Source organism: Pinus tabuliformis, chromosome 6 (assembly GCF_031772625.1).
Source record: "Pinus tabuliformis cultivar Carrire ecotype Pingquan chromosome 6, CPIR1, whole genome shotgun sequence".
Taxonomy (NCBI): Eukaryota; Viridiplantae; Streptophyta; class Pinopsida; order Pinales; family Pinaceae; genus Pinus; species Pinus tabuliformis.
In genome coordinates, this window is record NC_142292.1 from 1,298,151,550 (window position 1) to 1,298,223,638 (window position 72,089).

A 72,089-nucleotide genomic window follows, 5' to 3' on the forward strand; every position below is an offset into this window, starting at 1 on the left:
CTGATAAATCTCAAGGCAGCGTGACTTCGCAGTACAACCCTGCTCATCCCCTAACCAGCTAAAGAGTGAAAAGTTTGGCATCTAACCAACCGAATTACCTCTTCCCACCAGGAAAAGAGCGAGGAAATCACCGCAAGAGTCTGACAATGAGACTCTTTCGTCAGCATCGTCCATCTCAACTACTTCACTGCGAAGTCAACCATCCACACCTCCACTCCAAATCATCGTCCATCCATCCACTGGAACCCCCACAACCCCTCTTCAATCATCTACAATCATAGTATCCTCATCCTCCCAGCCGCAGGGATCATCTTCTGCACTTTCCTCTGTTAGCAGTTCAACAATGGCCCAGTCTCCATGGAATAACCCTGGGGCAGTCTTAACGCCTACACCCTTGAGTCAAATACCAGCCCATCCTGAGAAATGGTTGCCTAAATTCAATCCCGAGGCAGGCATGCTAGCAGAGGAGCACATAAACAACTTCATGCTTTCCATTAATCTCAATGGAGTTACTAATGAAGATGTTGTTGTTCGGCTTTTTCCCTATACACTGCAAGGAACAGCCGGGTCATGGTACTTTTCATTACCCTCCGGATCCATCACAAGTTGGGACATCTTCCAGGACCAATTCCTAACCAAGTTTGGTGATGACAGGTCGACGACAACGTTAATCAATGACCTATCCAATCTTAAAGCCGAAGCTAGAGAGCCTATCAAGGATTTCAATTTACGGTTCAACAAAATTTTCAACAAAATTCCTACTGCTTCCCAGCCCAGCGAAGAAGTACGATGTGAATGGTATATCACCGCTCTACCATCGAACATAGCAATCTTCGTGGACAAGGCAAATAAAATAACCTTAGCTGATAACATGAAAGAAGCGATAGCAGTAGAGAAACGAATAATAGCCCTGGAAAAGAAATCCGCGATAGAGGAGCATAAATCCAAAAAAGTCACCTTCAAGGAAGACTCCAAGAAGAAACAAGCAAAAGATCCATTTGATTTGGAAGGATTGCAGAAAGTTCTAAAGACCATGTCCAATGAAATGGTCGACATAAAAAAGCAAGTAGTAGAAACTTCTTCAAAAAATCCCTACAGAGATTTTAAAAGAGGTCCTTCAATGGATGCAAAGCCACCAATGCCATTTCAAATGCTGAATCCGAGGAAGAGGAAGAGGAAATTGCCACTGAAGGGCAGACTGATGATGAAGAAGTTGTGGAATTACAAGGAATGTGGGATTTCATCCTCCCACAAGAAGAAGATCAAGAAGTATTTCCATTTAGCACACGAAGCAAAAATCAGCTTGATCCTCCCCAAACTACCCCTAAGCCAAAGGGCGCAAGCTCTGCAACAAAGGATAAAGTCGCAACAAAGAAAACGACATCTAAAGTGACTCAAACTAGCCCAGTCCAAACAGATGAAACAACTCCATCTAAACACTGATAGTGTCGGATGAAATGGAATACAATATTATTGATGACATGAAGAAGACTAGGGCTAATATCACCCTTTACGAACTGAGCAAGTTGAAACATCAACAGAAGATAACGATGAAATAATTACATGTCGTGCCAGTTGCACCTTTGCCTGCCGTTGTACTTTCTCAAGCTTTCCATAACATGGGAAGACCTCCAACTAACGCGATCAATAAGATTGATCCAAATGACATCACCTTAATTGGAGGAAGATCAAGATCTCACACTCCCCCGTTTCTCCTTACTTATGAAATCTTCAATAAAAATGTGCACAATTGTTTGGTAGATTCTGGTGCTTCATCGAATATTTTACCCAAATCTATATGTGCCAAGTTAAATGTTCAACCACAGAAATCCGCAGTGCGCATAGTTCAGCTAGATCGATCTCAAGTCGAAGTGATTGGCGAACTAAATCAAGTAACCATAAGATTGTCATCCAACCCAAAGGTATGTCAGGTTATTGACATTCTAGTTGCCGATATCCCAGAATTCTATGGCTTAATTCTTAGCAGGGATTGGTCAGAAAAACTCCATGGATACTTCGCAACCGACTGGTCGCACATGTGGCTGCCCTACAACGGTAAACCGAATCAAATAAAAGTTGAACGAGAGCTACACCAGAAGTACATAGTAACGGAGTTAGAGGGAGAAAATGAACCAGTAGCGTATAACAGCAGCATTATTGGCAATTACTCGGTAGATTCTTTCCTCGGCAATTTCAATGCTCATGCGTCACCCTATTTAGAACACTCTGTTTTGTCCCAAGTTGAAAATTTTTCTCGAACTGATAGTTCGAAATGTATCAATTTTTTAGATAAACCTGTAAATAAATCTTTGTTTTGGAAATTATTTTTTGATGGTTCTAGATCTAACGAAGGAGCAGGAGCAGGATTGTTTTGATTAGTCCAGAAGGAGATAAAATCATGCTCACATGCAGACTCGAATTCGATTGCACAAACAATACAGCAGAATACGAGGCTTTGGTTCAAGGCCTGTACAAAGCAATCGGGTTAGACGTCAAGTATCTTCAAGTTTTTGGAGACTCTGAGATTGTGGTTAAACAGGTACGTAACACTATACATTGCTTATCAGGTCATTTAAAACACTATCAATCTTTAGTACAAGATCTGACTAAGCATTTCATAGCGTTTAATATTTCTTCAATCCCCAGACTCCAAAATGCAAGTGCAGACCTTTTGGCTAACGTAGCTTCTAAGCTTATTCCGTCCGAAGATTTTAGTCCAGATAGATTCTCAATAGAACTAATCTTTAGACCGTCCATTCCTGACAACATCACAAATTGGAGAGTATTCAATGACGATCCTGATATCGTAAACTTCCTCACCTCTGAAGGATCCTACTCCAATCAAATAATTGACGAAGACCAGCACGATCAACAATTGCAACAAAATAGCACTAATAATGCTATACCTAAGTCGGTGGTCAAGTTAGAAGACTTATACGATTTGAAAGATCGGTTTAAGAGGTCTACCAATTCAAAACTCTATAGTTCAACCTTGAACTACGAATTAGTAAACCTAGGGACCGATGCTAAACCACAAAACATTAATCTAGGCCTCGACCTAGCCCTTGAAGAGAAACTAGCGTATATTCATCTTTTGAGACAATATAAAAATGTTTTTGCCTGGAATTATGATGAGCTGAAAACATACAACACTTCCATCATCCAGCATACTATTCCCATGATCGATAATGAAAAACCTGTCCAACAAAAGCTGAGAAAGATCCACCCCAATTTAGAAAATCAGATAAAAATTGAGCTCAATAAGTTATTGAAAGCCAGGATAATCTTTCCCGTCAGACATTCCAAATGGGTCTCTAATATGGTACCTGTTAGAAAGAAAAACGGAGATATTAGGATTTGCATTGACTTTCGGAACCTTAACAAAGCCTGTCAAAAAGATAATTTTCCTCTACCTCCTATGGAGCAGATATTGCAGGCAGTGGCAGGCTCAGAATTAATGTCTTTCTTGGATGGATTTTCAAGATACAATCAAGTGTTGGTACATCCTGATGATCAGTTGAAAACCACATTCAGAACTAAATGGGGCACATACGCATATCGGAAGATGCCATTTGGTTTGATTAATGCTGGTGCCACATTTCAGAGAGCCATGGATATCGCATTCAAAGGTTTAGTCAATAAATCTGTAGTAATTTATTTGGATGATATAACAGTGTACTTGAAGAAGCGAAACGACCATCTCAAAGACCTGAAACAAATCTTTCAACGATGTTTAAGGTATGGAATTTCACTTAACCCAAAGAAATCTTTTTTTGCACTAAGTGAAGGGAAACTTCTAGGATTCATAGTGTCAAAATCCGGTATTCACATTGATCCCGACAGAATCAAAGAAATTTCTGAAATATCCCTACCTCATAACAAAAAAGCCATGCAATCTTTCCTTGGTCAAATCAATTTTGTAAAGAGATTCGTTCCAGATTTTTCACGAATCGTGTCTCCTTTGCAAACCATGATTAAAAAGAATTCAAATTTTAAATGGGGTCAAGATGAACATGAAGCATTCAACCTGATCAAGCAAGCTATTATTAATGCTCCATCTTTAGCGACTCCGAATTTTTCAGAGCCTTTTATTTTATACACATTTGCCTCAGATAAGTCATATGCTGCGATTCTAACTCAAGCAAATCAAGAAAAAGCGGAAGCTCCAATTGCGTTTTTTAGCTCAAATTTACAGGGTGCTGAACTAAATTATTCAGACGTGGAGAAACAGGCTTATGCTGTTTTCAAAGCGGTCAAATACTTTAGACCTTTCTTACTTAAAACCCATACTAAGATCATAGTACCGTTTCCAGCGGTAAGGAATCTTCTAGTACAGAAAGATGTGGGTGAGAAAAGAGCCAATTGGGTTACTGCCTTACAGAATATGACATTGAGATGAAACCAGCAAACGAGGTCAAGGCTTCTGCAAAATGTTGGCTGGAGCATCGCAAATTTCTGAAATTGCATCTGAAGAGGTACAAATGTGTGAGGTAAGCCTAAACGATGCAGAATCATTATATATGATATCATTTATTATCTTAAGAACGGGTATGCTCCTTCACACCTTGATCACACTAAGAAAAGAGCTCTAAGGTTGAAAGCTAAACAATATTAGCTCATAAATGATATTCTTTCTAGAAAAAATTATGATTTTGTTCTTCTTAGGTGTCTTGAGAAAGCTGAAGCTGAAAAAGTTTTGCAGGAACTCCACGATGGGCCAACAGGCGGACACTATGTTGGAGATGCTACTGCACATAAAATCTTACGCGCAGGATATTACTGGCCCACACTGTTTAAAGACTCGCACAGTTACGTGAGAAGATGTCAAGTCTGCCAAACTACTGCTGGAAGACAAAAGAAGCCATCCCTGCCACTACAGCCAGTAAACATCGAGCAACCTTTCAGTCAGTGGGGCTTGGACATAATAGGTGAGATCGTTCCTCACTCTTCTAAGCAGCATAGATACATCCTCACAGCAACAGATTATTTTACTAAATGGGTGGAAGCAGTTCCGCTAAAGACGGCTAATTCTGAAAATATCATTGAGTTCATAGATCAATTTATAATCACCAGGTTTGGATTGCCATCCACTTTAATGTTTGATAATGCATCATACTTTTCTGGAAATGCAATGACTGAATTTGCACTTAAAAGAGGATTCAAACTTAAATATTCGGCCAATTACTACCCACAAGGTAATGGGTTAGCTGAGTCAACAAATAAAAACCTAATCAAGATTATTAAAAGAACAGTTGACCAAAATCAAAATAATTGGCACAAGGCTTTGATATATGCTTTATGGGCAGATCGGATAACTCAAAAAGCTTCTATCGACACTTCTCCCTTTAATTTAGTTTATGGGAAAGAAGTGGTTCTTCCGACTCACTTGGCCATTCCTTCTTTGTCTTTAGTACAATACATTGATGAAGTACCCGCTTCCTCCTTACAGCTAAGACAAATGGAAATAATTAAATTAGAAGAACAACGAGAACAAGCTAAGAAAATGCATGCTCATCATCAAGCACTAGTAAAATCCTCTTTTTATTCAAACATAATGACCAGAAAAGATTTTCAGATGGGAGATTTAGTTTTAAAGTGGGACAAGGCTCATGAAGAAAAGGGAAAACATACAAAATTTCAAAGGATGTGGCTTGGTCCTTTTCAGATTGTTGAAGTCATAGGTCCATCAACGTTTGTGTTACAGGATTTAGCAGGTAAGAGGGATCCTTTGCCTGTTAATGGACAAATCCTCAAGAAATATTTTCCATAGAAGATTATTCTTCTATTTTTGTAGAATAGTTTTTCTTTTTCATAATAAAACCCATTGTGAATGGTTACATTAGGCATTTACGAAAAAGACACCAATTCTCTTTCAGATTTTGAACTTTTCGCTTGTATAAATAGCAAATCTTTTGGAAAACTGATCTTTATTATTGATAGATACAGTTAAAAACTTTAGCCTAGATATGATACTAGTTTCAACTTCAAAAAATTTGATGAAAGCAACCTTTAGTGAAGAAATTGTTTTATCTCAGTACAATGAAAGGTATCAATAACAAAATAAAGATTCTCTGTAGAACAGTTGTTTCCAAAAACTCTATTATTGTCGTCTAGAGCTATCTTAAGGAAACAATGACTTCCTCCCTACTAAGGAAATCACAGCTTTCAGGGGAATAATCCAAGGATACACTTTATCTTGAAGAATGAGAGGTCCCATCACGAGCCGGCTTATCATTATCACAGATATTATAACTTGCTGACTTTGCCAATACTGTACACCACAACAGGGCAATAACTCAAGATTGTTGCAATCAAAAGACAAGGGGTCTCATCACAAGCCAGCTTGTTCAGCAAAGTTATAAATCAAGTGAATGACTGTGTCATAATTTGGCTACCAAACCAAGACATTTTTCTTTAAGAATAAAAAGAAAATCAAAGCAATAAGTGTGGATATGGGTTTTTTCTTTGAAAGTTGTAGGTCACCTTAAGTAGGATACAGGATCACTGCTGGGTAACAGGTAACCTTGTCGAGGCTATAAATGCCTACTGGCGGCAGAGGCTCTACCTACGACAAATGAGCATATTTAAAACTGGTTTACAGAGGAGACTTTGTTTTATCTTTACAAGACCAAGTAATGGCTGATGTAAATACAAGGACTAGCCTGAGGAAGCAAATAATTAGAGTAGAAAGATGGTTGAAACAAAATATCATTGACAGTTTAGAGCATAATGTACTCTATCTTTCCATAACAAAGTTTAATTTTCTGAAAAATTTTCTGTTTTGGAAGTTTGAAAAATTCAATAAAAAAACAGAGATAACTGGTTCTTCCAAGTGAATCGCCAATTGTTGTGGCCACCAACAACCCCCCTCCTTATTTAGTATTAGCAATAACACTAGGTAAGTGGGGACCCTTAGTAAAAATTCAAAAAATTCAATTAAAACTCATGTATTTTACTCCTTAAAAAAACATCGCATCGCGCGAAGAATGATAGGACATTTCCTTATGAGTAAAATGATAAACTGCGAGAGTGCGATGCGAATTCCATCGCATCGCATGCATTAAGAAACGCTCACATTGGAAAACTTTAAAAAATTGCCGATATCCGTTATGCGATATCGCACATCGCATATCGCAATGTCGCATGAAAAACACATAACCATTTAAAGATAGCACGATACTATGATTTGCAATCTTGCGATAGCGCAATACTGCGATCTACGATCTTGCGATCGCGCGATACTGCGATCTGCGATTCTGCGATAAGCGTGATCGGGCAACCCTGTGATAACACATCTTAATGAAATGTGCGATACTGCGATGTTGCGATGCTAATCACAGAAACGTTCCATCGCAGATTTTCCCCGACTCAACATTCAAGAAAAGCTTTTCATAAACCAAGAACTGGATACGCGCTTTAATGATAATTAATGAATGATACGCCAGTTGTTAATGAAAGACGGTTTTGTGTTTTTCGAAGAGTCAATTCACGTCAGGTGGCATGTTTTTGTACATCCGTAGAGCTTAGAGCTTTCTTGTCGATTTTTTATTATCATTACTCTCTCCTCATGTGTGAACTGCAGGAATGAAAAACAGAAACAACATGAAGCAATGTGCAGGAAGCAATAAAGGAAAAGGGAAAAGCTCCAATGCTCAGAAATAGAGAACAGATGCCCTCATGAGCGGATATCGCATGCAACAGAGCCGCAAATTCATAGAGCGCTGCTGAGCTATCCATTACAGATCTTTCATTCACGGCCATGGTTGAATGAGTAGTTGAACAATGCTGATATCAACAGGCGGTTTAACACTCAAGGTCAGAAGCTCATGAAAGCAGTATGTTTACAAAATTTTGAAGCTTATACCCAGTGAAGGAAAAGGTGCTAAAGGCGAAAAATGCATCAGAAAGGCTCGGATCAAAGAACGGAGGCAGTTTCCGACGCTGAGAAAATTGCTCAAAAAGCAAAGTCTCTAACTGCTCAGTCACTCGTAAGCCCGGAAAACGCAAGAAAGCAAAGGCAGAAGCAATTTGAGGATTAACCAAGTGGAACTTGGATTATTACTGGGCATACACAATAAATCCACATAGCCAGAGGATGACTCTCGAGTATATCATCATTTTTGCTGAAAAGATGGTGCCAGCTCTTACCATTTCTGTTTGCTTAGCTCAACCAAAAGCGGAAGACAGTCAGCCGACTCTACCCAGGCAAATATTGAATGCTTGCAACATTAAGGAGCAAATGCAGAAATAGTTAGATATTAGATTTAATTTTTAGAAATAGTTTTGCTTAGAAAAAGGGCGGTCATTTAAACCGTATCGTGAATCTATGTAATTAAGTTATTTAGTTAGTAGTATTTAAACCCTTCTCATGCATTTAGAGAAGGGTCCAGAAATTTATCAAAAACTTGTCCTCAGAACATGCACTTTTGCACCCTCATAGGAGGTTTTGGTGAATGAATGGATCAAGATTTGTTGATGTTTGCATTTGATATCTGCTACTGATGTTGCACTTCTGTACTCTTAGTAGATGTTAGAGCAAGGAGAGATAAATCATTGTTGCTTGAAGCTTATGAGTAGGACCAGTCATAAATGGTACTTTTATCTCTTGACCATTTCTGCTTATATGTTAAAGTGATATACAGTTTTTAGGTGTTTATGTATTATTGCATGAATGCTTGAGTTATCATTTGGCACTTTTGTACGGTGGTAGCTATTTATTTATGTTTAATGTATGAATAGCTCATTATGCAATATGTTGTTCACAACTGTTTCATCTAACTTTTTATGCAAAGTGGTTCATCTTAATTGATTTCCTTTCTTATAATCGCTAAATGATCTTTATTACCAGTTGTTATTTGAAATCTCTTTAGATCTCATAATAGCAGAATTACATCCCAGGTTAGTATATATTTAGATGTGATGTTTATTAGATTACAATAGCATAGAATTAGATTAAAGTTTGAATTAGAATAGCTTAGATAGGAACTGTTATATCAACAACATCCAATTCTACACACACACACTCATAGATTTGGAAACTGGTCCCATTATCCCCAGTCGGATCCACTATACCAAACAGATAAGGAGCTGCCAACCAAGGTCCGAACCGGGTGGGTATCCCCCTTGTTGTCGACCCGATTTTCGGGGCTTCAACGAGTCCACAAATACTGGATGAAAAACTCAAATTTCTAGATTCTCTTGTAGAACTCAGAGATAGACATGCAAGAATTCCTTGGATAATGGGGGGGGGGGGGGTGCCTTCAACATGATCAAATCACTTTCGGAAAAAAAAGGGGGAACAAGATCTTTAAATAAAGATTCTACAGCATTTCTAACTTTCATAGATAATATGAAGCTAGTTGACACTGATATGAATAATGGCCTCTTTACTTGGAACAACAAGAGAGGAGGGGAGTCACAAGTAGCCTCAAAATTAGATAGATTCATAATTTCAGAGGACCTTATGCTCACAGACAAGGAAATGACAGTGAGAATTCTCCCCTTTGGTGGATCGGACCACTGGCCTGTACAACTGGAGGTACAGGGCATAGGCACCCCCAAGAACAGGCCTTTCAAATTTGAGAATATTTGGCTTACCCACCCTGATTTTATCAGTAACATAGCAAGATGGTGGAAAGATGATTTGCATATTTAGGGAAAAAGTATCACAAAAGACTAAAACACATCAAGCTCAGACTCAAAGACTGGAACAAGAAGGAATTTGGAAATATTTTTGCAGCAAAAAAAGAGGTTGAAGATAAGATGCAAACACTCAATCAAACTCTTATTACTGAGGGCTTTGACAGAATCAGAGATGACCAAGTCACCAAACTTCATCAAGACTGGGAGAACTTATGCAAACAAGAAGAAATATATTGGAGACAAAAATCTAGAGTTCAGTGTCTAAAAGAAGGGGAATGGAACACCAAATTTTTCCACAGGTCCACCATGGCGAATAGATCCCATAATAGGATCTCTTCAATCAAGGATGAGAGAGGTCATATGTGCAAGTCCCATGAAGAAATAGAATCTGTGTTATTACAACACTTTCAAGGTATAGCAAAGGATACCACTTTATATAAAGAACACTTTATCAGGGACTTACCAAGGCATATACCCAGGCTAGTATCTAGAGAGGATAATTTCAATCTCAACAAGCCAGTGACTGAAGAAGAGGTCAGTGAAGCAGTCAAGGAAATGCATAATGGCAAAGCGCCAGGCCCTGATGGTTTCAATGTGAATTTCTTCAAATCCTGTTGGAGCATTATTAAACAAGATATTATGAATGTGGTGGAGGATTCCACGATGAATAGAACCATTCTGAAGGTGCTCAATACTTCCTTCATCTCCTTGATCCCCAAACAGGATAATGCCCAGAATCCAGACAGGTTTAGGCCCATATCTTTGTGCAATGTGGTGTATAAAATTATATCCAAATTTGTCGCCAATAGACTCAAACCCCTTCTGCCTACTCTATGTCAGTGGAGCAATCAGGTTATGTGGAGGGTAGACAAATTCTCAATAATATCATTCATGCGCATGAAGTGGTGCATTCATTGTTAAGCAATAAGAAGGCAGGAATGATTATGCAACTGGACCTTGCCAAAGCTTATGATGAGCTGAATTGGACCTATATTAGGAAGGTCCTTTTAGCCTTTGGCTTTAATCATAATTGGGTAAGATGGGTTATGGCACTAGTCACTTCTTCTAGCTTTTCAATATTGGTCAATGCTTCTCCTTCCAAGACCTTTACTCCCTCAAGAGGTCTCAGACAGGGAGACCCACTCTCTCCCTTTCTTTTTATCCTCATGATGGAAGGACTTGGGAGATCTATCAAGCACGCGAAAGAAACGGGTTATATCAAGGGTATCCAACATTTTGAAAATCGACAATCCTTGTCCCATCAACAATTTGTTGATGATACTATGTTGTAGGGAGTTCCCACGGTAAAAGAAGCTCTTGCTTATAAGCAAATCCTATGTGACTTTTCTATGGCCACAGGTATGGAGGTAAATTGGTCTAAATATAAGATTTGTTTCTTTAATAGTAATATTGCTATTCAAAAAAACATTTCCAAAATTCTAGGCTTTCAAAGGGAGGTCCTTCCTTCCAAGTACCTGGGAGTTCCTCTCACTGATAAACCTCCGCACAAAAACACGTGGGAACCGATAATCTATAAGATGCAGGATAAAATCAAAAACTGGACTATCAGATCTTTAAACTTGGCAGGACGATTGGTGCTTACAAAAGTCATTTTGCAATCCATCCCCATTTTTATGCTTTCAGCACTTCCAGCTCCAAAGGGCGTTTTACAACAATTGAGAACTATTCAAAGAGACTTCCTTTGGAGTAAGGGAGAGGAGAGAAAGAAATGGGCTTTTTTCGCCTAGGACAAGCTTTGCAAACCGAAATCCCATGGGGGCCTTGGGCAGGATGATCCAGATGTACTCAGCAAGGTTTTACGGGAAAAATTATGGTGGCATTGGGTAAAGGATCCAAAGGCTCAGTGGGCTCCTGTATGGAAAGAAAAATATGCTAGCACTTGCCAAGAGATAGATCACATAAGGATGATGAGAATCATAAAAGGATCCCACATTTGGAATAAGGCCTGGGAGAATAGAGAATTAGTGCAGAAAAATAGTTTCTAGGAAATCAGAGAAGGGACCTTGCTTTGTTCTGGGAAGATAGATGGAAACAAGAACCTACACTGTTAAGAGAGGACTTATTGGACCTAAAGAAAGAAACAAACACCAAAGGGCTTCTCAGGGTTAAATATTTTTGGGAACACCCCAGTCTAGCAGACAAATGGAGAACCTGGAAGAATATAGAACTTGTGGCTGACAACCCCTTTAAAAAAAACAGAGGCTTTAATGTATGGAACAAAGGAAGATTCTAGTTTCAAAGGGGCATGACCAACTCAAATGTGCCAACAATAAAGAAGGCGCCTTCAATATCAAGGAAGCCAAGAAGCTTTTCCTTAAGCTATATTCCCAAGTTCGAGACAGGGTTTGGTAGAACCTGTGGAAGCATCAAGATTGGATGAAAATAAAACTCTTCATGTGGTTGGTTCATCACAAGAAAATTCTGACTTGGGAAAATATTAGGAAGGGGGGTTTTCTAGGACCTTCTAGATGCCAGCTCTGTGAAGCCCAAGAGGAGATAATGGAGCACCTTCTCAATGACTGTACCTTTACCTCTAGGTTGTGGGACTCTTTTGCTACAATTTTCCAATAGACGGATAGGGACAAAGAAAGCATTACAACACCATAAATAACTAGAGACAAAACTTTTCTTAGTATGAGTTTCTTCGCTTGGCTTGGGTTTTAAGTCCAAGCTTTATAATTTGGAATGTTTGGAAAGAAAGGAACAATATAATCTTCAAAAATATTCATAGCACCACCCAACACATTTTTGAGAAGATTTTAAGATAGCTCAAAGAAATGATCGGCACCCTTGTGCGCAACTACCCCAAAAATCCACCTTCAGAAAAGGTGAAGCAGATACTTGGTCAGCTAAATATGCAGGGACTTATTCCTCAGGGAATGGATAGGAAGGTTATAAATCAGCCCAATAAGCCAGATTATTGGCATCCTCCCCCTCAGAGTTTTCTGAAATTCAACATAAATGGGGCCTCTAAAGGAAACCCAGGTCTTGTTGGTTTTGGAGGAGTGCTAAAAGATGAAAGTGGTTGCATTCTTTTCATTCTCCATTGCCATCTATGAAGAGCTACAAACAATATGGTGGAATTAATGGAACTTGAACAGTCTCTAGATTTCCTGAAGCAAGACAATCTCCAGAACATTATTATTGAAGCCAATTCTAAGTTGATCATTAACTCGGTTAAAAGAATTTGTTGTGGCACAGAGCTAGAAAAATTCTCAAGACATTGGAGGTTGATACAGGTCTTTCAAAGGATTCAATTTCACCTCCTAGACTTATGCACAGTGAGTTTCAATCATGTGCAAAGGATGGCCAATTAGCTGGCATATGTTCTGGCCATCAGGGTGTGGTTTGCACTAAAAACAGAGTCAAGCTGATATGGTGAGATATGCCACAGAACAGATTAAGGGAGCAATGTTTTAGTTATGTGGAAGATGACTACAAGGAGTATCGAAACAGGGCCATAGAAACGGGATCAAGTTGACCCTTATGCAGAGTAATGATACAAGAAAGGAATTTTTGGGTATGCAGGTCTATGTTTTGCATCAGCATACGAGAAGTTTCAGTGGATTGGCAGGAATCAGGGTTCCTCTTCTTCTTTGGGCCTAGGCGACAAAATACTTTCACAGCAACAGCTATTCCCCGCTTTCTTGGCCAGCGACAGCTTTACCGCCCTCGAAATGGTTTCCGATGTTTCACACCACCTTCTAGCTGGTAGCAGTTTTTCTTCTTCGGAAGCGATTCCGCTCGCCTTCCAACACAAGACTCAGGGTGGGGAGGCAATACTACCCTCATCGTGTGGTAATCTTCGGTAAGGTTTGGCCATGTGATATGTTTTGTGACCATTGGATCCTCTGCAGTCATTATACAACTAGGATTAATCGGGCTTGTTGGTGGGTCTAGAACTAAGGTTAACTTTCGCATTGCTAGTGCGATCTTTTTGGTGTAGCAAGCATCTGGTGGATTTCGGGAGGTGAACTAGCACGAAAGATATGTAAAAAGTGGACCCGATAGATTTATAAATTGTGGTTTTCTGTGCTCATTGGGTCCAATATGCTTGTTAAATAGTGTGCTTCTTGGCCACCCGAATTGTCTCCCTTCCGTTGGATCCTTGGCTCAGGATCCAATGGTTAGTTGTATGTTTAGTCTTTGTACAATATTTCTTTTTTTGATTGAATAGAAGGTTCCACTCTTGCCTCAGCAAAAAAGGATAACACGAGGATTATGAGAGGGCATCATTCCTCCTTGGAAATTCTCACACAAGTATGAGATCCCTATTGTTTGGTGGCTAACCTAGAAGAACAAAGAGAGAAGGACCCAACGTTTTCCTTAAAGTAAGTAGATGACGGCATGAAACCTATTTGGAATTTGTTGTATATTTTGCTCCTTCTTTGGCTTGAATGCTCAAATCCTAGTCAAGAAAGTATGAGATCTATGTAAGATAATCTATCTAGTTTATTCAACAAATCGACATGGTATTGAAATACATTAAAGAACTACATCACATATAAGGAAACCAATAAATTTTTCTATTTATATAAATGCAGTGAGTTAAAGCCATAAATAGGTGTCAATCTTGTAGAAGATCTCCTCCAAGTCGTTGACTTGTCCTTCCTTTGTCAAAAGGTGTACCTCAAATCACCTTAAATGCATGAAAGAATAACTCTCACAGCAACAACATAAGGGTAGAATCACTCTCCAAAATCCAATCCCTTGTATATGGAAGGTTGTAAATATATATAGGAGTGAGGTAAGTCAGAAGTTCTTATCCTTTTATTAGTATTAGGATTAATATCAACTCTTGATAGGAGGATGAGATCTAAGAATAAGGGATGGAAACTCCAAGGTAGGATAAGATAGGATTGAAAAGTTTTATATGAGGTAAATGGTTACAACATATCTTGGAAGCTTCAAAAAATGGAGGCTTTGGGATTCTCTCTCTTTTTCATGAATTTCTAGAACCAACACAGGTGAAAATAGGACCAAATTGTAGGTGATCAATGCAAGCCACAATGGAGAAACATGTAGGTGAACACAATCCAACAAGAGGTCAGGGTGCATTGGTCCTAAAACTAGATCAGATGATGCATTTTAGGGTAGAAACTCTAGGGAATGAGAGATTCATGCATAGGGACTTGTGCAATGATGATGCAAAGGGGGTAGAGGATGTGAATGATCCAGTTCGATGGTTGATTGATAATATGAGACAAAATAGCCTATAACAGAGTTCCCCCTAAAGCATAAAGTCATAGATGATGACTGATGATTGAAGTGATTTACCTTGTGAAAAGTCAGGATGAAGAAAAATCGGCGAGATCGTCTTAAGTTATAATACATTTACATCATGACATATTATTTTTGAGGGAGGCATACCCATACTTAAAACATAATATAAAATTACATGTAGAATGATCAAAAGACGTGTCTACTGATAACTAATGGTGGACCCATGATTGGATGACTGTCGGTATGATCATAGCCATCATACATTGTGATCTCTGTTCTAATCCTGAAATCGTAGCCTAGATGGCTGAAACTAGATTCGGGGTGGTACCAATGTATGAGTCTAACCACACGAATCAATGAGATGAATTCCAACATGGTAGACACCATATTATTATCGGCCGATGATGTAAGTTATTAGCATACACGAGAGAAACCATCGATGATGGTAATGGCTCTCAAGGTACTTAGGTACAATCTGTATGGCGTGAACAAATGAGTTGATGTCAAACACCACACATAATCTTTCGGTCGAAATCCAATGATGTAAAATTGTTACCGAGAGTGAGGAAACTTGCCATATATGTATGTAAGAACCAAGGTACCAATGGGTTTTTATAATTAAACTTTCTAGATAATGTGTTGATGGTGACAGGAAGCGACCAAGCGCAGGAGGGCCTTGATGTATCCCCCTTCAACGACACAAAACATCTATGTTGGTTGAGACATAATGATCAGAATGATGCTAATATGGAACTGGATCAGGAAAGGAAAACATGTAATCAAGGCTTAAGAGTATTACAACAAATATAAGTTAAATGAAGTCTCTTGAACACATCGGCGACACTGAAATGGAGTTGGCAGCATTGACCCAAAACCGAAATGGAGGTTCTGTGAAGGTATGATGAACCGAAAGAGAAGAAGACTACCCAACCCAGCAGACACGAAAATGAAGTGGAAGAGTGTCATGTCCAAGAGCCACTCGTTGCCATTAACAAATAGAGTACCCTAATTTCTCAATTTCCCCAACCCTACTGATCATTATCTCTTTATTTTTTAACAATCTTGAGTAGGATAACATATGCTTGATTTGCAAGTCTATCCTTCAGATGAATCCCTCTAAGAATATTTAACAAACCCAGAGAAGGAGTGGTTCAATCTTGTCATATAAGATAAATGAATTCTCTTGAACACATCGACGACACTGAAATGGATTTGGCAACATTGACCCAAAACTGAAATGGTAGTTTTGTGAAGGTATGATGAACCGAAATACAAGAATATTACCCAACCCAGCAACCACAAAGATGAAGTGGAAGAGTATCATGTTCAATAGTGAATCGCTACCATTAGCAAATGGAGTAGCCTATTTTCCCAATTTTCCAAACCATACTGGTTATTATCTCTTTATCTTTTAACAAGCTTGAGTAAGATAACATATGCTTGATTTGTAAGTCTAACCTTCAGATGAATCTCTCTAAGAATATTTAACAAACGCAGACAAAGAGTGGTTCAATCTCGCTATTGTCGAAGAGTGCATCATTTTTTGATGTTTTGACGAGTCTAGTGAGGGTGAAAACTTGACTCCTTTTTCATGTTTATAAAGTTTGAAAAAGAGGCGGAAAATAAAACTCCAGATGTCCCTTTTCGTAAATAGTCTCTCTTATCCATGTTCTACTATGGTATTCATTTTTTCATAGTTAGTCTATATTAGTCTGGAAAAGGGCTAAACATATTTTGAGTAGACGTATTTTCATCTAATTTTACGATTTTGAGAAGACAAGTACTCAACAATATTTTCATGTTTTGGGAGTCTAAAAAGAGAAAAAAGAGGACTCTAAGGGGTAACTTCCTGTTTTGTAGCTTTAAAGAGTGTGAAAAAGAGATAAAGGTGTACTCTTTGGTCAAAATAACATGTTTAAAGCATAACAAAATCTGTTAACAGCTTTCAACCTACTCAGAAGAACATAGAAAGGATTAAACATACATGTAGTAAAAAAAATCATGAATAGGTCAAAACACTAAATACGAAAAAAGTAATAAAAAATATGACCATATATACTCAAAAACGATTGTTCATCTTTAGAATTCCACATTTACCTTCAACAGAGAGAGTTGCGAGTACTTTTTCCCTTGATCTTCTGCAGCTCATTGCATCCATTCTAGTGTGCCATTTTAAGTACTGTGGCTTCCATGTAGGAGCTAAAACTCTTCTCTTTCTTTCTATGGTTCCATTCTATGATTTCATGCAAAATTTCAAAGCTTTTGAGGGCCATGGGGTTCGAAAATTTCACCCTAGGACCAACGCAGTCCTAGATAGTCAAAAAGTGCATTGCACCTAAGAATTTATACACTGCAGGTAGGGATGCAATGCTCTAGCTTGTTATTCTTGGGTGCATTGGGCATAAATCCAAAATGTGCTCAACAGTTTTTGTCAAAATTTGTCAAGTTTCTTGCATGAAAAAAATCCTAATGAATCTCTTGTTGATGTTTCAGGGGTTCATCAACATAAAAGGGATTTTGTATGGAGATAAAGAGAACATGAGGAACGATATTTGAATGTAGCAAATGATCCTGCTACCATGCAATGTAATGTTCCCTAATAATAATAAAAATAATAAATAATAAATAATATAATATAATATTAAAATATAGGAAAATAAATGATAAACAATAAATAAAGAAGAAAATATAATATTATTAATAAATAAATAAAATAATAAATTACAATAATAGAGTTCTAAATAAATATAAATAAAGATAACTATAAAAATAGTAAAAATAAGTAAAGTTATAAAAAATAGGAAAGAAATATATTAATAGAATTACTAAATTAAGTTAAACTTAAAATAAAGAAATAAAAGTTGCATGTTGATACATGGAGTGTGTGCATGCGGTTCTCCTTCCAATGTTTGTTGTATTTAATAGACAGTGAGGAAGATGAGAGGAATTCCATCATTCCATGATTCCATCATCCATTCTCTTGGGAGAAAAGTGTTGTGGGACAAAGGATTCCCTGGCAATAGTACATTGATTGAGGGCTTGGGGGTGGCCAATTGTAGCAAGATTTTGTGCAATTGAGCCTACGGTTGGGTGGAGAGTCGTCCCCAAAACTTTGTTGCAGTTAGCAGGATTCAAATAGCATTCAACTCCGAAATCACAAGTAAGGAATATCATCACCACAAGTAAGTTGTCTCTGCTCATATTTCTGAAATTTTATGTTAAATAGTTGATAAATTGTGTGTTGATTATAAATTGCATAATTAATCTAATTAGTTGCATGTTTTAATTTCGGGGTTGTTACATATGGTATCAGAGCAAGGTTACAACTCGTGAGACCTATAAGCCATTATCATGCTCTCCATAGAATTAAAGGTTTCTGAGTGTTATTGAATAAAAAATATAGAAATACATTATGTTAGAGAACCGAAATATTGAGATTATGTCTCATACATGTCTAATTAGCTAAAATATATAGTTATTAAATTATTATTATAAGTAAAAATATTAGAGAAACTTTATTTATTTAAATTATTATATACAAAGTTTTGGAGACTTCTTATTTGCATGCATAATTTTAAAATAAACATTACACATATAAAAATAAATAAATAAATATTTGAGTTGTTTTGCATGGTAGAATGCTTAAGACCATCTAGCCGTAGCATAACTTCAATAAGCTTTCGTACCGATTTTTTGAACAAATCCTGAAAATAGAAAAGACTAAGGTTTGAGAATTGCTGTCAAAGTTCAAGCATCGTTCAAACATGTTTGCCTTTAAAGATATGTACTATTTTAAGTTTATGGTTTAATATATATATGCAGTGGGCAGCACTTGACCCTAATATAAACTCCTTGCGAAGATGAGTCGTATATACGACCCCGCCTGAGTATATTTGAGCAATGGATTTGTTGGGAGGTGTAGATGGTTTTTTAGTAAGTGTTACATAATGGTTGATAATAATAAGAACAATCCCAACTTCGAATTATTAATAATGGTTTTGAAAGTTGAAAAACCAAGTCCAATTACATTCTGTTTAAGTTCGAAAACCTCAGGTTGATAAGTCATTAATATTTTATATTTGTATTATGTATTAAGTCTAAACTCATATATTAAGTCGAAAAACATCTCATGCTTTAAAGCCGAAATTATTAATAAATATCTATTAAAGTTAGGGTAAAAGTAGATAAGTGCGAGTTGTAATAATATAGTTGTTCCTACTTATCCCTAGGGCAATCCTTCAACATATTATCGAACATCGTGCTTAGGGATAAAAAAGGGTCATGTGGTTTCTAAATGTTAATTGGGACATATGGTTAAGATGAAAGTAAGAAAGTGCTTATATTATCGAACATCGTGCTTAGGGATAAAAAAGGGTCATGTGGTTTCTAAATGTTAATTGGGACATATGGTTAAGATGAAAGTAAGAAAGTGCTTATTTAATTTCATTCGAAACTGAGAATTTTTTTTTTTTTTTCCTTTAAAGTTAATTGTTTTTATATTATAATAAATAGATACTATATTCATTGAAAAAACAGTAGGGTGGATTATTTTAATATTGTAATAATTATATAGTATATTAATGGAATAAGTGATTGGTATTTTGCGTTTAAATAAAATAGAGTATATATATGTGGGGGGTTATGTTGGTTTTTTTTATTATTATTTATAATAATATTTTTATTATTAATTTGGGATAATTAATTAAGGTTAAAGTATAATTTGGATTTTGGTTTAAAGTTTAGATTATTGTTTTCTTTATTCAAATAAGAAATTTTAAGAAGAAATAGGATATATGATGCAACATAATTTTCAATAAAAGTGCATTTTAGAAAAATTTAATTTTAAATTTAGAGTTAGTTGTTTTTATTAGAAGTAATTGATATCAATCAAGTTAATATTTTGTAATTCAAATTAAGCTTGACATTTTCAATTGATTATGACTTGAAATGGTTAACAAATTATTATTACTATTTATGATGATGTATTTTAAGAAGTGAAAAAAGGATAAATTAGCATCAATCACGATTTTGTGTTACAAATTTAACAAATTATATAAGATGATAACAATAGATTTTTGGATGAGAATAGATATATTAAAAACATTATCTACTTAAACTTGTTTTAATGATGTATCCTCATTAGATGGGAAGGAAGTGTAGTAATACAATAACTCAAATTCAACAATGTCATTTTTCTTTCATCTCTACTTATGGTATTTTTATTATAACTAGTGTAAGTAATATGCCCTAATATTATGTCAAAAATCAGGTGTGAATAAGTTTTATTTTTTTTAAATATAATTAGTCCAATTGAAGTGATAACATCCTTGATATACTTTTAATAGCATGTTAGTGATCATAATCAAGTAATAAGGAAATGTGTTATGTTATACTATGATTTAAAGAATGATTTTGCAACCAATAAAATCTTAATGATGAATTTCACTAAATTTCCTTGAGGGAAGGAAGAATGCATTACTATAGATTAGGCTCAAAATAATGAGATTTATTTGAAATTTAACGATGTACCTACATACCTAGTATGTAAACTGTCAACTTCTTAGTTGAAAGAAATGGAAATTATTTTAGAAAATTAATTGGTATCTTGATGAAAATTGACACTAATAATATTGGAAAATACCCTAGACCCTAGAGGGATGTTGAGTAATCTTATTTCATTGTTTATACAAGCAAATGAAATTGATCATGAATACTATAGTGTATTATTGCTCTATACTTGATAAGTATTGAGATGATTCTCATATTGATGATGTTTCATGATATGATGGTATGAGGATAATGATGCACATGTGGTTCTTATTTATTTAGTATACTCATGATTGATATGATATGCATAGGGATTATGATGTTATGATATGAGGTTATATTGACAAGTGGTTAGTTTATTATGTGATGTCAAAATATGCCTTGATGTTGATTTGTTGATGTTATAACTCATGAGGGTATTTTATGTTGTAATTTCATGTGGATTTGATGACGTGCATGAGCATGCAGTTCGTTATTATTTAAAATTTTGTGATTAATAATGATGTTATGTTATCATCATGACATGTAAGAGTTGGCATGTGGATTATTTTCTATGATATTATGATTATAACTAATGCGATGGTTGCATGTTTTAATTTCGATGTGGTTGCATGTTTTAATTTACATTGAAGCATTAAGGAGCTGTGTATTAGTAAAATTCTTTTGGCTTATTAGTATCAAGCAACAAATGGAATTTTTGAAATACCTTGTTTGCTCATGGGATTTTCAGGTACAAGCGTTTAGGTTTAGGGAACATATGCTCAAGATAAAGGTAGAAGTTATCTAATTTCTAAATGGTTTGTCCATGAGGGGTGCCCCCATATCTCTCATAGGTGGGATAAATTGTTGGGAGAGGGTGAAATATTAGATCGCTACCTATTGCAAGCCTTGACCCTAGCCAACAAAGGATGGAAAGTTTAGTATAAATGATATGACCCATTTAACTTTGATAACGATCCTATTCATTATGGAAAGATTGGTAGGTAGCTCAACACTACACATAGAAAGAAGATCATACATGCAATATGGGTTGGAGTGTTTAGATCCAATGCTCTTCAAAAAGAGTGAGGTAGTTCTGATCAATATGAAAGAAAAATTGTCTATAGAAAAGAGAGAAAACTAAATAAGTTTGGATACGATGCAATATTAGTTTCCTTTGCACTAGATCAGGTTCCATTACTTCGGCCTCAACAAATTACACTAGAGCCTATCGATCTGAGGGTTCCATGGATGAGGAGGTGTACAGATCATATGTCCCGACATGCAGGGTCGTCAACGATCATATTCTAACCAGACTTCCTCGGATGGTTGTAGAGACAGTTTATTATAATCAATGATTATCCTTAGGCAGATATGGATTTACATGATGACCTTGAGCTCGTGCTTCCTGGCAGTGAGGAATGGGGTGCTTCAGGTAAGAAGTTTTAACCTTTTAAGTTTTGAAAGTATGACAATTTTTTTGTGTTTTTTATGTTTACAATACTAAACTATTGATGTTTCATGCAGATGTGGGACTATTTCAACTTGTTGGTGCTTCATATCTCTGTCATGCAAAGGAATGAACACATGGGGAGGCAGTAGAACTAGCATGAGTTTTTGTAGTAGGATGGGATATGCTATGAGATCTTGATGTAGTAGAGGTCCTATCAGAGGTAGAACACCATGGAGGGGATGAAAAAAAGGATTGATGAGACCACGGTCAGCCATATTCTGCTCTTACTTTAGTGATACATTACAGGAGTGCCTAGTTGTATTGGTCAAATACTATGTAAGATGCCTCATGTAGTTTCATTCTATCATGAGCACATTTAATTTGTCTACTTAGATCTTTGCATCTAGTTTTTTATATGGTCAATGTATGCTATATGCCTCGGGAAATTTTTTTGTAAAACCAAAATTAAGATATCTATCTATATATATATATATATATATATATATATATATATATATATATATATATATATATATATATTCAGTGTTTCTAGGTTTCTGTTGTGTTTTCAATATGATGGGATGTGAATTGAAAATTAATTACATTAGTTGCTAATATCTGTCTAAAACATGATTAGCTAGGGCATCCGTCAACGTATTTAGATTTCTAGAAATGTGTTCATATAGTATGAAATCGAAATGCCTTTCTAGAAGGTGAAATCTCAAAACCATGCATAATATGGTCTAACTTCTAACAGAATAGACACTAGCAAGTTGTAGTAGTATGACTTGTGAGTCAAGTCTGATGACTAAATGGTGAATACCATGTGCAATAGAATTAGATAGTAGCTCTATCATTGCGCTATACTCATCGATGTGGTTGGTGGAGTAACTAATACAATTCCCTTACAGAATCACTAACTCGCCATTTGGAGAAAATATAGCCTATGTTAGTGATGATAAATTCTCAGTACTGTGACTGGTACCATTAGCATAACCAATAAAATTTTCAAGAGATACCGACATCTGCAAACCAAGCATAAAAGGGAATTAACAGAAACTATATGAAACTATGAAAAGACACACTAGAAACACACTCAACACACCTATAGAAAATCGTTAAATAGTGAAACTACATTGGAGATCAAGAATAGTATTTTTTAAGGTACATCCCATTCCTAGGTTGCACAAGAGGAATTCCATCAAAATATACTAACTTGTAGGCCCTTTTTGCAAGGGCTCACTTGACAATGTATGTACCTAACCACATGGGCTGAAACTTTCCTAGACCTAACTTATCAGATTCCTAGTCATATAACAAAACAAGGGCTCCTTCTGAGAAGAAACGAGGCTTCACACTTTTCTCATACCATGCCTTCATGCTTCTTTTATGAGCTTCATCAGTTATAGAAGCATCATGTGAGGTTTTATCTAAATGAGTTCGATATAAAAGACACTCCTCCTCTACCGATGTGGAATGATGAATTTTGATAGCTAGTTTTAATGATGAAATTTCACATTCAATTGGGAGGATAGCTTCGAGACAATATACTGACCAAACGGGTGTAAATCTAGTAGAAATTTTGACTAAGGTTTGATATGCGCACAAAGCATTGTAAAGAAGAAAATTCCAGTCTGATTTGTGGACCCCAACCATTCCTTGAATCATCGCCTTAAGAATTTTATTGATGGCCTCAACCTGTCCATTAACCTGAAGATAATAGTGAGTGGAAATTTCATGTGAAAGTCCCAAATTAGCAGTTAGTTAGATAACCATATGATTCCGAAAATGATTTTTATGGTCCGTAACTATTTCTTGTGGAACACCAAACCATGCAATGACGTGGCTGAAAAATAAGTATGCATTCATTTTTCCAAAGTTGTTAAATGTAGGCATCACCTCATTCCATTTAGCAAAGTAATCAACTATGAAAATATTATAACCATGCCTCTCATCTAAGTGAGGGTTACATGTCATGATTTCGATATGCCATTTCACAAAGGGACCAACAATGATAACAAGATGCAATAGAGCTAGATGAGCATGGACCTTACAATCATATATCTAGCATGCACAACACTTCTAGATATCGAGGCTGCAATCATGAAATATCACAGGCCATAAGTAACCATCACGTAAATTTTTATGGGTGGTAGCATAACCGGCTAAATGTCTGCATCATGCCCTCGAATGGCATTCATTGAGGGCATTATCGGCCTTGTCAAATGTGAGGAATCTTCATAAAATCATATCGATACCACGATGGTAAAGGGTGTCGCCGATAATGATGTAATTTCAGGCTTGGTAACAAATACTTTACTTCTTCAAGGGAGAGCTGTTATACCAAAAATTCTAGGTCTAGAGATAAATCTATTTATCTCCATACCATGGGTCAAATGACGAGATCATAAACAACGAATCGTCGAGGATAGGATATTTAAATGTAGATTCTAGAATAGGGGAAGGAATATCGCACATTAATTCCATGAAAACAAGGGATTTCTTTGTCTTGGATTTGATGAAATCCATGTCAAATTCTTGTAGAATGACAATCCATTTTGAGTACTTTACCCCCAGCAATTGACGTGAAAAAATTTGTTTCATAGGGCTGCAATCTGAAACAGCCATAGGTTTTTAAGCATGATGTAATGGAAAAACCTTTCAATGGCTTGAACAATTGCTAAATCCAACTTTTCTACATGGGAATATCATATCTCAATATCGTTGAGATTTAAAGCAACTAATAAATGGTATGTTTAGTCCCTATATCATCTTCTTGTACCAATACCATTTCTATAGTAGAAATGATAGCAATAAGATAGAGGAAGTAGTCACGCTGATAATTAGGGGGCTATAGAAGAGATGCCTAAACCAGTACAACTTTTTGGGAATCAAACAATTTCTGAGTTGCATCATCCCATTGGAAGGGAATCCCTCTCTTCAGCAAGCCAGTGAATCCTTTATTCAACTTCACATGATTAGGGACGAATCTTCACAGGAAGTTAGATTTCCCTTGGATTCATTGAAGCTAACCAAGTGAAGAAGGTGCAAGAAAATCAATGTTCACATGTACTTTCAATGGATCAATACAAATTCCTTGTTTTGATATGACAAAACTGAAAACTTAGCCAGAACAGAAACAAAACACACATTTGTGTGGGTTAATTCAAATATTATAATGTCTACAATGAAGGAAAATAGCCCCAAGATGCATCAAGTGATCAACCTGATGTTTGGAGTGAGTGAGGAGGTCATCCAAATTCAGTTGAACAATGTGTTTGATGTCATGAAAAGCATAATCTATGGCATGTTGAAACATAACCCAAACATTATTCAAATTGAATGGGAGTTTCCTATAGGTGAAAGTGCTCCGAGGATAGATAAACACATTTTTAGGTTGGTCGAGCGAGAAAATGTTGATTTTATTATATCCCAAAAATTGATCCATAAACAAATAAATTTCGCAGCCAACATAGCCATCAAAAATCTAGTAAATGAACATGGTGGGATCATTATCCTTTGGACATGCAAGATTTACATCCCAATAGTTGACACACACTCCAATGGTGCCCTTTTTCTTCATGATAGGAACAACATTTGACACCCAATCAGTTAAAGGAACAGGGTATATGAAACTAGATTGAAGAATATTTTCAACTTCAACCTTAATACAAGCAACCTTCTTAGGATGGAGGAGCTACCAGATTTGTTTGACATCAAGATACATATTAATTTCATGTACAACTATATTTGGGTCAATATGTGGCATCTCCTCATAGGTCCAGGTAGACACATATCGGAACTCACGATAAAGGGCTCGATAAGTCTTGATCCTTAATGGAGAACAATATGATCTAATGTGTAGGTTTTCACAACACTTGGCTTAATGTAAATATCAAGAGGTATTGTCGCTTTGATATTCAAGAGGTTATTTTCCGAATCAACCTCATGAATAGAAACGAAATTCATAAAATGTTCCACAGAATTGGGCGAGTATACATCACTAAGGCTATCCTCAATGGAATCAGGTAAGGAGGAACGATACTAGTGTTAATCATATAGTCCATTGTTTGACATCACAATCTCCATGATGCTTTCATCAACAGGGAATATACATGAGAAAGGATTGGAATACATACCATAAGCCAATTATATTTCTACCCAATTAAGCGAATCAAAGGAATAAATCACACAAGATGAATAAATGGTTTCGTAATCTAGCTCAGTGTGCTTAGTGGAATTCGGTTGCTAGAAATTTGGATGTTGGTTTCATCTAGTATAATCCATGGATCAGCTGAGATAGTAGAATATGGTATCATGTTGATATAGGCTACCAAAGATGAGTTGTCAGGAAGGAGAGGAAGAGGTAGTGAAAAGATTCCAATGAGTGAAGAATCCTTTAATAATCCAATGAGTATGACATGTTATGATTTTCAAGTTTCCCCTACAAGAGGGACACTTCCAGTAACATGAGAATCAAAGGCGAAAAAGGATAGTTGTTCTATGGCTACAATCATGCCTTTATGAGGAAAGGTCATCATATCAAATAAGTCGAAATGACAGAAGCCATGGCACAAAACCCACATACATTCCAATAGAAGGTTACAATCAAGAGTTCCACCAATAAATTTGACTTCTATGAACACATTTTCCCCCCTCATTCAACTTGCAAGGAGTTCAAAATCTCACAAGGTTTCATTGTTCTCCTGTTGAAGGCTTTCAATATAGTAGGTGACTGACTCAATTGAGGAGAAACAATCACCTTCTAGCAAGACATAGACATAATGCAAGTTGAGGCTCCCTCATCCACGATAAAACGATGAATATTATTACCATGAACAATGACTTGGATTATAAAGGCTAATTGAGTTGCATTTCCAGGGGTATAGCTTTCATGAGAGAAAAAACAGGGTTGGAATCCGATGGATCAACACATTCTATAGCTGAAAGTAAAGCCTTCTTTTGGGCAAGGAAATTTTGCAACACCTTAAGAGTTGACATAGCCAATGGATACTAATCCAAGTCTTCAACTACATTATAATTTTGAGCAACTCTTGCAAGAGGGTTGAAAGTTGACTTATGAATAACGCCCTTCAGAGGTTTAATAGTCAATTCGGTAGGAATGAATGGTGGAGTGGGATCTGACGAGGATGTTGTCGAACTAGAAGGTTAATTGGTATCTTGACAATTCAATGGATTCACATTACCATAATCATTGTTTTGAGTAGCCACCAAAACATCAGATATTGACTTTGAGGAGGAAAGAATCAAAATTGCGTTAGAGGAAGATGGGTCCTGAGCAACCATAGAAGTTTCTTGATTAGGAAATAGATTGATCAACAATGTAGGAGAAGTGGAGGACTTAAGAAATTGATTCAGTTTAGCATAGTGAGGAAAATCATGTGTAAATTGGTCATCATTGCAAATTAAGCAATGATATTGAGGCTTTCATTTCTCCTCAAAAGACTAATTTTTTTGTTTATCCTGCAGAGAGGAATCTTTCTTCTCTTAACTTTTCCTTTTTCTTGCTTCTAGGTTGTTGTTGAGACTTGCCTTTATTAGATGAAATGAAATTTATCTTGAACGCAAAAACCACAAGAGGATGGGATTGAGGGTTTTTGGAAGATGTAGATGGAGCAATAAGATATGGTTTACTCACTGTCTACAAGCTGATAGAACCAATAATGGCATCAACAACATGAGATTTTTTACCACGTGGAGGAGGATAAATATTTGAAGGTCTCAGAGCATTTTGTATGTTATCATAGAGCATGTCTGATTGTGTATAAACCAGATCCAAATATTTCACACAACCAATTACTTGCTCTTTTGTCATGATTCCGCCTTTCTCCACATCTTCTGTTATGGATGCCAATACAGCTTTGGTAAACCATTCTACTAGCAATTAATTAGGAACATAAATTTTTACCAACCGGTGACGATGCCTCAACTCATGAATATGAGATGAAATGTGAGGGGAATCAAATTGTTTGAAATTGGTTAAAAGTTCCATTCCAGTTTCGTATATGATGGGAAAGTAGAAGTGTGTGAGGAAGATTGTGGCTAAGGAGCTGAAATCATGGAAAGAAGTTCTAGGTAACTCAATATACCATTTAGCAATGGTACCCATAAGTGTTCTTTGGAAAATACGAAGTCAAATAGAATCATCCTTAAGGGATTTTGATGAACAATGTAAATGATATGTCATAACATGCATTCACGGGTCTTCTCCTAGATTCCCATTGAATTTAGTGATATCAGACGACAATTTCGTAGGAATAATCAGCCACCAAGTCGAGTGAGCAATGGGGTTGTTGGTGAGCCGATTCAAATATGGAAATTCGAGAGTGGCCACAAAAGGCAGCTTTTGATTAAAGTCTAGTGGACGATGAACTTGATATGAAGGAATAACCCGGGCAACAGGCACTTGAATTCCTGGATAAGGAGGGTTCTAACAATAAGGAACCTAGGTACCAGAATAAGGAGGGTTCTAATAACTTGAATACAAGAGACCCTATTGACCCACCCCAGGGTCAACATGAATTTGTTGACCTTGAAAAAAAACCCGAGGAATACCTTGATAAAGTCTATACTATTTCCCGATGGGAGTTTTCATTGTCCGATGATAAATAGGGTTTGACTGAGGTTGTGTTATGCCGTACACAATATATCCTACTACAATTTGAGGAATACCTTGTGGAAGTGATTGAGATTGTAAAGGAACTTATAAAGGCTGAGTAAGTGGGACCTGAGAGGTACCAAATATTGAAGGAATGGATTGAGATGTGATCACAACCTATATAGGTTGTGTCATATGAATTTGAGCTTGTTGAGGTATAGATTGAGGAATAGGAACTTGAGATGAAGATGGAATAGGTTGGGAAACAAATAATGAACCTAACATCGAACTACGTTCAATGGGAAAAGTAGGTTTCCAAACACTAGAAACCAATTTGATAATTTTGGTTACCAATTTGATGCATATCAACATTTGGTTTCCGCCCTATCAAAGGGGGAGGGGATGATGGAGGCAACTGCCCCCCAAGTGGAAGGTACCCAAGATAAGGATAGTTAAGTCATTAAAGAAGACCTTGCTCACTAACATAAGGGCTAGCATCCTATTCAGCTTTTAGTGTAGGAGGAGGAGAAGGAGAAGGTTGAGTAGCTCTCATAAGAGAAGCACCACATTGAATTCTTGACATGGAAGACATGGAGGATGTCCATAAATTGGAATATGCATTAGAGAAGGTACCAGATAAGGACTGATAACGTGGTTGGATAGATGGGCCACCATACATATGTGTCTTTGGTGATTTCAAAAACATAGTTGTGGAAGTGACATTTGGTGTCTCAACCATAGTGGTAGACACAGGATGGGAAGCTAGATCATTTCTAGTATTGGTCAATAATCGCAATGTAGATTTCCACGTGAAATTCGTGGGTGAGTCAAAAGAGCTAGGTAAAGGAGTTTGTACAAGAGGTGGAGGAGAAGGAAGAGGATGGATTGCATAATAGGAAAATCTATCCAAACAAGTAGAAGGATGAGGATCTTCTTTTAGGATATCATCGATACTCACAAGTCTAGGTGGAAGCGATTCATTGTCAGGGTTGAGATATATAATAGGTGGATCTATCTGAGACAAAGGAGGAAAATATTAAATACCTGAAGAAATGGGTAAATATGACTGAGGCTTCCTAGGCTCGATGACCTCATGAAATAAAGTTTCTAACTTACGAAGGTTAGACTGTATAACCTCAGGGAAAAACAATTTATTTAATTCAATATCGATTTTATCAGTTTTTTCGACAAGAGTAGATGCGGCTTAAGGTTCGATACTCAAGGGGACAAACGATTCTAGTTAATTAGATTCACGAGGAGGACCATAAGTAGTTCACAAGTTTCTTGATTCGATAATCATCGTTCTTTTATTCTTCTGATGATGACCAAGAGTAGCCTCTAGTAGGAGAGGAGGCTTATTGTTCATTCTATGCGAATGACAGAGTGGGTGATCTTGTTGTTCCATGTTGGATAGTAAATTTAACTAACACAAAAGGAAATAAATGAAAAAGAGGGTAATCTAGGCATAAAGGATTACCAAACAATCGTGAACTACAATATACACCTTGGAATACCAAGGAATTAACGTACACTAGCCAATATCCCCGAATGTTGTGTTCATTGTATCATTGTATACAAGGCAGAAGACCTAGTTACCTATGGATGGATAGAAACCTATTAGGGACTCCCAAAATATACATAATGGTACATGGTAGTGGAGTTTGTAGTAGTATTACCTAATGCCTAACATTCGATGAGAGTGTTCCCATATAATTTACATGCATGGAGCGCCACCAATATATCCAAATGTACATCAAGAATGATCATATACCCTCACATACATGGAATGGGATTTCACCCCTAGGATGCAATGTTGGCAAACAACGATAGCTCCTATGTTTAATGACATTGAAACACATCTCTAGTCTAGACCTTTATGTGTTTGCATTAATGTTAAAAATGCTCCTTAGGTTGATTGAATAAATTTTAAGTTGATATTCAATTAAGTTTTAGTTTTATGGCTCACGATGAATTCAACTGAATTCCCTAAAATGTAAATATAGCATGAGGAAATGGAATCTTTCTCTTCATTGAAAATCTAGCCGAGGAAGGGAAGAGACAAACAATATGCAACATAGAAAATGTAGCAAACAAGATGCTCAATGAAACTCCATTTTCATGGGATTGTTCCTAAATCAATGTAGATGGAAAATTCCTAATGGTAATGCAATAATTTTTCTTTTCACCATAGTTAAATTTCAAAAATGATGAAAACTAAGAACTAAAGTCTAATCATTGATTCAAATGTACTTTTAAAAATTAAGACTAGAACAATAATTCATCCAAGCGATTAATGATCAAATGAAATAGTTTTGCAAAAGTGACCTAATGATACGAACAAAGAAAGATTGAAACCAATTATTACCAAAGATAATCACACACAAATGAAAACAAATGGAGGCTTCAAAGAGACCACAAGACACTCACTACTTAGGGAAGGTCAGCTGGAACTAGGATAAGCAAAAAAACACTAAGAAAACAAGGAAACTTTTGTGAAAAAAATAGGGATTAATGTAGGTGTAGAAGAGGCACTAGTGCTTTGCAACATAAGCCCATAAAGAGCTCAGGTGGGGTGCAATGGTCTGTAAGAAAACCAGAGGATGTGTTGATCCTGGGAAAGAGGAATATGCCACAACAATTGGAAGAAAGACTCAATGAAATCACTTCCTATGTCTGTTCTTAGATAATTATAGTAGAAACGTTCCATGAAATAGGTAAATCAAAGATGATGGAAAAAGAAACCACTAAGGTAATACTTCCTTCCCTAGCAGAGTCGCCAATTTTTTATGCAGGATTTACAATTGTAGGCAAAAGTATCTCCCCTAGGTTTGGTGGCTAACCTAAAACAACAGAGAGACAAAGGACCCAATAGTGAGTAGATGAGGGAATGAAATCTACTTCGAATCTTTAATATGTTTCACTCCTTTGGCTTGAATGATCCAATCCTAGCTCTAACTACCAAAATTAGAACCTGCACAACCAGTCAACAAAATACAAGAAACTACAAGATCTATGTAGCATCATCTATCTTCTTTATTCAACAAATCAACATGGTATTGAAATACATGAGATAATGACATCCCTATAAGAAAACAAAGTTATATTTGTATTGATATAAATGGAGTGAGTTACAACCATAAATAGGTGTTAATCTTGTAAAAGAGCTCTTCTATGCTTTTGACTTGTCCTTTCTTTGTCATAAGGCGTACCTCCAATCACACCAAATGCATGAAATGATAACTCTCACAACAGAAGCATAAGTGTAGAATCACTCTCCAAAATATAACACCTTACATAGGGAAGGTTTTAAATATATAGAGAAGTGAGGTAAGTTAGGATTTCTTATCCTTTTATCAATATTAGGATTGAGCTCCACTCTTGATCGGAGGATCTTAAATATATAGAGGAGTGAGGTAAGTTAGCAGTTCTTGTCCATTTACCAATATTAGGATTGAGATCCACTCTTGATGAGAGGATAAGAGTGAGGTAAGTTATGAGTTCTTATCATTTTACCAATATTAGGATTGAAATCCACTCTTGATGGGAGCATAAGGGATGGAAACTCCAAAGTGGGATAGGATAGGATTCGAAAGTTGTATCTGAGGTATATGGTTACAACAGGTCGAGGAAGCTTCTAGAAATGGAGGCTTCAGGATTCTCTCTTTTTCCCAAATTTCTAGAACCAATGTAGAGGTAAAGGGGAGCCACCATAGGTGATCAACGTAGGCCATAGTGGAGCAACCTATAGGTGAATGTAGTCTAGCAAGAGGCCAGGGTGAGGTGGTCCTAAAACTAGACTAGATGATGCAATTTTGGGCAGAAACTCTAGTGAATGAGAAAGTCATGCATAGGGGTTTGTGAAATGTTGATGTATAGGGGGGAAAGGATGTGAATGATCCATTTCAGAGGCTTATTGATCAAACGAGATAAAATAGCCTATAAAAGCTATGTTTAGATATGTTGTTACGATCTGTAGATTACGTTTTCATGATCTATTTCATGAAATGTTTGTCATGGCCATGCCTTGTTAGGTCAAGTTCTCATCTAAGATTTGTATGGAAGTCTTTTTCCTTGTATCATTCATGGTTCTAGAAAGTTTCATTAAGTTATGGGCATAGTTTTAGTTCCTTTCCTAAAAAAGTGGCTTAAATCTCGTGGTCGGAAGCACATAAATAGGTGAAAAATATTGCAGTCACTCCCTTGAAGGCATCATGCTTCTGACTGGAGGTTCACAGTCAAAATTCTATAGTGTTTTGCCATTTTTGGGAGATCAGGGCACTAAAAGTAAGTCTTATTTTAGGGTTTGGGAATCTCGAAGGGTTGTTTAGCCCTTGGAATATTATAGCACCAAAGGGAGGTCAGTAAGGTTTGGTTTTGTCAATTCCACTTCCTTTCATTGAATCCACTTCCTTAAGGTGATCAAGGAAGTCGAGTCATATCATAGCAACTCTTAATCACATATTTACCCTGGTGGATTGGTATGATTAGGTAAGTGTGGGAGGAGGGTGTTACAAAGTGGTATCAGAGCATGGTTCACCCCTTGTACAGGTGCAATGGGTTTGTCATGCATACATGTTGGTTGAATATGTGTTCATTATGCTTGTGTTCTAGGTGATTTTTGTCTATGCAAGTTGGTGGTCATTGTTACAGTTGTGTCATCATGAGGAAGTTGATGGTGTTGTTGTTGGAATGTGGTTGTCATGTGTGCATGTCAGTTATGCATTTGTTATGCATGTCAGTGTCTATATGCTGTTATGCATGCATTTTCATGGTTATCATTGTTTTGCATGAGGTCATGGTATGTAGTTCATATTGTCATGCATGGTAACTAGATAATGATTGAGATGATGATGATATATTTTTATGGTTGTGATTATACATGTATCATGCTAATATGGATAATATTGTAGATAATATATCCTCCCCTGAACTATACTATGGTATGCGTGATTTTGTTATATATGGTTATGTGACATGGTATACTTGCAAGAAGAAGATCAAATATGATTAGCAAGATGGTAGACAATAGTTCATGAGGTTCTCCCTACATATAAGATAGAAACATGGTGATGGTCACTCTCTTGACATAGAAAACACATTGAGAAGTTTGAAGGGAGAAAGAAGAAGTTGCGAAGTAGATAATGACATAATCATTTAGAAAAAGTAGAAACAAGAAAAGGTTAATTCAATTATCCTTCAAATTTTGTCATATTTCCAGAGATAGGGACTGCGTAGGATCTGTCATGGGTAGAAGGATTGGACTAATGGGGCATATGGAAGTAGGTCTCATGGTGGAAACAAGTCAGATAGAGATGACCCAATCAGATATGGTAGGTTCTTGGATGCGCCGGATAGGTGAGGTGATGGATACAAGTTCTATTCTAGCTTTGTTTCTTACATGAACTATGGCCATCATCACTATCATACTTATAGGAGGAATGATAGGGGATATTTTCCAGATGAGTTCAAGAAATCTAAGCCCCCTACCTTTGATGGAGATTTGAAGAAGTCAGAATATGAAAAGGAATGGTTACTTAGGATGAAGAAGTTCTTTGAGCTACATGATTACACAAAAAATATGAAGGCCAAAATAGCTATCTTTAGCCTGAAAGGGAAACTAGACATTTGGTGGGAAGATGTGAAGTTGGTTAGAGACATCGGGATAAAGGTGTTAATTTAGCATCTCAAGATACTTTTCAGGAAGAAGTATTTGCCAGGGAGGTATTATGACAGTAAATCTAAGGAATTTTATGAGCTAAATATGGGATCGATGACAGATGAGGATTATACGACTAATTTCATGGAGTTGTTTATGTGTGTACAATATCTTAAGGATGAGAAAGCCAAAGGTTAGAGATTTTTTAGTTGATTACCATTAGCATTTAAAGATAGGATTGAGTATGATGAGCCCCGGTCACTTCAAGAAGTAATTGGGAAGTTGAAATATTTTTATGAGAAATAAAATTGTGAGACATAATCGCAACAAGTTTGGAAAGGGAAAGATAAGACTAATGCTAAATGGCTATTGACAAGGCCCTAGGATGAAGGAGAGAAAAAAAATGTTGTGCCTTACAAGAAGTTTAACAGACCTCAGCGTGGAGAAAAACATAACAGAGATGATGGTAGGATACAGTGGTAGTGTTAAACATGTGGTAATGAGAATCTTAAGGAGTGTTCATAAATTCAGGGTGGTAGGCCTTAGATCTATAATTAATAGGAAGAGAAGATAGTTGGAGATTTTGGGAAGAGCAATCCATGGATCTATGGAACATTGGATAAAACGAAAGTAGATCACCAGGTGTCTATTATTGATATGACTAGTAAACTTTTTGATCAATTTTTTTCTATTTTGATGGACTTTCGCTCTAATTATAGTTATGTTAATCCTAACTTGTGGATAAGCGTGGTTTGAGAAAATAAGTGCATGTAGAATATTGGTTATTGCAATTGGCTATAGGTACAAAGAAAAGAGTTCTTCATTGGGTAATAACTTGTGAATTTTCGTTGAATGGTATACCTACATCAGTGCATTTTGATATGCTTTCGTTTGGATCATACAATATGTTGTTGGGTATGGATTGGTTGTATCTTCATAGGACTAAGGTGGATATTTATGAAAGGCATATTCAGTGTTTGGATGACAATGGAGAACAAATAATATTAAAAGGTAATAAGATGGCTACAATAGTTATAATGGTTATAGCTATGCAGGTGAAGTGTAGTCACAGGAAAGGGTGTGCGATATTTGTAATTTGTATTTCTAGAGATAAAGGTAAGTATCTATTTCTAGCGATAAAGGTAATATGTGTATTTCAGATTTGCTACCTCGTAGGGAAGTGGACTTTTCCATTGAGTTGGTACTAGGGCAGCGCCAACATCAAAGGCACCATGTAGGATGAGCATACTAGAGTTAGTAGAGTTGAAGTTGCAGTTAAAGGAAATTCTTGACAAGGGATACATCAGAACAAGGGAATCACCTTGGGCTGCACCAAAATTGTTTGTAAAGGATAAGGATGGTTCTCTTAGTTTGTGCATTAATTATAGGAAATTGAACAAGGTAACCATTAGTAAGTATTTGTTTGTTAGGCCCCTATACTACTAGTGTAACCCCTTATTGTTATTAGTACAACCCCCTTATTATATTGTTGTACCCATGTAGTCCCCATAGAAGCCTTCTATTGTTATTATTGTGCCCCATAGAAGGCCACTATTGTTATTATTGTGCCCTTACATTATTATTGTTATGTCAGTTGTGATTATATTATGACCCCTTAGACTCCTATATATAGAAAGGAGGTCTTTTCATTTGTATCATTGAAGAATTGTTCATTTGTGTAATGTAAAGGAGGTTTCCCCCTCGAAGAGGTTGAATTCTAAGGCAATGATCTATCCCTTCTATATTTTTTTGAGTTGGTTTCATAACATTTGGTATCAGAGCTTTGAATTCTAGGGTTTCTTTGCTCCAAACAGGTCATCGTGTAATTTGCACTATAACTTTTTTTCTGCAACGTTTTAGATGCTACAAAAAAACCCATTTGAGAATAAATCACGCTGAACCTAGGGTCTAAATTTTAGAGCTTTTCGCACAACATTTGTGGAGATAGGATCTAAGGAATTTGGTCTTTTTGCAGACTTCTGAATTACATTCCAAACAAGTGACCTGGGGAAAATAGTCTTAACTTTTCTTTTGAGTATTAGATTGAAATTTCATAAGAAGTTGCAGAAAGAGGACAGACTGTAGTTTCTTGTATATATTTTTCAAATCCTATGGTTGAAACAATGACACGCGATACTTCCTACAAGTTCACTCTTCTAAAAAGGTATAAAATCAGGTCATCTTGGGAGATTGTGCATAACTCTTCCTTGGAGAATCTAAATTAGATCAAACTGGTGGCACTGGAAAGAGGACATAGAGGGCTACTCAAGGTCAAAATTTCATAACCGGAAGAGTCGAAATTATAGAGTTATAGTAATTTCAATATCGAGCTCCTAAAATCAAGAAAAGGCGATATGAGGAAGTTTGATGGCAAGGATCCGGTAAATTGGATACTTCAGATGGAGCAATATTTTGATCTACATGGTGTACCACTATTACAAAAGGTATGTATTGCATCTTCATATTTAGAGCCAGATCAATTTTTATGGTATAAAGGGATTTGTTCTCATAAACAACTTGTTACATGGTCAATTTAAACGGAGGAAGTGATAGCACATTATGAGGATACAAAGAGAAACACCTTCTTTAGAGAAACACCACAAAAATTGGAAAGAGTAAAAGGGCTTTGTTGTTGTTATAGCTCCAAATCTCACTCTTATGGTTTGTGATGCTACACTCATGGCCTAGGGCAATCCCTCCTTCCAGATCTGGTCCAAAAATTTAAAAAACAGTGTTTTATCCCTTATATGTGACATTTCCCTGAGTTAAACATGTGTATATGCGGGTAGGCATATACCCAACCCGCGTATATGTATTAAAACACTTTAAAAAATATAAAACTCCTTAATTTCAGGCGGAGATCGCGGGTTTTACCTGCTGATCACCTGTTAGTGCCCGTGGCCCAACTATTCGAACCAACTCCCAACTAAAAAACTACTTTGGGAGAGGTATAAAAAGACCTCAATGGGAAGGCCTAAAGGAGGAGAGAGGAGAGAGAAAGGTTATTATGCTGAGATTTTTCCCTTGACCAGGTCTGAAGATCCTTGTGCCTCCTGCACTTCCCCCATTTGTATAGGAAACCCTTGTTTCCTTGTGTGTTGATGTTCATCCACTACTTGTGACATCATGGAGTAAGTCATGGAAGGATTTTCGTTAAAGGCTTGAGGCTAGACAAATCCGGAAGAAGGCTTTGCTTGGAGCCCGCGAAAGGGTGACTCAGGTGAAATTATTCCTTTTTTGTACTTTATTTGTCTATAATAAAAGAAACACATGTCTTGGTTCCTGATATAAATCTTCTTTATGTTTATGATATTCATGTTAGAATTCATATGTGAATGGTTGTTTGAATTTCATAACTAACTACCTTTATTTATAACATGAAGGTGGTTTCTTTATAAGGTTTTGTCCATATACTGTTGTGCTCTCCGGAATTGGTTGTTTTGCAGGAAAAAGGAGCAAGGGGAACTCGAAGAAGGGTTTGGACCCTAAAGGACCTTCTCAAACGTAGGACCTAAGGTACACCCCCTTACCATAGAATTTGCTTATAATAACATAATGGCTGTGTGAATGTGTGTTTCTCTGTATAGACAACTTTCAATCTGCTAGGGTTTCAACCCAGAAGCCCTAGGGGAACATTTCCCTTAACAGAATTGGCAACTCCACTGGGGACAACACTCTTGTGGTTCCTAGTTTGGGTGTTTTCAAGCCAATCAGGGCTCAGCTACCTATTTGCTTGCTATTGTTGTGTGGTCTATTCTTGAATTCTAAGTTTTTCCAGTTTCTTCAGTTTGTTTTTTATTTTTCTTGAAATCTTTTATATACGTTGTTTTTCTTAGTTACAGAAGCGTATATATGCATGTTTCCTTAAGTAAACACGCGTATACGCAGCTTTCCTTAGGCACAGTAGCGTATACACGCAATCTGTACATAAGTAAAGTTGCGTATATCTTGCAATTTTCAAGATTTTTAAATCTTTTTATCTCTGAAGGTCTGCCTGATGGTTTTCTTCAGCCTTAAACAGTCACTTTCCAGTATCAGTTGTTAGTTTTACAGCAAGCATCTTGTTCCAAATTCTCTCTGATTGTAAGGAGTATTGGTCTTGTTTTTGTTGTTGCAAGCGTCATTGTTTTTTGCTTAAGCATGCAAGATTTCTTGCTGGGAATCTTGGCTGCTCTAATTCATCAGGGCAAGAAGATTGATCTCAATCTTTGTGTTAAATCTTGCTTTTGGTGACTTTTTGTTTGCTTGACAAAACCGCTTTTTGTGACCATCCACTTCTTTGTTTCATGAAAGTTGTTGATTGATACTTTCTTGAAATTTGTCTTTTTTATCTTTTTGGTCTTTGTTGCCAAAGCTTTCATTGCTGCTTTTGATTGTTAAGAGCATCCTTAAACACATTTCTTTTTGTTTAGTTTTCATCCATTGTGTGGTGTCAACTTGCAAAAGTGTTTGTTGCCTATCCTTCAATCACAAAGTTTCAGTTTTGTTGAGAGCATTTTTGAAAAGATGTTTTTGTTGTTGCTTTTGAAGAATTTTTTTTGAAAAAACTTAGTTTTGCTCTCTTGAACTTTGTTTTGATTTGGTTTCCTTTTAGTGAATGAAAGTGCTTTTTGTTTGTCTTGGAACGTTTTTTTAGTGTTTAGATGAAATGAATGGTAGCATCTCATATTCCATCTAAACATTCTAAGTGGAAAAATAAAAATTGATAAGAAAGCAACTTTCATTTCTTGATTTTAGAGTAGTTTTGAGTCTTGCATCAACATATACTTGTTGCATTAGGATAGATTTGCATATATTTTTAGGCATCCATAGCTTTGTTAAATTTTGTGAATGTGAAGCGTGAATTAACGAAAAGAAAAAGAAAATTTGTTTCATTTGAAGTTCCTCTGAACCCTGTAGAGATTCCTTTTCATCGAAAAACGAAAACAAGTGCATTTGCATGTAGTTTGGTTTTTATTAATTTATTTTGCATCAAAAACACCACTAATTTCACTTCCATTTATCCTGTGACTTAAAGAACAACCTATTTTAAAATCAAGCTCTAATTAAAATTCACTAAAACTTTTTTTAAGTTAGATACACCAACAAGTTTTAGGATTTTAGGGCCTTGGATTAGGCGAGTGGAGAGTTATCTCTCCAAGGCCATTTAAACTGTCAAACGTAGGAGTCTGAATAGTGAGTAAAAATCCAATAGCATTAGGAAGACTAGGAAAGCTCCGGATCTGGGAGTTAAGCACAAGGGTCTATAAAGATATGGAAGAGAGATACCCCCTCTCCTACTTGTCCGAACTTACCTCACTGAAATTTGTTGCCCATACTGCTCCGATTTGAGTAAGCTCGGGAGTCCTCTGTGGTCCCGCCATGACTTACGCATTGGAGACTCCTTCCTCTTTGCTTCTTCGCTTCGTTCTAGCCTTATACCCTAGAGGCTCCTTTTTGTTGAGTTGTACTACTACATTGCATGTTGACCGCTTGCACCTTTTGGGCGTAGAGCCAGCTTCACTTGGACTCGTGTTTAAGCCAACTTTTGACCATGACGACTGCAAAATCAACCTTGCATACCTTTGACTTCTGCAACTTGACACACCTTGACCCGTGGAAGGAACGCACCTTTGAGTGTCACTCACCAGTTTTCACCTCCCTGCATTGAGCATAGGAACGTTCCATTCCCAGGAGATAGATCATCTGTTTCACCAACACTCATTCTTTCCACTGTACCATAGCATTCTTTTATTCTTTTTCGAGCTTAACAGAAAAAGAAAAAAAAAAAATATATTCCAAAAAAGAGCGGGAACTGGACAGTATTTCCATTTATTGTTGGCAGCTAGAGTCAGTCGTGTCGCCCTTGAACAAAGAACTCAAAGCAAAGTCTCCTTCATTTGGGCAGGATTTAGTTTGACTTAGGTATGCCTTAACCTTGTTATTGAGTCAGTTCTCCCCCAATTGGTTATCTCTTCCAATCATATGGAGGGTTCATTCGTGCCTCCTGCATGACAAACTTATACAGAGTCATCATATGCTGCCACATAGTCACATTGAGTCATGCTTTTGTTCAAGGGAAGTTAGCCTGAGTCGGCCTCTCTACGGTGTCCCTTGACTCATTTTTCAGTCAGCCATCCTTGGTTGTCAGTATCATGTCTATCATCACATCAGCTATATTGGTCCTTTACTCGTGCCGGTTTGAGAAGGTCTCCATTGACTTCTTGTTGGCGGGTCTTGTCCTTATCGACGACGACATCTTGCTCTGAGGACAGGCCTAGTGCTGCACCCTGGCCCTATTTTAATTATTGATAGGTCACCTTGTGCTCAACATCAATCAGTATCATGGGTCTTTGACTGAGTGGTTTCCCTTGTGTTCAACATCAACTTACATTATCACACATTGGGATTCGTGCAATACCTTGGTTTCCATTTGACCCTATTAGTGTATACCTCGCCTCTGTGTCAGCTTCCATTATTGGTTGGTTCATAGGGTTTCTGTCGTGTGCTAGCCACATCTTGTGTACACCGGAAACATACTTTGGTTGGGTTACTACATCTCTTTCGTCTGATTCCTTCCACATTATTGGCCTACGGGTTACACTCATGCTAGATTGATGAAGGATGCCTTAATGCCTTCCTTCTAGCGGATCTTTCCCTATCGACTCTGACTCATTGCTCTAGCGTAAAGATCTAGAGTCCATTTGGCAGTACCTTGGGGTTTGCAGTCATTAGTGGCAGATCCTTCGCTATCGACAGTGGGAAACCATCATTGTCTCCTGATCAATAGATTCCTACAGGTGTTCGACTCTAGCTCATCTATTCACACTTGTTAGATTGTACTGGGTACCTTGACGCTCATTATCATTATCGGTGAGTAGTCTCGCGTTTGTTAATGGTATACATCAATGACCGGTAATCAAATGATTTCTCACATGGTCGACTTCAGATCATTTATTCCCAAGGTGTAGAAATGTACCACGGCGGTCGGTGAAGACCTCAGGTTGTATCAACATTCATTGGTTCACTTGACAGTTGCTCCTATTGCTACTAGTTGATACCACTCCACCTTATATGTTGCAGTCAGTCATGGCGACATTCTATATGCTGGCACCTGAGTTTGTAGTGTAGTACCATCCTATTCCATCATGTTCAGTTGGTACCTTTTGGGATCAATCTTTGATATCAGTGATCCATTGCATCTTTCAGCATCATTGACAGTCTTATATGTGATATTCATACATGTACTTGTTTGACCATGATCAGATGATCCATTATGTATTTTCTAGTCATTTATACTTGTATACTTAGTGGATCCACTTGTACTTGATATGCGGACATGATTTACTTTTTCTGAGAATGGGTATGCCCGCCTCAGACATTGTTTCTTTCTGATCTCCTTTTGTGGCTTGGCAGGCTGAATTCTGGTGAAGTCCTTCTCAGTTTTTGACAGATTTCCTTTCCATGTACTTTCTTAATACATTTTGGCCATCAGGTACCCCTTCTAACCTCATATATTAGGGGGCATATGTTATAGCTCCAAATATCACTCTTATGATTTTTGATGTTGCACTCATGGCCTCGGGAAACCCCTCCTTCCAGATCTAGTCCAAAAATGTTAAAAACAGTGTTTTATCCCTTATACGTGACATTGCCCTGAGTTAAACGCATGTATATGTAGGTAGGCATATACCCAACCCCCGTATATGTATTAAAACAATTAAAAAAATATAAAAATCCTTAGTTTCGAGAAATCTGAAGCTGAAAAATTATTGCAGGAACGCCACGATGGGCCAACAGGCGGACACTATGTTGGAGATGCTACTGCACATAAAATATTACGCGCAGGATATTACTGGCCTACACTGTTTAAAGACTCGCACAGTTACGTGAGAAGATGTCAAGTCTGCCAAACTACTGCTGGAAGACAAAAGAAGCCGTCCCTGCCACTACAGCCAGTAAACATCGAGAAACCTTTCAGTCAGTGGGGCTTGGACATAATAGGTGAGATCGTTCCTCACTCTTCTAAGCAGCATAGATACATCCTCACAGCAACAGATTATTTTACTAAATGGGTGGAAGCAGTTCCGCTAAAGACGGGTAATTCTGAAAATATCATCAAGTTCATAGATCAATTTATAATCACCAGGTTTGGATTGCCATCCACTTTAATGTTTGATAATGCATCATACTTTTCTGGAAATGCAATGACTGAATTTGCACTTAAAAGAGGATTCAAACTTAAATATTCGGCCAATTACTAGCCACAAGGTAATGGGTTAGCTGAGTCAACAAATAAAAACCTAATCAAGATTATTAAAAGAACAGTTGACCAAAATCAAAATAATTGGCACAAGGCTTTGATATATGCTTTATGGGCAGATCGGATAACTCAAAAAGCTTCTATCGACACTTCTCCCTTTAATTTAGTTTATGGGAAAGAAGTGGTTCTTTCGACTCACTTGGCAATTCCTTCTTTGTCTTTAGTACAATACATTGATGAAGTACCCGCTTCCTCCTTACAACTAAGACAAATGGAAATAATTAAATTATAAGAACAACGAGAACAAGCTAAGAAAATGCATGCTCATCATCAAGCACTAGTAAAATCCTCTTTTTATTCAAACATAATGACCAGAAAAGATTTTCAGATGGGAGATTTAGTTTTAGAGTGGGACAAGGCTCATGAAGAAAAGGGAAAACATACAAAATTTCAAAGGATGTGGCTTGGTCCTTTTTCAGATTGTTGAAGTCATAGGTCCATCAACGTTTGTGTTATAGGATTTAGTAGGTAAGAGGGATCCTTTGCCTGTTAATGGACAAATCCTCAAGAAATATTTTCCATAGAAGATTATTCTTCTATTTTTGTAGAATAGTTTTTATTTTTCATAATAAAACCCATTGTAAATGGTTACATTAGGCATTTACGAAAAATACACCAATTCTCTTTCAGATTTTGAACTTTTCGCTTGTATAAATACCAAATCTTTTGGAAAACTGATCTTTATTATTGATAGATACAGTTAAAAACTTTAGCCTAGATATGATACTAGTTTCAACTTCAAAAAATTTGATGAAAGCAACCTTTAGTGAAGAAATTGTTTTATCTCAGTACAATGAAAGGTATCAATAACAAAATAAAGATTCTCTGTAGAACAGCTGTTTCCAAAAACTCTATTATTGTCGTCTAGAGCTATCTTAAGGAAACAATGACTTCCTCCCTACTAAGGAAATCACAGCTTTTAGGGGAATAATCCAAGGATACACTTTATCTTGAAGAATGATAGGTCCCATCACGAGCCGGCTTATCATTATCACAGATATTATAACTTGCTGACTTTGCCAATACTGTACACCACAACAGGGCAATAACTCAAGATTGTTGCAATCAAAAGACAAGGGGTCTCATCACAAGCCAGCTTGTTCAGCAAAGTTATAAATCAAGTGAATGACTGTGTCATAATTTGGCTACCAAACCAAGACATTTTTCTTTAAGAATAAAAAGAAAATCAAAGCAATAAGTGTGGATATGGGTTTTTTCTTTGAAAGTTGTAGGTCACCTTAAGTAGGATACAGGATCACTGCTGGGTAACAGGTAACCTTGTCGAGGCTATAAATGCCTGCTGGCGGCAGAGGCTCTACCTACGAAAAATGAGCATATTTAAAACTGGTTTCCAGAGGAGACTTTGTTTTATCTTTACAAGACCAAGTAATGGCTGATGTAAATACAAGGACTAGCCTGAGGAAGCAAATAATTAGAGTAGAAAGATGGTTAAAACAAAATATCATTGACAGTTTAGAGCATAATGTACTCTATCTTTCCACAACAAAGTTTAATTTTCTGAAAAATTTTCTGTTTTGGAAGTTTGAAAAATTCAATAGAAAAACAGAGATAACTGGTTCTTCCAAGTGAATCGCCAATTGTTGTGGCCACCAACAACCCCCCTCCTTATTTAGTATTAGCAATAACACTAGGTAAGTGGGGACCCTTAGTAAAAATTCAAAAAATTCAATTAAAACTCATGTATTTTACTCCTTGAAAAAACATCGCATCGCAGGAGGAATGATAGGACATTTCCTTATGAGTAAAATGATAAACTGCGAGAGTGCGATGCGAATTCCATCGCATCGCATGCATTAAGAAACGCAAACATTGGAAAACTTTAAAAAATCGCCGATATCTGTTATGCGATATCGCACATCGCAATGTCGCATGAAAAACAAATAACCATTTGAAGATAGCGCGATACTACGATCTGCGATCTTGCGATAGCGCGATACTGCGATCTACAATCTTGCGATCGCGCGATACTGCGATCTGCGATTATGTGATAAGCGTGATCAGGCAACCCTGTGATAACACATTTTAATGAAATGTGCGATACTGCGATGTTGCGATGCTAATCACAGAAACGTTCCATTGCAGATTTTCCCCGACTCAACATTCGAGAAAAGCTTTTCATAAACCAAGAACTGGATACGCACTTTAATGATAATTAATGAATGATACGCCAGTTGTTAATGAAATACGGTTTTGTGTTTTTCGAAGAGTCAATTCACGTCAGGTGGCATGTTTTTGTACATTCGTAGAGCTTAGAGCTTTCTTGTCGATTTTTTATTATCATTACTCTCTCCTCATGTGTGAACTGCAGGAATGAAAAACAGAAACAACATGAAGCAATGTGCAGGAAGCAATAAAGGAAAAGGGAAAATCTCCAATGCTCAGAAATAGAGAAGAGATGCCCTCATGAGCGGATATCACATGCAACAAAGCCGCAAATTCATAGAGCGCTGCTGAGCTATCCATTACAGATCTTTCATTCACGGCCATGGTTGAATGAGTAGTTGAACAATGCTAATATCAACAAGCGGTTTAACACTCAAGGTCAGAAGCTCATGAAAGCAGTATGTTTACAAAATTTTGAAGCTTATACCCAATAAAGGAAAAGGTGCTAAAGGCGAAAAATGCATTAGAAAGGCCTAGATCAATGAACGGAGGTAGTTTCCGACGCTGAGAAAATTGCTCAAAAAGCAAAGTCTCTAACTGCTCAGTCACTCGTAAGCCCGGAAAACGCAAGAAAGCAAAGGCAGAAGCAATTTGAGGATTAACCAAGTGGAACTTGGATTATTACTGGGCATACACAATAAATCCACATAGCCAGAGGATGACACTCGAGTATATCATCATTTTTGCTGAAAAGATGGTGCCAGCTCCTACCATTTCTGTTTGCTTAGCTCAACCAAAAGCGGAAGACAGTCAGCCGACTCTACCCAGGCAAATATTGAATGCTTGCAACATTAAGGAGCAAATGCAGAAATAGTTAGATATTAGATGTAATTTTTAGAAATAGTTTTGCTTAGAAAAAGGGCACTCATTTAAACCGTATCGTGAATCTATGTAATTAAGTTATCTAGTTAGTAGTATTTAAACCCTTCTCATGCATTTAGAGAAGGGTCCAGAAATTTATCAAAAACTTGTCCTCAGAACATGCACTTTTGCACCCTCATAGGAGGTTTTGGTGAATGAATGGATCAAGATTTGTTGATGTTTGCATTTGATATCTGCTACTGATGTTACACTTCTGTACTCTTAGTAGATGTTAGAGCAAGGAGAGATAAATCATTGTTGCTTGAAGCTTATGAGTAGGACCAGTCATAAATGGTACTTTTATCTCTTGACCATTTCTGCTTATATGTTAAAGTGATATACAGTTTTTAGGTGTTTATGTATTATTGCATGAATGCTTGAGTTATCATTTGGCACTTTTGTACGGTGGTAGCTATTTATTTATGTTTAATGTATGAATAGCTCATTATGCAATATGTTGTTCACAACTGTTTCATCTAACTTTTTATGCAAAGTGGTTCATCTTAATTGATTTCCTTTCTTATAATCGCTAAATGATCTTTATTACCAGTTGTTATTTGAAATCTCTTTAGATCTCATAATAGCAGAATTACATCCCAGGTTAGTATATATTTAGATGTGATGTTTATTAGATTACAATAGCATAGAATTAGATTAAAGTTTGAATTAGAATAGCTTAGATAGGAACTGTTATATCAACAACATCCAATTCTACACACACACACTCATAGATTTGGAAACTGGTCCCATTATCCCCAGTCGGATCCACTATACCAAACAGATAAGGAGCTGCCAACCAAGGTCCGAACCGGGTGGGTATCCCCCTTGTTGTCGACCCGATTTTCGGGGCTTCAACGAGTCCACAAATACTGGATGAAAAACTCAAATTTCTAGATTCTCTTGTAGAACTCAGAGATAGACATGCAAGAATTCCTTGGATAATGGGGGTGGGGGGGGGTGCCTTCAACATGATAAAATCACATTCGGAAAAAAAAGGGGGAACAAGATCTTTAAATAAAGATTCTATAGTATTTCTAACTTTCATAGATAATATGAAGCTAGTTGACACTGATATGAATAATGGCATCTTTACTTGGAACAACAAGAGAGGATGGGAGTCACAAGTAGCCTCAAAATTAGATATATTCATAATTTCAGAGGAACTTATGCTCACAGACAAGGAAATGACAGTGAGAATTCTCCCCTTTGGTGGATCGGACCACTGGCCTATACAACAGGAGGTACAAGGCATAGGCACCCCCCAGAACAGGCCTTTCAAATTTGAGAATATTTGGCTTACCCACCCTGATTTTATCAGTAACATAGCAAGATGGTGGAAAGATGATTTGCATATTTAGGGAAAAAGTATCACAAAAGACTAAAACACATCAAGCTCAGACTCAAAGAATGGAACAAGAAGGAATTTGGAAATATTTTGGCAGCAAAAAAAGAGGTTGAAGATAAGATGCAAACACTCAATCAAACTCTTATTACTGAGGGCTTTGACAGAATCAGAGATGACCAAGTCACCAAACTTCATCAAGACTGGGAGAACTTATGCAAACAAGAAGAAATATATTGGAGACAAAAATCTAGAGTTCAGTGTCTAAAAGAAGGGGAATGGAACACCAAATTTTTCCACAGGTCCACCATGGCGAATAGATCCCATAATAGGATCTCTTCAATCAAGGATGAGAGAGGTCATATGTGCAAGTCCCATGAAGAAATAGAATCTGTGTTATTACAACACTTTCAAGGTATAGCAAAGGATACCACTTTATATAAAGAACACTTTATCAGGGACTTACCAAGGCATATACCCAGGCTAGTATCTAGAGAGGATAATTTCAATCTCAACAAGCCAGTGACTGAAGAAGAGGTCAGTGAAGCAGTCAAGGAAATGCATAATGGCAAAGCGCCAGGCCCCGATGGTTTCAATGTGAATTTCTTCAAATCCTGTTGGAGCATTATTAAACAAGATATTATGAATGTGGTGGAGGATTCCACGATGAATAGAACCATTCTGAAGGTGCTCAATACTTCCTTCATCTCCTTGATCCCCAAACAGGATAATGCCCAGAATCCAGACAGGTTTAGGCCCATATCTTTGTGCAATGTGGTGTATAAAATTATATCCAAATTTGTCGCCAATAGACTCAAACCCCTTCTGCCTACTCTGTGTCAGTGGAGCAATCAGGTTATGTGGAGGGTAGACAAATTCTCAATAATATCATTCATGCGCATGAAGTGGTGCATTCATTGTTAAGCAATAAGAAGGCAGGAATGATTATGCAACTGGACCTTGCCAAAGCTTATGATGAGCTGAATTGGACCTATATTAGGAAGGTCCTTTTAGCCTTTGGCTTTAATCATAATTGGGTAAGATGGGTTATGGCACTAGTCACTTCTTCTAGCTTTTCAATATTGGTCAATGCTTCTCCTTCCAAGACCTTTACTCCCTCAAGAGGTCTCAGACAGGGAGACCCACTCTCTCCCTTTCTTTTTATCCTCATGATGGAAGGACTTGGGAGATCTATCAAGCACGCGAAAGAAACGGGTTATATCAAGGGTATCCAACATTTTGAAAATCGACAATCCTTGTCCCATCAACAATTTGTTGATGATACTATGTTGTAGGGAGTTCCCACGGTAAAAGAAGCTCTTGCTTATAAGCAAATCCTATGTGACTTTTCTATGGCCACAGGTATGGAGGTAAATTGGTCTAAATATAAGATTTTTTTCTTTAATACTAATATTGCTATTCAAAAAAACATTTCCAAAATTCTAGGCTTTCAAAGGGAGGTCCTTCCTTCCAAGTACCTGGGAGTTCCTCTTACTGATAAACCTCCGCACAAAAACATGTGGGAACCGATAATCTATAAGATGCAGGATAAAATCAAAAACTGGACTATCAGATCTTTAAACTTGGCAGGACGATTGGTGCTTACAAAAGTTGTTTTGCAATCCATCCCCATTTTTATGCTTTCAGCACTTCCAGCTCCAAAGGGAGTTTTACAACAATTGAGAACTATTCAAAGAGACTTCCTTTGGAGTAAGGGCGAGGAGAGAAAGAAATGGGCCTTGGTCGCCTAGGACAAGCTTTGCAAACCGAAATCCCATGGGGGCCTTGGGCAAGATGATCCAGATGTACTCAGCAAGGTTTTACGGGCAAAATTATGGTGGCGTTGGGTAAAGGATCCAAAGGCTCAGTGGGCTCCTGTATGGAAAGAAAAATATGCCAGCACTTGCCAAGAGATAGATCACATAAGGATGATGAGAATCATAAAAGGATCCCACATTTGGAATAAGGCCTGGGAGAATAGAGAATTAGTGCAGAAAAATAGTTTCTAGGAAATCAGAGAAGGGACCTTGCTTTGTTCTGGGAAGATAGATGGAAACAAGAACCTACACTGTTAAGAGAGGACTTATTGGACCTAAAGAAAGAAACAAACACCAAAGGGCTTCTCAGGGTTAAATATTTTTGGGAACACCCCAGTCTAGCAGACAAATGGAGAACCTGGAAGAATATAGAACTTGTGGCTGACAACCCCTTTAAAAAAAACAGAGGCTTTAATGTATGGAACAAAGGAAGATTCTAGTTTCAAAGGGGCATGACCAACTCAAATTTGCCAACAATAAAGAAGGCGCCTTCAATATCAAGGAAGCCAAGAAGCTTTTCCTTAAGCTATATTCCCAAGTTCGAGACAGGGTTTGGTAGAACCTGTGGAAGCATCAAGGTTGGATGAAAATAAAACTCTTCATGTGGTTGGTTCATCACAAGAAAATTCTGACTTGGGAAAATATTAGGAAGGGGGGTTTTCTAGGACCTTCTAGATGCCAGCTCTGTGAAGCCCAAGAGGAGATAATGGAGCACCTTCTCAATGACTGTACCTTTACCTCTAGGTTGTGGGACTCTTTTGCTACAATTTTCCAATAGACGGATAGGGACAAAGAAAGCATTACAACACCATAAATAACTAGAGACAAAACTTTTCTTAGTATGAGTTTCTTCGCTTGGCTTGGGTTTTAAGTCCAAGCTTTATAATTTGGAATGTTTGGAAAGAAAGGAACAATATAATCTTCAAAAATATTCATAGCACCACCCAACACATTTTTGAGAAGATTTTAAGATAGCTCAAAGAAACGATCGGCACCCTTGTGCGCAACTACCCCAAAAATCCACCTTCAGAAAAGGTGAAGCAGATACTTGGTCAGCTAAATATGCAGGGACTTATTCCTCAGGGAATGGATAGGAAGGTTATAAATCAGCCCAATAAGCCAGATTATTGGCATCCTCCCCCTCAGAGTTTTCTGAAATTCAACATAAATGGGGCCTCTAAAGGAAACCCAGGTCTTGTTGGTTTTGGAGGAGTGCTAAAAGATGAAAGTGGTTGCATTCTTTTCATTCTCCATTGCCATCTATGAAGAGCTACAAACAATATGGTGGAATTAATGGAACTTGAACAGTCTCTAGATTTCCTGAAGCAAGACAATCTCCAGAACATTATTATTGAAGCCAATTCTAAGTTGATCATTAACTCGGTTAAAAGAATTTGTTGTGGCACAGAGCTAGAAAAATTCTCAAGACATTGGAGGTTGATACAGGTCTTTCAAAGGATTCAATTTCACCTCCTAGACTTATGCACAGTGAGTTTCAATCATGTGCAAAGGATGGCCAATTAGCTGGCATATGTTCTGGCCATCAGGGTGTGGTTTGCACTAAAAACAGAGTCAAGCTGATATGGTGAGATATGCCACAGAACAGATTAAGGGAGCAATGTTTTAGTTATGTGGAAGATGACTACAAGGAGTATCGAAACAGGGCCATAGAAACGGGATCAAGTTGACCCTTATGCAGAGTAATGATACAAGAAAGGAATTTTTGGGTATGCAGGTCTATGTTTTGCATCAGCATACGAGAAGTTTCAGTGGATTGGCAGGAATCAGGGTTCCTCTTCTTCTTTGGGCCTAGGCGACGGAATACAGTCTTTCACAGCAACAGTTATTCCCCGCTTTCTTGGCCAGCGACAGCTTTACCGCCCTCGAAATGGTTTCCGATGTATCGCACCACTTTCTAGCTGGTAGCAGTTTTTCTTCTTCGGAAGCGATTCCGCTCACCTTCCAACACAAGGCTCAGGGTGGGGAGGCAATACTACCCTCATCGCGTGGTAATCTTCGGTAAGGTTTGGCCATGTGATATGTTTTGTGACCATTGGATCCTCTGCGGTCATTATACGACTAGGATTAATCGGGCTTGTTGGTGGGTCTAGAACTAAGGTTAACTTTCGCATTGCTAGTGCGATCTTTTTGGTGTAGCAAGCATCTAGTGGATTTCAGGAGGTGAACTAGCACGAAAGATATGTAAAAAATGGACCCGATAGATTTATCAATTGTGGTTTTCTGTGCTCATTGGGTCCAATATGCTTGTTAAATAGTGTGCTTCTTGGCCACCCGAATTGTCTCCCTTCCGTTGGATCCTTGGCTCAGGATCCAATGGTTAGTTGTATGTTTAGCCTTTGTACAATATTTCTTTTTTTGATTGAATAGAAGGTTCCACTCTTGCCTCAACAAAAAAGGATAACACGAGGATTATGAGAGGGCATCATTCCTCCTTGGAAATTCTCACACAAGTATGAGATCCCTATTGTTTGGTGGCTAACCTAGAAGAACAAAGAGAGAAGGACCCAATGTTTTCCTTAAAGTAAGTAGATGACGGCATGAAACCTATTTGGAATTTGTTGTATATTTTGCTCCTTCTTTGGCTTGAATGCTCAAATCCTAGTCAAGAAAGTATGAGATCTATGTAAGATAATCTATCTAGTTTATTCAACAAATCGACATGGTATTGAAATACATTAAAGAACTACATCACATATAAGGAAACCAATAAATTTTTCTATTTATATAAATGCAGTGAGTTAAAGCCATAAATAGGTGTCAATCTTGTAGAAGATCTCCTCCAAGTCGTTGACTTGTCCTTCCTTTGTCAAAAGGTGTACCTCAAATCACCTTAAATGCATGAAAGAATAACTCTCACAGCAACAACATAAGGGTAGAATCACTCTCCAAAATCCAATCCCTTGTATATGGAAGGTTGTAAATATATATAGGAGTGAGGTAAGTCAGAAGTTCTTATCCTTTTATTAGTATTAGGATTAATATCAACTCTTGATAGGAGGATGAGATCTAAGAATAAGGGATGGAAACTCCAAGGTAGGATAAGATAGGATTGAAAAGTTTTATATGAGGTAAATGGTTACAACATATCTTGGAAGCTTCAAAAAATGGAGGCTTTGGGATTCTCTCTCTTTTTCATGAATTTCTAGAACCAACACAGGTGAAAATAGGACCAAATTGTAGGTGATCAATGCAAGCCACAATGGAGAAACATGTAGGTGAACACAATCCAACAAGAGGTCAGGGTGCATTGGTCCTAAAACTAGATCAGATGATGCATTTTAGGGTAGAAACTCTAGGGAATGAGAGATTCATGCATAGGGACTTGTGCAATGATGATGCAAAGGGGGTAGAGGATGTGAATGATCCAGTTCGATGGTTGATTGATAATATGAGAAAAAATAGCCTATAACAGAGTTCCCCCTAAAGCATAAAGTCAGAGATGATGACTGATGATTGAAGTGATTTACCTTGTGAAAAATCAGGATGAAGAAAAATCGGCGAGATCGTCTTAAGTTATAATACATTTACATCATGACATATTATTTTTGAGGGAGGCATACCCATACTTAAAACATAATATAAAATTACATGTAGAATGATCAAAAGACGTGTCTACTGATAACTAATGGTGGACCCATGATTAGATGACTGTCAGTATGATCATAGCCATCATACATTGTGATCTCTGTTCTAATCCTGAAATCGCAGCCTGGATGGCTGAAACTAGATTCGGGGTGGTACCAATGTATGAGTCTAACCACATGAATCAATGAGATGAATTCCAACATGGTAGACACCATATTATTATCGGCCGATGATGTAAGTTATTAGCATACACGAGAGAAACCATCGATGATGGTAATGGCTCTCAAGGTACTTAGGTACAATCTGTATGGCGTGAACAAATGAGTTGATGTCAAACACCACACATAATCTTTCGGTCGAAATCCAATGATGTAAACTTGTTACCGAGAGTGAGGAAACTTGCCATATATGTATGTAAGAACCAAGGTACCAATGGGTTTTTATAATTAAACTTTCTAGATAATGTGTTGATGGTGACAGGAAGCGACCAAGCGCAGGAGGGCCTTGATGTATCCCCCTTCAACGACACAAAACATCTATGTTGGTTGAGACATAATGATCAGAATGATGCTAATATGGAACTGGATCAGGAAAGGAAAACATGTAATCAAGGCTTAAGAGTATTACAACAAATATAAGTTAAATGAAGTCTCTTGAACACATCGGCGACACTGAAATGGAGTTGGCAGCATTGACCCAAAACCGAAATGGAGGTTCTATGAAGGTATGATGAACCGAAAGAGAAGAAGACTACCCAACCCAGTAGACACGAAAATGAAGTGGAAGAGTGTCATGTCCAAGAGCCACTCGTTGCCATTAACAAATAGAGTACCCTATTTTCTCAATTTCCCCAACCTTACTGATCATTATCTCTTTATTTTTTAACAATCTTGAGTAGGATAACATATGCTTGATTTGCAAGTCTATCCTTCAGATGAATCCCTCTAAGAATATTTAACAAACCCAGAGAAGGAGTGGTTCAATCTTGTCATATAAGATAAATGAATTCTCTTGAACACATCGACGACACTGAAATGGATTTGGCAACATTGACCCAAAACTGAAATGGTAGTTTTGTGAAGGTATGATGAACCGAAATACAAGAATATTACCCAACCCAGCAACCACAAAGATGAAGTGGAAGAGTATCATGTTCAATAGTGAATCGCTACCATTAGCAAATGGAGTAGCCTATTTTCCCAATTTTCCAAACCATACTGGTTATTATCTCTTTATCTTTTAACAAGCTTGAGTAAGATAACATATGCTTGATTTGTAAGTCTAACCTTCAGATGAATCTCTCTAAGAATATTTAACAAACGCAGACAAAGAGTGGTTCAATCTCGCTATTGTCGAAGAGTGCATCATTGTTTGATGTTTTGACGAGTCTAGTGAGGGTGAAAACTTGACTCCTTTTTCATGTTTATAAAGTTTGAAAAAGAGGCGGAAAATAAAACTCCAGATGTCCCTTTTCGTAAATAGTCTCTCTTATCCATGTTCTACTATGGTATTCATTTTTTCATAGTTAGTCTATATTAGTCTGGAAAAGGGCTAAACATATTTTGAGTAGACGTATTTTCATCTAATTTTACGATTTTGAGAAGACAAGTACTCAACAATATTTTCATGTTTTGGGAGTCTAAAAAGAGAAAAAAGAGGACTCTAAGGGGTAACTTCCTGTTTTGTAGCTTTAAAGAGTGTGAAAAAGAGATAAAGGTGTACTCTTTGGTCAAAATAACATGTTTAAAGCATAACAAAATCTGTTAACAGCTTTCAACCTACTCAGAAGAACATAGAAAGGATTAAACATACATGTAGTAAAAAAAATCATGAATAGGTCAAAACACTAAATACGAAAAAAGTAATAAAAAATATGACCATATATACTCAAAAACGATTGTTCATCTTTAGAATTCCACATTTACCTTCAACAGAGAGAGTTGCGAGTACTTTTTCCCTTGATCTTCTGCAGCTCATTGCATCCATTCTAGTGTGCCATTTTAAGTACTGTGGCTTCCATGTAGGAGCTAAAACTCTTCTCTTTCTTTCTATGGTTCCATTCTATGATTTCATGCAAAATTTCAAAGCTTTTGAGGGCCATGGGGTTCGAAAATTTCACCCTAGGACCAACGCAGTCCTAGATAGTCAAAAAGTGCATTGCACCTAAGAATTTATACACTGCAGGTAGGGATGCAATGCTCTAGCTTGTTATTCTTGGGTGCATTGGGCATAAATCCAAAATGTGCTCAACAGTTTTTGTCAAAATTTGTCAAGTTTCTTGCATGAAAAAAATCCTAATGAATCTCTTGTTGATGTTTCAGGGGTTCATCAACATAAAAGGGATTTTGTATGGAGATAAAGAGAACATGAGGAACGATATTTGAATGTAGCAAATGATCCTGCTACCATGCAATGTAATGTTCCCTAATAATAATAAAAATAATAAATAATAAATAATATAATATAATATTAAAATATAGGAAAATAAATGATAAACAATAAATAAAGAAGAAAATATAATATTATTAATAAATAAATAAAATAATAAATTACAATAATAGAGTTCTAAATAAATATAAATAAAGATAACTATAAAAATAGTAAAAATAAGTAAAGTTATAAAAAATAGGAAAGAAATATATTAATAGAATTACTAAATTAAGTTAAACTTAAAATAAAGAAATAAAAGTTGCATGTTGATACATGGAGTGTGTGCATGCGGTTCCCCTTCCAATGTTTGTTGTATTTAATAGACAGTGAGGAAGATGAGAGGAATTCCATCATTCCATGATTCCATCATCCATTCTCTTGGGAGAAAAGTGTTGTGGGACAAAGGATTCCCTGGCAGTAGTACATTGATTGAGGGCTCGGGGGTGGCCAGTTGTAGCAAGATTTTGTGCAATTGAGCCTACGGTTGGGTGGAGAGTCGTCCCCAAAACTTTGTTGCAGTTAGCAGGATTCAAATAGCGTTCAACTCCGAAATCACAAGTAAGGAATATCATCGCCACAAGTAAGTTGTCTCTGCTCATATTTCTGAAATTTTATGTTAAATAGTTGATAAATTGTGTGTTGATTATAAATCGCATAATTAATCTAATTAGTTGCATGTTTTAATTTCGGGTTTGTTACATATGGTATCAGAGCAATGTTACAACTCGTGAGACCTATAAGTCTTTATCATGCCCTCCATAGAATTAAAGGTTTCTAAGTGTTATTGAATAAAAAATATAAAAATACATTATGTTAGAGAACCGAAATATTGAGATTATGTCTCATACATGTCTAATTAGCTAAAATATATAGTTATTAAATTATTATTATAAGTAAAAATATTAGAGAAACTTTATTTATTTAAATTATTATATACAAAGTTTTGGAGACTTCTTATTTGCATGTAATTATATGCATGCTTATTTTTAAAATAAACATTACACATAAAAAATAAATAAATCAATATTTGAGTTGTTTTGCATGGTAGAATGCTTAAGACCATCTAGCCGTAGCATAACTTCAATAAGATTCGTACCAATTTTTTGAACAAATCCCGAAAATAGAAAAGACTCTGGTTTGAGAATTGTTGTCAAAGTTCAAGCATCGTTCAGACATGTTTGCCTTTAAAGATATGTACTATTTTAAGTTTATGGTTTAATATATATATGCAGTGGGCAGCACTTGACCCTAATATAAACTCCTTGCGAAGATGAGTCGTATATACGACCCCGCCTGAGTATATTTGAGCAATGGATTTGTTGGGAGGTGTAGATGCTTTTTTAGTAAGTGTTACATAATGGTTGATAATAATAAGAACAATGCCGACTTCGAATTATTAATAATGGTTTTGAAACTTGAAAAACCAAGTCCAATTACATTCTGTTTAAGTTCGAAAACCTCAGGTTGATAAGTCATTAATAAATTACATTTGTATTATGTACTATGTCTAAACTCATATATTAAGTCGAAAAACATCTCATGCTTTAAAGCCGAAATTATTAATAAATATCTATTAAAGTTAGGGTAAAAGTAGATAAGTGCGAGTTGTAATAATATAGTTGTTCCTACTTATCCCTAGGGCAATCCTTCAACATATTATCGAACATCGTGCTTAGGGATAAAAAAGGGTCATGTGGTTTCTAAATGTTAATTGGGACATATGGTTAAGATGAAAGTAAGAAAGTGCTTATATTATCGAACATCGTGCTTAGGGATAAAAAAGGGTCATGTGGTTTCTAAATGTTAATTGGGACATATGGTTAAGATGAAAGTAAGAAAGTGCTTATTTAATTTCATTCGAAACTGAGAATTTTTTTTTTTTTTTTCCTTTAAAGTTAATTGTTTTTATATTATAATAAATAGATACTATATTCATTGAAAAAACAGTAGGGTGGATTATTTTAATATTGTAATAATTATATAGTATATTAATGGAATAAGTGATTGGTATTTTGCGTTTAAATAAAATAGAGTATATATATGTGGGGGGTTATGTTGGTTTTTTTTATTATTATTTATAATAATATTTTTATTATTAATTTGGGATAATTAATTAAGGTTAAAGTATAATTTGGATTTTGGTTTAAAGTTTAGATTATTGTTTTCTTTATTCAAATAAGAAATTTTAAGAAGAGATAGAATATATGATGCAACATAGTTTTCAATAAAAGTGCATTTTAGAAAAATTTAAATTTAAATTTAGAGTTAGTTGTTTTATTTGATGTTATTAGAGGTAATTGATATCAATCAAGTTAATATTTTGTAATTCAAATTAAGCTTGACATTTTCAATTGATTATGACTTGAAATGGTTAGCAGATTATTATTACTATTTATGATGATGTATTTTAAGAAGTGAAAAAAAGAAGAAGATAAATTAGCATCAATCACGATTTTGTGTTACAAATTTGACAAATTATATAAGATGATAACAATAGATTTTTGGATGAGAATAGGTATATTAAAAACACTATCCAGTTGAACTTGTTTTAATGATGTATCCTCATTAGATGGGAAGGAAGTGTAGTAATACAATAACTCAAATTCAACAATGTCATTTTTCTTTCATCTGTACTTATGGTATTTTTATTATAACTAGTGTAAGTAATATGCCCTAATGTTATGTCAAAAATGGGGTGTGAATAAGTTTTTTTTTTAAAGATAATTAGTCCAATTGAAGTGATAACATTCTTGATATACTTTTAATAGCATGTTAGTGATCATAATCAAGTAATAAGGAAATGTGTTATGTTATACTACTGAGATTGATGATTTAAAGAATGATTTTGCAACCAATAAAATCTTAATGATGAATTTCACTAAATTTCCTTGAGGGAAAGAAGAATGCATTACTATAGATTAGGTTCAAAATAATGAGATTTATTTGAAATTTAACAATGTACCTACATACCTAGTATGTAAATTGTCAACTTCTTAGTTGAAAGAAATGGAAATTATTTTTGAAAATTAATTGGTATCTTGATGAAAATTGACACTAATAATATTGGAAAATACCCTAGACCCTAGAGGGATGTTGAGTAATCTTATTTCATTGTTTATACAATCAAATGAAATTGATCATGAATACTATAGTGTATTATTTCTCTATACTTGATAAGTATTGAGATGATTCTCATAATGATGATGTTTCATGATATAATGGTATGAGGATAATGATGCACATGTGGTTCTTATTTATTTAGTATACTCATGATTGATATGATATGCATGGGATTATGATGTTATGATATGAGGTTATATTGACAAGTGGTTAGTTTATTATGTGATGTCAAAAATGCCTTGATGTTGATTCGTTGATGTTATAACTCATGAGGGTATTTTATGTTGTAATTTCATGTGGATTTGATGACGTGCATGAGCATGCAGTTTGTTATTATTTAAAATTTTGTGATTAATAATGATGTTATGTTATCATCATGACATGTAAGAGTTGGCATGTGGATTATTTCCTATGATATTATGATTATAACTAATGCGATGGTTGCATGTTTTAATTTCGATGTGGTTGCATGTTTTAATTTACATCCAAGCATTAAGGAAATGTGTATTACTAAAATTCTTTTGGCTTCTTAGTATCAGGCAACAAATGGAATTTTTGAAATACCTTGTTTGCTCATGGGATTTTCAGGTACAAGCGTTTAGGTTTGGGGAACATATGCTCAAGATAAAGGTATAAGTTATCTAACTTGTAAATGGTTTTTCCATGAGGGGTGCCCCCATATCTCTCATAGGTGGGATAAATTGTGGGGAGAGGGTGAAATATTAGATCGCTACCTATTGCAAGCCTTGACCCTAGCCAACAAAGGATGGAAAGTTTAGTATAAATGATATGACCCATTTAACTTTGATAACGATCCTATTCATTATGGAAAGATTGGTAGGTACCTCAACGCTACATGTAGAAAGAAGGTCATACATGCAATATGGGTTGGAGTGTTTAGATCCAATGCTCTTCAAAAAGAGTGAGGTAGTTCTGATCAATATGAAAGAAAAATTGTCTATAGAAAAGAGAGAAAACTAAATAAGTTTGGATACGATGCAATATTAGTTTCCTTTGCACTAGATCAGGTTCCATTACTTCGGCCTCAACAAATTACACTAGAGCCTATCGATCTGAGGGTTCCATGGATGAGGAGATGTACAGATCATATGTCCCGACATGCAGGGTCGTCAACGATCATATTCTAACCAGACTTCCTCGGATGGTTGTAGAGACAGTTTATTATAATCAATGATTATCCTTAGGCAGATATGGATTTACATGATGACCTTGAGCTCGTGCTTCCTGGCAGTGAGGAATGGGGTGCTTCAGGTAAGAAGTTTTAACCTTTTAAGTTTTGAAAGTATGACAATTTTTTGTGTTTTTTATGTTTACAATACTAAACTATTGATGTTTCATGCAGATGTGGGACTATTTCAACTTGTTGGTGCTTCATATCTCTGTCATGCAAAGGAATGAACACATGGGGAGGCAGTAGAACTAGCATGAGTTGTTGTAGTAGGATGGGATATGCTACGAGATCTTGATGTAGTAGAGGTCCTATCAGAGGTAGAACACCACATGGAGGGGATGAAAAAAAGGATTGATGAGACCACAGTCAGCCATATTCTGCTCTTACTTTAGTGATACATTACAGGAGTGCCTAGTTGTATTGGTCAAATACTATGTAAGATGCCTCATGTAGTTTCATTCTATCATGAGCACATTTAATTTGTCTACTTAGATCTTTGCATCTAGTTTTTTATATGGTCAATGTATGCTATATGCCTCGGGAAATTTTTTTGTAAAACCAAAATTAAGATATCTATCTATATATATATATATATATATATATATATATATATATATATATATATATATATATATATATATATATTCAGTGTTTCTAGGTTTCTGTTGTGTTTTCAATATGATGGGATGTGAATTGAAAATTAATTACATTAGTTGCTGATATCTGTCTAAAACATGATTAGCTAGGGCATCCGTCAACGTATTTAGATTTCTAGAAATGTGTTCATATAGTATGAAATCGAAATGCCTTTCTAGAAGGTGAAATCTCAAAACCATGCATAATATGGTCTAACTTCTAACAGAATAGACACTAGCAAGTTGTAATAGTACGACTTGTGAGTCAAGTCTAACGACTAAATGGTGAATACCATGTGCAATAGAATTAGATAGTAGCTCTACCATTGTGTTATACTCATCGATGTGGTTGGTGGAGTAACTAATACAATTCCCTTACAGAATCACTAACTCGCCATTTCGAGAAAGTATAGCCTATGTTGGTGATGATAAATTCTCAGTACTATGACTGGTACCATTAGCATAACCAATAAAATTTTCAAGAGATACCGACATCTGCAAACCAAGCATAAAAGGGAATTAACAGAAACTATATGAAACTATGAAAAGACACACTAGAAACACACTCAACACACCTATAGAAAATCGTTAAATAGTGAAACTACATTGGAGATCAAGAATAGTATTTTTTAAGGTACATCCCATTCCTAGGTTGCACAAGAGGAATTCCATCAAAATATACTAACTTGTAGGCCCTTTTTGCAAGGGCTCACTTGACAATGTATGTACCTAACCACATGGGCTGAAACTTTCCTAGACCTAACTTATCAGATTCCTAGTCATATAACAAAACAAGGGCTCCTTCTGAGAAGAAACGAGGCTTCACACTTTTCTCATACCATGCCTTCATGCTTCTTTTATGAGCTTCATCAGTTATAGAAGCATCATGTGAGGTTTTATCTAAATGAGTTCGATATAAAAGACACTCCTCCTCTACCGATGTGGAATGATGAATTTTGATAGCTAGTTTTAATGATGAAATTTCACATTCAATTGGGAGGATAGCTTCGAGACAATATACTGACCAAACGGGTGTAAATCTAGTAGAAATTTTGACTAAGGTTTGATATGCGCACAAAGCATTGTAAAGAAGAAAATTCCAGTCTGATTTGTGGACCCCAACCATTCCTTGAATCATCGCCTTAAGAATTTTATTGATGGCCTCAACCTGTCCATTAACCTGAAGATAATAGTGAGTGGAAATTTCATGTGAAAGTCCCAAATTAGCAGTTAGTTAGATAACCATATGATTCCGAAAATGATTTTTATGGTCCGTAACTATTTCTTGTGGAACACCAAACCATGCAATGACGTGGCTGAAAAATAAGTATGCATTCATTTTTCCAAAGTTGTTAAATGTAGGCATCACCTCATTCCATTTAGCAAAGTAATCAACTATGAAAATATTATAACCATGCCTCTCATCTAAGTGAGGGTTACATGTCATGATTTCGATATGCCATTTCACAAAGGGACCAACAATGATAACAAGATGCAATAGAGCTAGATGAGCATGGACCTTACAATCATATATCTAGCATGCACAACACTTCTAGATATCGAGGCTGCAATCATGAAATATCACAGGCCATAAGTAACCATCACGTAAATTTTTATGGGTGGTAGCATAACCGGCTAAATGTCTGCATCATGCCCTCGAATGGCATTCATTGAGGGCATTATCGGCCTTGTCAAATGTGAGGAATCTTCATAAAATCATATCGATACCACGATGGTAAAGGGTGTCGCCGATAATGATGTAATTTCAGGCTTGGTAACAAATACTTTACTTCTTCAAGGGAGAGCTGTTATACCAAAAATTCTAGGTCTAGAGATAAATCTATTTATCTCCATACCATGGGTCAAATGACGAGATCATAAACAACGAATCGTCGAGGATAGGATATTTAAATGTAGATTCTAGAATAGGGGAAGGAATATCGCACATTAATTCCATGAAAACAAGGGATTTCTTTGTCTTGGATTTGATGAAATCCATGTCAAATTCTTGTAGAATGACAATCCATTTTGAGTACTTTACCCCCAGCAATTGACGTGAAAAAATTTGTTTCATAGGGCTGCAATCTGAAACAGCCATAGGTTTTTAAGCATGATGTAATGGAAAAACCTTTCAATGGCTTGAACAATTGCTAAATCCAACTTTTCTACATGGGAATATCATATCTCAATATCGTTGAGATTTAAAGCAACTAATAAATGGTATGTTTAGTCCCTATATCATCTTCTTGTACCAATACCATTTCTATAGTAGAAATGATAGCAATAAGATAGAGGAAGTAGTCACGCTGATAATTAGGGGGCTATAGAAGAGATGCCTAAACCAGTACAACTTTTTGGGAATCAAACAATTTCTGAGTTGCATCATCCCATTGGAAGGGAATCCCTCTCTTCAGCAAGCCAGTGAATCCTTTATTCAACTTCACATGATTAGGGACGAATCTTCACAGGAAGTTAGATTTCCCTTGGATTCATTGAAGCTAACCAAGTGAAGAAGGTGCAAGAAAATCAATGTTCACATGTACTTTCAATGGATCAATACAAATTCCTTGTTTTGATATGACAAAACTGAAAACTTAGCCAGAACAGAAACAAAACACACATTTGTGTGGGTTAATTCAAATATTATAATGTCTACAATGAAGGAAAATAGCCCCAAGATGCATCAAGTGATCAACCTGATGTTTGGAGTGAGTGAGGAGGTCATCCAAATTCAGTTGAACAATGTGTTTGATGTCATGAAAAGCATAATCTATGGCATGTTGAAACATAACCCAAACATTATTCAAATTGAATGGGAGTTTCCTATAGGTGAAAGTGCTCCGAGGATAGATAAACACATTTTTAGGTTGGTCGAGCGAGAAAATGTTGATTTTATTATATCCCAAAAATTGATCCATAAACAAATAAATTTCGCAGCCAACATAGCCATCAAAAATCTAGTAAATGAACATGGTGGGATCATTATCCTTTGGACATGCAAGATTTACATCCCAATAGTTGACACACACTCCAATGGTGCCCTTTTTCTTCATGATAGGAACAACATTTGACACCCAATCAGTTAAAGGAACAGGGTATATGAAACTAGATTGAAGAATATTTTCAACTTCAACCTTAATACAAGCAACCTTCTTAGGATGGAGGAGCTACCAGATTTGTTTGACATCAAGATACATATTAATTTCATGTACAACTATATTTGGGTCAATATGTGGCATCTCCTCATAGGTCCAGGTAGACACATATCGGAACTCACGATAAAGGGCTCGATAAGTCTTGATCCTTAATGGAGAACAATATGATCTAATGTGTAGGTTTTCACAACACTTGGCTTAATGTAAATATCAAGAGGTATTGTCGCTTTGATATTCAAGAGGTTATTTTCCGAATCAACCTCATGAATAGAAACGAAATTCATAAAATGTTCCACAGAATTGGGCGAGTATACATCACTAAGGCTATCCTCAATGGAATCAGGTAAGGAGGAACGATACTAGTGTTAATCATATAGTCCATTGTTTGACATCACAATCTCCATGATGCTTTCATCAACAGGGAATATACATGAGAAAGGATTGGAATACATACCATAAGCCAATTATATTTCTACCCAATTAAGCGAATCAAAGGAATAAATCACACAAGATGAATAAATGGTTTCGTAATCTAGCTCAGTGTGCTTAGTGGAATTCGGTTGCTAGAAATTTGGATGTTGGTTTCATCTAGTATAATCCATGGATCAGCTGAGATAGTAGAATATGGTATCATGTTGATATAGGCTACCAAAGATGAGTTGTCAGGAAGGAGAGGAAGAGGTAGTGAAAAGATTCCAATGAGTGAAGAATCCTTTAATAATCCAATGAGTATGACATGTTATGATTTTCAAGTTTCCCCTACAAGAGGGACACTTCCAGTAACATGAGAATCAAAGGCGAAAAAGGATAGTTGTTCTATGGCTACAATCATGCCTTTATGAGGAAAGGTCATCATATCAAATAAGTCGAAATGACAGAAGCCATGGCACAAAACCCACATACATTCCAATAGAAGGTTACAATCAAGAGTTCCACCAATAAATTTGACTTCTATGAACACATTTTCCCCCCTCATTCAACTTGCAAGGAGTTCAAAATCTCACAAGGTTTCATTGTTCTCCTGTTGAAGGCTTTCAATATAGTAGGTGACTGACTCAATTGAGGAGAAACAATCACCTTCTAGCAAGACATAGACATAATGCAAGTTGAGGCTCCCTCATCCACGATAAAACGATGAATATTATTACCATGAACAATGACTTGGATTATAAAGGCTAATTGAGTTGCATTTCCAGGGGTATAGCTTTCATGAGAGAAAAAACAGGGTTGGAATCCGATGGATCAACACATTCTATAGCTGAAAGTAAAGCCTTCTTTTGGGCAAGGAAATTTTGCAACACCTTAAGAGTTGACATAGCCAATGGATACTAATCCAAGTCTTCAACTACATTATAATTTTGAGCAACTCTTGCAAGAGGGTTGAAAGTTGACTTATGAATAACGCCCTTCAGAGGTTTAATAGTCAATTCGGTAGGAATGAATGGTGGAGTGGGATCTGACGAGGATGTTGTCGAACTAGAAGGTTAATTGGTATCTTGACAATTCAATGGATTCACATTACCATAATCATTGTTTTGAGTAGCCACCAAAACATCAGATATTGACTTTGAGGAGGAAAGAATCAAAATTGCGTTAGAGGAAGATGGGTCCTGAGCAACCATAGAAGTTTCTTGATTAGGAAATAGATTGATCAACAATGTAGGAGAAGTGGAGGACTTAAGAAATTGATTCAGTTTAGCATAGTGAGGAAAATCATGTGTAAATTGGTCATCATTGCAAATTAAGCAATGATATTGAGGCTTTCATTTCTCCTCAAAAGACTAATTTTTTTGTTTATCCTGCAGAGAGGAATCTTTCTTCTCTTAACTTTTCCTTTTTCTTGCTTCTAGGTTGTTGTTGAGACTTGCCTTTATTAGATGAAATGAAATTTATCTTGAACGCAAAAACCACAAGAGGATGGGATTGAGGGTTTTTGGAAGATGTAGATGGAGCAATAAGATATGGTTTACTCACTGTCTACAAGCTGATAGAACCAATAATGGCATCAACAACATGAGATTTTTTACCACGTGGAGGAGGATAAATATTTGAAGGTCTCAGAGCATTTTGTATGTTATCATAGAGCATGTCTGATTGTGTATAAACCAGATCCAAATATTTCACACAACCAATTACTTGCTCTTTTGTCATGATTCCGCCTTTCTCCACATCTTCTGTTATGGATGCCAATACAGCTTTGGTAAACCATTCTACTAGCAATTAATTAGGAACATAAATTTTTACCAACCGGTGACGATGCCTCAACTCATGAATATGAGATGAAATGTGAGGGGAATCAAATTGTTTGAAATTGGTTAAAAGTTCCATTCCAGTTTCGTATATGATGGGAAAGTAGAAGTGTGTGAGGAAGATTGTGGCTAAGGAGCTGAAATCATGGAAAGAAGTTCTAGGTAACTCAATATACCATTTAGCAATGGTACCCATAAGTGTTCTTTGGAAAATACGAAGTCAAATAGAATCATCCTTAAGGGATTTTGATGAACAATGTAAATGATATGTCATAACATGCATTCACGGGTCTTCTCCTAGATTCCCATTGAATTTAGTGATATCAGACGACAATTTCGTAGGAATAATCAGCCACCAAGTCGAGTGAGCAATGGGGTTGTTGGTGAGCCGATTCAAATATGGAAATTCGAGAGTGGCCACAAAAGGCAGCTTTTGATTAAAGTCTAGTGGACGATGAACTTGATATGAAGGAATAACCCGGGCAACAGGCACTTGAATTCCTGGATAAGGAGGGTTCTAACAATAAGGAACCTAGGTACCAGAATAAGGAGGGTTCTAATAACTTGAATACAAGAGACCCTATTGACCCACCCCAGGGTCAACATGAATTTGTTGACCTTGAAAAAAAACCCGAGGAATACCTTGATAAAGTCTATACTATTTCCCGATGGGAGTTTTCATTGTCCGATGATAAATAGGGTTTGACTGAGGTTGTGTTATGCCGTACACAATATATCCTACTACAATTTGAGGAATACCTTGTGGAAGTGATTGAGATTGTAAAGGAACTTATAAAGGCTGAGTAAGTGGGACCTGAGAGGTACCAAATATTGAAGGAATGGATTGAGATGTGATCACAACCTATATAGGTTGTGTCATATGAATTTGAGCTTGTTGAGGTATAGATTGAGGAATAGGAACTTGAGATGAAGATGGAATAGGTTGGGAAACAAATAATGAACCTAACATCGAACTACGTTCAATGGGAAAAGTAGGTTTCCAAACACTAGAAACCAATTTGATAATTTTGGTTACCAATTTGATGCATATCAACATTTGGTTTCCGCCCTATCAAAGGGGGAGGGGATGATGGAGGCAACTGCCCCCCAAGTGGAAGGTACCCAAGATAAGGATAGTTAAGTCATTAAAGAAGACCTTGCTCACTAACATAAGGGCTAGCATCCTATTCAGCTTTTAGTGTAGGAGGAGGAGAAGGAGAAGGTTGAGTAGCTCTCATAAGAGAAGCACCACATTGAATTCTTGACATGGAAGACATGGAGGATGTCCATAAATTGGAATATGCATTAGAGAAGGTACCAGATAAGGACTGATAACGTGGTTGGATAGATGGGCCACCATACATATGTGTCTTTGGTGATTTCAAAAACATAGTTGTGGAAGTGACATTTGGTGTCTCAACCATAGTGGTAGACACAGGATGGGAAGCTAGATCATTTCTAGTATTGGTCAATAATCGCAATGTAGATTTCCACGTGAAATTCGTGGGTGAGTCAAAAGAGCTAGGTAAAGGAGTTTGTACAAGAGGTGGAGGAGAAGGAAGAGGATGGATTGCATAATAGGAAAATCTATCCAAACAAGTAGAAGGATGAGGATCTTCTTTTAGGATATCATCGATACTCACAAGTCTAGGTGGAAGCGATTCATTGTCAGGGTTGAGATATATAATAGGTGGATCTATCTGAGACAAAGGAGGAAAATATTAAATACCTGAAGAAATGGGTAAATATGACTGAGGCTTCCTAGGCTCGATGACCTCATGAAATAAAGTTTCTAACTTACGAAGGTTAGACTGTATAACCTCAGGGAAAAACAATTTATTTAATTCAATATCGATTTTATCAGTTTTTTCGACAAGAGTAGATGCGGCTTAAGGTTCGATACTCAAGGGGACAAACGATTCTAGTTAATTAGATTCACGAGGAGGACCATAAGTAGTTCACAAGTTTCTTGATTCGATAATCATCGTTCTTTTATTCTTCTGATGATGACCAAGAGTAGCCTCTAGTAGGAGAGGAGGCTTATTGTTCATTCTATGCGAATGACAGAGTGGGTGATCTTGTTGTTCCATGTTGGATAGTAAATTTAACTAACACAAAAGGAAATAAATGAAAAAGAGGGTAATCTAGGCATAAAGGATTACCAAACAATCGTGAACTACAATATACACCTTGGAATACCAAGGAATTAACGTACACTAGCCAATATCCCCGAATGTTGTGTTCATTGTATCATTGTATACAAGGCAGAAGACCTAGTTACCTATGGATGGATAGAAACCTATTAGGGACTCCCAAAATATACATAATGGTACATGGTAGTGGAGTTTGTAGTAGTATTACCTAATGCCTAACATTCGATGAGAGTGTTCCCATATAATTTACATGCATGGAGCGCCACCAATATATCCAAATGTACATCAAGAATGATCATATACCCTCACATACATGGAATGGGATTTCACCCCTAGGATGCAATGTTGGCAAACAACGATAGCTCCTATGTTTAATGACATTGAAACACATCTCTAGTCTAGACCTTTATGTGTTTGCATTAATGTTAAAAATGCTCCTTAGGTTGATTGAATAAATTTTAAGTTGATATTCAATTAAGTTTTAGTTTTATGGCTCACGATGAATTCAACTGAATTCCCTAAAATGTAAATATAGCATGAGGAAATGGAATCTTTCTCTTCATTGAAAATCTAGCCGAGGAAGGGAAGAGACAAACAATATGCAACATAGAAAATGTAGCAAACAAGATGCTCAATGAAACTCCATTTTCATGGGATTGTTCCTAAATCAATGTAGATGGAAAATTCCTAATGGTAATGCAATAATTTTTCTTTTCACCATAGTTAAATTTCAAAAATGATGAAAACTAAGAACTAAAGTCTAATCATTGATTCAAATGTACTTTTAAAAATTAAGACTAGAACAATAATTCATCCAAGCGATTAATGATCAAATGAAATAGTTTTGCAAAAGTGACCTAATGATACGAACAAAGAAAGATTGAAACCAATTATTACCAAAGATAATCACACACAAATGAAAACAAATGGAGGCTTCAAAGAGACCACAAGACACTCACTACTTAGGGAAGGTCAGCTGGAACTAGGATAAGCAAAAAAACACTAAGAAAACAAGGAAACTTTTGTGAAAAAAATAGGGATTAATGTAGGTGTAGAAGAGGCACTAGTGCTTTGCAACATAAGCCCATAAAGAGCTCAGGTGGGGTGCAATGGTCTGTAAGAAAACCAGAGGATGTGTTGATCCTGGGAAAGAGGAATATGCCACAACAATTGGAAGAAAGACTCAATGAAATCACTTCCTATGTCTGTTCTTAGATAATTATAGTAGAAACGTTCCATGAAATAGGTAAATCAAAGATGATGGAAAAAGAAACCACTAAGGTAATACTTCCTTCCCTAGCAGAGTCGCCAATTTTTTATGCAGGATTTACAATTGTAGGCAAAAGTATCTCCCCTAGGTTTGGTGGCTAACCTAAAACAACAGAGAGACAAAGGACCCAATAGTGAGTAGATGAGGGAATGAAATCTACTTCGAATCTTTAATATGTTTCACTCCTTTGGCTTGAATGATCCAATCCTAGCTCTAACTACCAAAATTAGAACCTGCACAACCAGTCAACAAAATACAAGAAACTACAAGATCTATGTAGCATCATCTATCTTCTTTATTCAACAAATCAACATGGTATTGAAATACATGAGATAATGACATCCCTATAAGAAAACAAAGTTATATTTGTATTGATATAAATGGAGTGAGTTACAACCATAAATAGGTGTTAATCTTGTAAAAGAGCTCTTCTATGCTTTTGACTTGTCCTTTCTTTGTCATAAGGCGTACCTCCAATCACACCAAATGCATGAAATGATAACTCTCACAACAGAAGCATAAGTGTAGAATCACTCTCCAAAATATAACACCTTACATAGGGAAGGTTTTAAATATATAGAGAAGTGAGGTAAGTTAGGATTTCTTATCCTTTTATCAATATTAGGATTGAGCTCCACTCTTGATCGGAGGATCTTAAATATATAGAGGAGTGAGGTAAGTTAGCAGTTCTTGTCCATTTACCAATATTAGGATTGAGATCCACTCTTGATGAGAGGATAAGAGTGAGGTAAGTTATGAGTTCTTATCATTTTACCAATATTAGGATTGAAATCCACTCTTGATGGGAGCATAAGGGATGGAAACTCCAAAGTGGGATAGGATAGGATTCGAAAGTTGTATCTGAGGTATATGGTTACAACAGGTCGAGGAAGCTTCTAGAAATGGAGGCTTCAGGATTCTCTCTTTTTCCCAAATTTCTAGAACCAATGTAGAGGTAAAGGGGAGCCACCATAGGTGATCAACGTAGGCCATAGTGGAGCAACCTATAGGTGAATGTAGTCTAGCAAGAGGCCAGGGTGAGGTGGTCCTAAAACTAGACTAGATGATGCAATTTTGGGCAGAAACTCTAGTGAATGAGAAAGTCATGCATAGGGGTTTGTGAAATGTTGATGTATAGGGGGGAAAGGATGTGAATGATCCATTTCAGAGGCTTATTGATCAAACGAGATAAAATAGCCTATAAAAGCTATGTTTAGATATGTTGTTACGATCTGTAGATTACGTTTTCATGATCTATTTCATGAAATGTTTGTCATGGCCATGCCTTGTTAGGTCAAGTTCTCATCTAAGATTTGTATGGAAGTCTTTTTCCTTGTATCATTCATGGTTCTAGAAAGTTTCATTAAGTTATGGGCATAGTTTTAGTTCCTTTCCTAAAAAAGTGGCTTAAATCTCGTGGTCGGAAGCACATAAATAGGTGAAAAATATTGCAGTCACTCCCTTGAAGGCATCATGCTTCTGACTGGAGGTTCACAGTCAAAATTCTATAGTGTTTTGCCATTTTTGGGAGATCAGGGCACTAAAAGTAAGTCTTATTTTAGGGTTTGGGAATCTCGAAGGGTTGTTTAGCCCTTGGAATATTATAGCACCAAAGGGAGGTCAGTAAGGTTTGGTTTTGTCAATTCCACTTCCTTTCATTGAATCCACTTCCTTAAGGTGATCAAGGAAGTCGAGTCATATCATAGCAACTCTTAATCACATATTTACCCTGGTGGATTGGTATGATTAGGTAAGTGTGGGAGGAGGGTGTTACAAAGTGGTATCAGAGCATGGTTCACCCCTTGTACAGGTGCAATGGGTTTGTCATGCATACATGTTGGTTGAATATGTGTTCATTATGCTTGTGTTCTAGGTGATTTTTGTCTATGCAAGTTGGTGGTCATTGTTACAGTTGTGTCATCATGAGGAAGTTGATGGTGTTGTTGTTGGAATGTGGTTGTCATGTGTGCATGTCAGTTATGCATTTGTTATGCATGTCAGTGTCTATATGCTGTTATGCATGCATTTTCATGGTTATCATTGTTTTGCATGAGGTCATGGTATGTAGTTCATATTGTCATGCATGGTAACTAGATAATGATTGAGATGATGATGATATATTTTTATGGTTGTGATTATACATGTATCATGCTAATATGGATAATATTGTAGATAATATATCCTCCCCTGAACTATACTATGGTATGCGTGATTTTGTTATATATGGTTATGTGACATGGTATACTTGCAAGAAGAAGATCAAATATGATTAGCAAGATGGTAGACAATAGTTCATGAGGTTCTCCCTACATATAAGATAGAAACATGGTGATGGTCACTCTCTTGACATAGAAAACACATTGAGAAGTTTGAAGGGAGAAAGAAGAAGTTGCGAAGTAGATAATGACATAATCATTTAGAAAAAGTAGAAACAAGAAAAGGTTAATTCAATTATCCTTCAAATTTTGTCATATTTCCAGAGATAGGGACTGCGTAGGATCTGTCATGGGTAGAAGGATTGGACTAATGGGGCATATGGAAGTAGGTCTCATGGTGGAAACAAGTCAGATAGAGATGACCCAATCAGATATGGTAGGTTCTTGGATGCGCCGGATAGGTGAGGTGATGGATACAAGTTCTATTCTAGCTTTGTTTCTTACATGAACTATGGCCATCATCACTATCATACTTATAGGAGGAATGATAGGGGATATTTTCCAGATGAGTTCAAGAAATCTAAGCCCCCTACCTTTGATGGAGATTTGAAGAAGTCAGAATATGAAAAGGAATGGTTACTTAGGATGAAGAAGTTCTTTGAGCTGCATGATTACACAAAAAATATGAAGGCCAAAATAGCTATCTTTAGCCTGAAAGGGAAACTAGACATTTGGTGGGAAGATGTGAAGTTGGTTAGAGACATCGGGATAAAGGTGTTAATTTAGCATCTCAAGATACTTTTCAGGAAGAAGTATTTGCCAGGGAGGTATTATGACAGTAAATCTAAGGAATTTTATGAGCTAAATATGGGATCGATGACAGATGAGGATTATACGACTAATTTCATGGAGTTGTTTATGTGTGTACAATATCTTAAGGATGAGAAAGCCAAAGGTTAGAGATTTTTTAGTTGATTACCATTAGCATTTAAAGATAGGATTGAGTATGATGAGCCCCGGTCACTTCAAGAAGTAATTGGGAAGTTGAAATATTTTTATGAGAAATAAAATTGTGAGACATAATCGCAACAAGTTTGGAAAGGGAAAGATAAGACTAATGCTAAATGGCTATTGACAAGGCCCTAGGATGAAGGAGAGAAAAAAAATGTTGTGCCTTACAAGAAGTTTAACAGACCTCAGCGTGGAGAAAAACATAACAGAGATGATGGTAGGATACAGTGGTAGTGTTAAACATGTGGTAATGAGAATCTTAAGGAGTGTTCATAAATTCAGGGTGGTAGGCCTTAGATCTATAATTAATAGGAAGAGAAGATAGTTGGAGATTTTGGGAAGAGCAATCCATGGATCTATGGAACATTGGATAAAACGAAAGTAGATCACCAGGTGTCTATTATTGATATGACTAGTAAACTTTTTGATCAATTTTTTTCTATTTTGATGGACTTTCGCTCTAATT